Source organism: Triticum urartu, chromosome 3A (assembly GCF_056163025.1).
Source record: "Triticum urartu cultivar PI428250 chromosome 3A, HENAU_Tu73, whole genome shotgun sequence".
Lineage (NCBI taxonomy): Eukaryota > Viridiplantae > Streptophyta > Magnoliopsida > Poales > Poaceae > Triticum > Triticum urartu.
The window spans coordinates 678,813,888-678,885,739 of NC_141875.1; the positions used below are offsets into that span (position 1 = coordinate 678,813,888).

Sequence of the window (71,852 nt, forward strand, 5' to 3'; positions counted from 1 at the left end):
CGACGTTTAGCTTGATACCTCAGCTACGATCTTGTGCCCTCGGCAGGATCTGGTAGATAGTCAGGCTTCTTAGCCTTTTTCATTTGTAGATGTCTGTACTCAGACATGTTAAGCTTCCGCTTGTGCCTTGATTTGTATGCTATGATTGTTGGGTCATGAGACCCATGTTTGTAATATCTCGCTCCTCGGAGCCTAATGAATAAATGCTTGAGTTGTAGAGTTATGTTGTGATGCCATGTTGTATTTACCCATATCGAGCATATTGTGTGTATGATTGAAATGCTTGGTATGTGTGGGATCCGACAATCTAGTTGTTTATCCTTGGCAGCCTCTCTTATGGGGAAATGTAGTCTAGTGCTTCCATGAGCCATAGTAGTCCGCTACAGCCCGGTTCACCGGAGTCCTGTTAGCCCAGCACTACTGCTCAGGACACTTGACTGGCCGGCATGTGTTTCACTTCATTCCTTTGTCTGTCCCTTCGGGGAAATGTCACGCGATGACATCCGGAGTCCTGTTAGCCCAGTGCTACAGCCCGGATTCACACGCTGCTGACCGACATGCTCAATGTGATTCATGTATGCCTGTTCCCATAGATTAGTGCCGCTTTGGGTTCACGACTAGCCATGTCGGCCCGGGTTCTCTGTCATATCAATGCTAGCGACACTATCATATACGTGAGCCAAAAGGCGCAAACGGTCCCGGGCCTTGGTAAGGCGACACCCGTGGGGATACCGTGCGTGAGGCCGCAATGTGATATGAGGTGTTACCGACTAAATCGATGTGATTTGGAATCGGGGTCCTGACAGCGTTGGTATCAGAGCCTGACTGCCTATTGGATTACCATGCCAAACTGGTCAAAGTTGTGTCTAGAAATGCTTTAGTTATATAAGGGAATTGATTGTGGAAAGGAACGTAAGGCTCTTCTTAATCCTTTACCTTATGCCCTTCTGATCTGAGTCAACCTCTTCTTTTCTACGGGGATTAGGAACTAGGCCTTATCATCTATCTATTAGGATGACGAGTTACTATGTTAGAGACTTATAGGATTGTTGGTTCCAGGCCTCAATTCAGTTTCTACTACTTTTAGTATGTTGTCAGTTGAACCAGAACCTTGATATGATGATGTTAAGTGGTTACGCCACTATTTTGCAGGATGTCTCAAATCTTTTTGAGCATTTACAGTCGTTATGCTGTCTGAGTCATCCCAGGTTTCTAAATAGTCTGATGCATTTGCAAATCCCTTCCTACCGTTCCGAAGTTCCTTTGTGCCAGATCAACCACACTAATTAGTGTGTTGAGGTACTTTACTGCCTCGGCATTTATGTTGGAGCTATTATTATGACCCTAGGTTTTTTAGAGAGTCACCTAGTAATCTAGCCATATTTTGTGTTCCCAGTGTGATGATTCTGGCCATCATTCTCGAAAGCATCCCGTGATGTTATTAGTTAGTAGGTATTCTATTCCTGGGTTCTTGAACCCGAGATTCACCCTACTTACCTCATGTTGATAGTGTTGCTAGTTCCTTTAGGATATTAGTAACCTTTGCGATAGTCCTCGAGGTTCGTGGTACATCCTTCTTCCAATTACCATGAACCATTCTTGGGAGGAGTTCTTTTGAACCAAAAGGTCACGACCAGAGTGATCTTGATGAGTTCTCCATTCTATGTTGTGACTCTGCCAATCCTACCTTTCTGCATGGGTTATCCGGAAGAAATATGTTGAACTTGTTCGACATACCAACCTATGTATCCCCAACTCAGAATAATCGTATGTTCCTTTGAGTTGTCTCTCTTTAGTTGTATTCTGACCTCCGTCTATCAATTGACAATCAGGACTAGTTGTGCCTTCCTGTTATCGATGCCTGTGATTCTCGTGGTCCGTCAAGCCATTCTATTTCGGAGTGACTAGGAGAAACAAACTCCGGCACCTCATCCATTTCTTGGAGTGGTCAAAGTAGTTGTATTCCGCAGATCAAAATGCCAATCCAGCATTTGTTCTGTTCTACCTCAGAGTATTACCCTATTTATGTCAAGAATATCATAGGAATTGCACCACCCCTTATGAATTCTTGACGTAGTGATACTTCTCGCCATCATTATTCATTTCCTTGGTGTCGTGTTGTCGCAACCGGAATACCGACAAGTGAACCATGATGTGTGAAATCAATACTCCTAGCAACTAGTTGCTTGGTAGTTAATGGACAATACTCTCATTCTTAGCGTGCTGGTTATTGAATTATCATTCTAAGACTGATCGTGCTACCTAGTCCATTTTTCCTGGTGCACTCTTTGATCAATGAGTTAGGATTGTGTCAGTCCCTCGCTCTCTTGATCATATCATTTTGCCCTGAAAAGCAAGATTGTTCTCGAGCTTAATAGCATATGGGTGGCTTGTGATTTTCCGAATATCTTCTCGGAAGTATTACCTGGTTGTCACCTGACCACTATGTTGAGTTCATGATCAAGTTGGTTTCTTGTAAACCACCCCTTCTCCAAGAATCTGTGTTGAATATCCCTGAGCTAGTTGGTTAAGCTAAACAACAACTTGGAGAGTTGGAAGATAAAAGCTTGCCTAGCTTAGTTCATGTTAAGGGATATCTTTGTGTGTGTGTGTTGAAGAAAGATGATATCTCCATCTATTGGTCCTCGTGATCAGTTGTTGGATCTATTGCCTTGTCAAAACTTTGACTTGATGTATGGGATATCGTCAAGTCAAATCAGAACCAACGATGTTCGTAATGTTGTCTTACTCGTGGTTGATCCCTCGAGCATACACCATTACATCTTTTGGTCTGACCAATGATATCACCGTGTTCACATGATGGCGGAAGTCCAGTGATATGGAAATTCCGATGAATTGCTATTGAGCCCATCAATAGCATCTCGTCTCCTCCATGATTCATGTTGAACATTGAGATAGTATTGGAAATTTTGTAAGCATTGCCTTCATGTTCCGCTCATGAGGTATACGTTTGGATGAGAGAAGTGACTTCCTCTAATTCACGTGCATTTGATGTAAGTTGCCATCGTGAATTCGAGAAAGCTTGTTTTTGCTTCCTCTGGAATCATCCCAAGTTAGTCACGCATATGTGCGAAGTACTCTATGGTTTGATAGGTTGGCCGCCTCCATTCTATATGTGTTTCCTAGCACACCAAGCCACTGATTGATTTGTTCAAGGAGAAGAAGTTTCTTCTTAAGAGCTAGACTTATGCAAGGACTTCGATATCCTCGATGATGGTTCCCCCACCTGAACTCGGTAGTGTTTTATTGCAAGACTACTACGTGGTCATGCTTGTCTTGGACGGCATGTTCACAGGTTTGTAGCAGAACCAACTCATGTTTTCGAGCTTGCTATCGTAGTTCATTTCCCGAGAATCTCGCAACGTCATCTCATCGGTTTGTGTTGCAAATTTTCTTTTCCAGACATGCTGTCTGAAATAGCCTGTTACCAACCAGATCTGAATCTCAGGCAGATATGATGGTTGGAACTTTTCCGGGATCTATGATGTAGGTCCCGACAGGGTTGATGTTCTGGCCGACACACCTAGCCGGAAGATCTATCATTGTAGTATCTTTGACCATCTTTCCATGAGGATTTCGTGCGACTTATTCTAGAAGTTGTTCCTTAGGGATCCTTGTGCTCTCAGTTTCTTTGATGATTCTATAACCATTGAAACGTTGGAAACACTCTCGACTGTTGAGTTTTTCTCCAGTTACCAGAATCATTCCCGGCATTTGTATTTTGTTCCCAGCTTGCACCTCAGTAATTGTTGTCCAGGATCATCTTCAAAAGTGGACTTGCCATGGGTCCCATCCATTTCCGATGATAAGCAAAAATCATCTGTTGCGTTATCTTCAACAAGGTAGTCCACATCATCCATCCTAGTCCGAGTATGTCATTCTTTCGGACTCCTTCAAATGATTGATTGTATTTGCCCTAGGCTGGTATAAAGAGTTTCAATGATTTTGAATCAAAAGTAATTCTTTTTGCCACTTCAAAGAATTATTCTACGAGTCTCCTTCCCTAAGGTGCCCCGATATGGAATCATAGCAAGTCATCTCCTTGCTACTCTGAAACCTATGCACCATCTTCTTCAGCGTGGAATTTTTACCTACCAAGTGAACCTTCTTGATCTGCTTCACTCCATTCCTCTGGATGTATATTTTGTTTCTCAACTCGAGAGATGTTTCAATGTCTCACTCCATGAGTTGATCCTGAGTTGCTCGATCTTTGAGAAGATCGACTCTTCTAGAGTTTTCCCTTTCTTCTCATTGTCATGTTGGATGGAGTTCTCAGAGCAAGACGTCGAGACAAAGAGGATGATCGAATCAACGTTCTTATGAAGTGCAACCTGGATCATGAAGATTGTGCGAGCTTTGTGTCCCCTCTGTCTTCTTACCTCACGTCTTGAATCTCAGGACGAGATTCTTGTTTAGTGGGGGTGAGTTGTCACAGCCCTAGAATACTGCTTGTAACTAGTTACACTTGAGAGCTTCATGCATCATGTTTATTTTTTCAAGAAAGCTGAATTGAGGAAATTTGAAGCCTCAAAAACTTAAATAAAAGAAGGGCAAAGAGCCCTGGAAATTTCATTCTTTGTTTCCAAGATGTCCTTATGCAATGTTTGAGAATTTTGGCAAGAGCTATATATCAAACCAAAATTTAGGAACATTTTTAAGGATTTATTTTTGGGACTTTGAATTTAAATCAATAGCTATTTGAATTTGAGTTATATTCATATAACTAGAATATAATCTCAAATATCTTTGAAACATTTTATGTGCATTAGGAAATGTCCATTCTGCAACATAAAATTATTCAGAGGGTACTTGGCACTGTTTTAAAATTGTTTTGAATTTTAAAGCAGTGGCAAAGTTAAAAAACATAAGAAAAATAGAAAGACAGAGAGAACTAACCTGGCTTACCTACAGCCCAGAGGCCCAGCACTATAGCAGCCCAGTCCAGCAGGGGCAAAGGCGTCTTCTACCTCCTGCCAGTAGGAGCAGCTGCGTGGTGGACGCGCGCGCGTCGACGCCAGCTCCTCCCTGCCTGCTTCCCCTCCTCCTCGAGCCTACCCGAAGCGTCTGGGAGACGCCCTCGACCCCCTCGTCCACTCCCCTCTCTCTCTGTACCTCCTCCCCTTCTCTGCTCTCTCTTCCGCGGCCGCCTGAGCACACCGCAGCGCGCAGCTCACCGCCGACGTGGTCACTGGCCTCCCCTCGCCTCCCCACCTTGTGTGCGAACTCCGCCTCGCCGTCCTCTTCGTCCACGCCGAGCCAATCCACTGGGGAACCATTGCATCGCCGACGCTGCCGTTGTTTTCAACCCCGGCCACCCGAGATCGCCACCGGCCATCCGTCGTCCCCGACGCCTCCCCGCGCTCGCTGAGACTGCCATATGACTCGCTGTGAGCCCCTGCCTCTAAAACCTCTCCTCCCCTGCTCGATTTGTTCCTCTAGCCGCCGCCCCACAAGCACCTGACGCCGTCGTCCGCCATTGACGATGAACTCAAGCATCCCGAGCTTGAGTTACTCTGTATTTCTGTCTAGAATGCATCTGGAGCACCGTAGCTTCCGCCATGCTGCTTATCTTGCTCGCATGCGTGCTCTGCAGCCCTCGCCCGCACTTGACCGAGCTCCGGCCGCCGCCCGGCTCGTCGCCGCCGCGGTTACGCGCCGCCCCAGCTCCTTCCGTTCGCACCCCTAGATGCGCGCGAGTCCCAGGCGCAAGTAGATGCCCTCCGCCGCGAGTTTGGTCACCCGTGGGCGAAACCCGAGCCGTTCCGCCGTCACTGACCTCGCCGGCGGCTACTCCGGCTGTGCCGACGTGGCACAGCCATTAGCAGCTAATTGCGTCACTAATTAACCTCCGGTGAAACTGACAGCCGGGGCCCACATCCTAATTAACTGGCTAACTAAACTAGATTAAGTTTAATCTAATTACCCTGGACCCACGCGTCAGCATTGACTGTGCTGACGTGTCCGTTGACCAGACCCACCTGTCATTGAAACTGAAAAGCACTGGGTCACTGACCAGTGGACCCCACTGGTCAGGTTTGACCTGGACCGGCCCTGTTGACCGCTGACATCACAGTGACGTCATGCTGACGTAGTAATTCTTCTGGAATTTAAATAAATCTTAAATGATTTATTTATTTCAGAAAATGTTGTAAACTTCTAGAAATCATATAAAATCAACCGTAACTCCAAATGAAATAATTTATATATGAAAAATTATCAGAAAAATCCAAAGAATCTGTTTATGGCATTTTCATGCATGTTTGAACAACTTATACCTGCTGATCAGGCCAAACCAATTAAATGGCATATGAATAATCACATATGGAGTTTGAATTTGAATCTAGTGTTCGAACCAACTCCATTTAAATCGTTGCTAGTTGCATTAGTTCAATCAACGGCATATTGCCATGTCATGAGCATGCGTCATATTGTTGCATTGCATTGATTGTGTTTCTTCCTTGTTTGCCGGTATTGTCCCCTCTTAGTAAACGTGGTTCCGACGATGACACCGATGAAGAGCTATTATTATCTTCAGAAGTGCCAGGCAAGGAAAACCCCCTTGTTCATTCCGATACAATCCCACTCTCTCGCTCCTGCTCTCTTTTACTGCATTAGGACAACAACGATTCATCTGTTACTTGCTGCGGTAGCTGAACCCCTTTATCCTTTGCATGACCTGTCATTGCCACAGTAAATAGATGAAACCTACTAGCATGAGTAGGAGTTGTTTGAGCCCTGATGTGCCTACTCATTCATGCTTGTTTGTCATGCCTGCTATGCTTAGAGTTGTGTCAGGTCCGATTCATCGGGGATGAATTGGAGCAGTGATGAACATGTCCTACTGCGTGTGAGCTAAGTGTGTGAACACGATTTGGTAAAGGTAGCGGTGAGAGGCCATGTAGGAGTACATGGTGGGTTGTCTCATTGAAACCGTTCTTAGGAACTGAGTTCTGTGTTTGTGATCCATGAAACAGTTACTACCACGCATTGGGCCCGAAACCAATGGACCCTCTCGGCTTCTTGATCACCTTGTCCTCTGTCCAGGAATTGCAATTAGTTTATGGTGTTTATAGGATATGTGTTGGCGGCCGTGCGTAGCGCTGACCCTAGGGGTGGGCTATGATGCGGTAGATACACCGTGGCCGGGAATGCCGGGCGCCCGTTTGGTGTCTCGGAACCCTGTACACATCGTTCGGGGCCGTATGTGGAAACCTCGGCCGGACTCCCTGCGGATGGAACCTGGATAGGCGATAAACCTGGACTAGAGACTTGAGTGTTTAGGTAGGCCATGGCCGACACCCTCGTTGGGCTTCCGCTTGAAGGTTGCCGAGTACATGTCGTGTAAACGGCGGTAAGTGGTGAGAGCGTGTGTGAAGAAGTACACCCCTGCAGGGTTAACATCATCTATTCGAATAGCCGTGTCCACGGTAATGGACTTCTGGGTTACCTATAACAGTTCATAGACAAGTGAAAGTGGATACTCTAAAACTCGCAAGATAAGTGTGAGTGTTATGGATGGCCTTCTCGTAGGGAGACGGGAGCGGATCCATAGTGGTGTATTGAATGGTGAATTTGTGGACTCGTGTGCGCCACCTCAAAAGAGTTGCTTGCAGTCGTAGTTCAGGTTAGCCACTGAGTCAAAGCTGGCTTGCTGCAGTCAAACTCCACCCCCCCCCTTGTTGATACCGATGCATATGTAGCTAGTTCTGATGTAAGTCTTGCTGAGTACCTTTGTACTCACGTTTGCTTAATTTATGTTTTGCAGAGAGACTTCAGTCCCGCTAGTAGTTCCGCGTGGACTTCGCGTTTAGCTTGATACCTCAGCTACGATCTTGTGCCCTCGGCAGGATCTGGTAGATAGTCAGGCTTCTTAGCCTTTTTCATTTGTAGATGTCTGTACTCAGACATGTTAAGCTTCCGCTTGTGCCTTGATTTGTATGCTATGATTGTTGGGTCATGAGACCCATGTTTGTAATATCTCGCTCCTCGGAGCCTAATGAATAAATGCTTGAGTTGTAGAGTTATGTTGTGATGCCATGTTGTATTTACCCATATCGAGCATATTGTGTGTATGATTGAAATGCTTGGTATGTGTGGGATCCGACAATCTAGTTGTTTATCCTTGGCAGCCTCTCTTATGGGGAAATGTAGTCTAGTGCTTCCATGAGCCATAGTAGTCCGCTACAACCCGGTTCACCGGAGTCCTGTTAGCCCAGCACTACTGCTCAGGACACTTGACTGGCTGGCATGTGTTTCACTTCGTTCCTTTGTCTGTCCCTTCGGGGAATTGTCATGCGGTGACATCCGAAGTCCTGTTAGCCCAGTGCTACAGCCCGGATTCACACGCTGCTGACCGACATGCTCAATGTGATTCATGTATGCCTGTTCCCATAGGTTAGTGCCGCTTTGGGTTCACGACTAGCCATGTCGGCCCGGGTTCTCTGTCATATCAATGCTAGCGACACTATCATATACGTGAGCCAAAAGGCGCAAACGGTCCCGGGCCTTGGTAAGGCGACACCCGTGGGGATACCGTGTGTGAGGCCGCAATGTGATATGAGGTGTTACCGGCTAGATCGATGTGACTTGGAATCGGGGTCCTGACATATGGTTATCTGGGCTGCGGATATAGTTGAAGTCCCCCATGAGAAGCCAATCTTCATTTGTCGGAATAGATAAGGAAAACAACCAATTGGTATAAGTTGTACGTGGATCACCCTGGCAGGGTCCATACATATTCACAAGAGTCCAGGATTGTGAGGATTGTGTGGATTGAAATCTGATGACCAGGGCAAATTCCTCTGAAGCAATGACCGTACCAGTAAAAACAGCACTATTCCAAATGGTGACAATCCCACCCGAAGCCCCACGCGAAGGAACAAAAGCAAACTGATCAAAACGACGAGGGCAACATGATTTGATGAACGCATGATCAATAACTGGTTTCTTAGTTTCTTGCAGACATAAAACCGAATAGCCACTAGCAGCGATAGCATTAGACAGAGCTAATTGTTTGTCGCTAGAATTTAACCCGCGAATGTTCCAACATAAAACATTCCAATTAACCAAAAGACCCATGAGATGCGAAACACAAGTAAGTTAAGAAGAGGAGGACGACCCTGCAGCAGAAGAGGCCATGAGCGCATCTTCAGTCAGCTCCTCCATAGGAATGGCACATTTGAGCACGCCCACTTGTTGGATCACCTGGATAGGAGTGGGAGGAGGCACTGCATCATCCTCAATTTCCGTGATAATAACTGAAGAAGGAGCCGCCGGAGTGCGCCTTGGTTTAACCTTGGATGTTTTCTTCTTATTGTCAGAGAGAGCATGGACCCGGAAGCCATCGTACTTATTTGAGCGTGCGCTGCGCCGAAGGCTAACTGCAGATTCAGGGACCTAGATTTTTCCACGGTAACTAGCAGTTGCAATGTTGTCCTTAAGGGCCACCAAAGAGTCATCATCAGCAGAAGGAACAGTGGAGCTGCTCGGCATCAGGGTAGGCAAGGCATCCAGGTTGACAGCTTCAGTGATTGTCCCGCACTGCATAGTGGTGATAGAATCAGCATTCTCTCCAGTGACTTGATGTTCTGCAGTGACAGTAAGAGTGCCATTGTGGTCAGACACCTGAACATGGACATTCAGGCTGTCTCTGAATCCAAGACCCGAACTCCAAGGACCAAAAGATGCCAAAATAGGACTGACAGCCTGCATAAGAAAAGAGGAGATTTGTCTCGCTGGTCTAGCGTTATGAAGGAGCAAAGATGCAACCATGTTTCCCTGATCAGACCAAGACAAATGCAGACCAGAATTATTGAGGGAGAGATCAATATGAAGTGCTGGAGCAGGTTGTGCAGGAGCCTGACTAGCACTGACGGCGTTAGTAGTGTTGTTTCTCCACAGAGAATTCAGCAGGTTAACAGGTACAAGAACAAATCCATCAGAGTTAACACTGGAACTGGAGCTGCTGTGCTGAGAGATAGAATCATTCCAAGCCATGGCAGGGTTGTCTTGAATGTTGTTCTCTGGAAGTATACCGTCAGCAACCTGAAGGCCTTCACTTGCAAGCCATGCCTGAAAGTTATAGACAGCAAGAGGGGTGGGGGCAGGCCAAGCTCCCCAGTTCGCCTGAAACAGCAAGTTGTTGCCCTGATCAACCATGACATCATCAACTTCATTGTTAGCAGCATCGTTGACCTGATCAGCTGCCACATTTTGGGCCATCCAGTTGTGGAGTTGAGCCTGATAAATCTGCTCAGCAGTCAGACCCTCCCCAAAGAGAGGATGAGGGACACCATCATCTGGAGGGCGATCTTCTCCTACCGGCGGCACTTCCGGTAAGTGAGCATTCCAATCGCTGCTACGCAGCATGGTGACCGCAACCATCCAGTTGTGACGAGCTCCTCCAATCTGTCTCATCACAATGCTTTTAGGAACCAATTGAAGATGGATGACCCTAGCTTTTAGCAGAACAAACCTTCTGTCACCTCGTGGGTTATGCCACTCAATCAAAGTACCAAAAGTATCCACAGACTTGTGCAAATAGTGCTGAGTTTGATAGTCAAACGGGAATCCAACATATAGAATCCAAATCTCAGGCCCAAACGTGGTGAGACGCATGTTTAGCGCAGCATCATGGGGGACAAACGAGATAACAGTATGTTCCTCTGCTTGAAACTCATCTAGCTCAAACATGGTGCCCACAACAGAGTCACGATTCAAAGAATCATCAAATCCAAAAATGCCAATCCCTAATGGATGATCTTTAACTTCAGTGGGGAAGAAGTGGGATTCATGGAGCAAACCTTGGATAGTATCCCTGAGAGCTGCTTTCTGATGTTGCGGGATGAACCTGTTAGCTTCTGCGATTGCCAAGAAATCATGGCGGAGAGGAGGTACCGCACTAACCACCGTGTCACTCCGCACCTTCCGATCAGGTGGACCAAGCTCCACCATCATGCCCTGCAGGAGGTAGGGGATGATGTTGACGGGGAAGTTGGCCATTGATGGTGGCTGAGGTGTCTGCAGAGGAGCAGAGGAGGGAACGCAGGGCGAGGAGGAATGTGTATCGGCAGGCAGCCGGGAGGGCTTGGGAACCCCAAACTCTTTCTTGGAGCGTCGTCCTTGGTTGTAGGATGAGACTACGTGGCGTTGCCTACTAGTACTAGAGCGATGGACGGCAGCAGATCGAGCGTGCGGAAAGGGGGGTCGATAGGCAGGTGAGGTAAGTAAATGATGATATGTGGAAAGAATCCCAGTAGTGGTTGATTTGACCGGACGAGAATCAATTAGAGCATCGTTTCCCAACGTGGCTGTAGCAGAAATATTTTTGGATGCCAATTGCGTCTCAGTATCAACAAAAATGGGAGACTTGCCTTTCAAAGAATTATCCCGACCAAATACTGCGGTTGATTTTCCAATCACCGAATCCTTTCCCTCTTTGGGCCTCCAAAAATATTGTTTGGCAGTTGGATCAAAGCAATTATGCCTAGTGTGGCCCAAGAAGAAGCACCAATCACATTTGAGGTAAGCTGGACACTCGAAAAAGATATGCCTATTAGAGCCGCAAATAGAGCAGGCCCGAGAAAGCGAGCCATGCTGCAGGCCCAAGTCACGAGTAGGCCCTTTTTCATTAATCTGTTGGTCCGGGAGAACGCAAGAACAAATGTCATTAAGACATTCTGGGCAAGTAGTATTCGGACATAAAGCAGCCTGGTGACCCATAGAGTGGTATGCGAAGCACAAATTAAGCCTGCCATGAATGTAATCCATAGGAGGAATCGAGTCCAGAGACCAAATAGTCTTAATGTGAGCATCCGAATATCCAAAAAGATGTTGGTCACGAATATGGAATAACATAAAATTAGGAATTTTGTCCCAGATATTCGCATAAAACCGACAACCCTAGAATCTGTAATTAATGTCATTAATTCTGTCAATATTGCAAGGTTGGAAACTGCCAAAAGTAATCCCCGCAGATGAGGCAAGTGGGTAATTGCTTGCAATTAATGGTTGACCAAAATTTGAATCATGCAGCATCCGCTCTGGTGACCTTCTTGTCGCCGGCGATCTCTCCGGCGAGGTATCAAGAGGAGAGACCCCTACCTCGTTGGACAAAATACCAAATTTTGCAAGCTCCAAAGAGGACGAAGGTTGATCAATAGTAGCCTGCTCTATGAACTTATATTTGGATTTAATAGCCATCGGTGAGCGAGCAGCCACATCAGTGATATGATCATCGAGATGCCACAAAATATCAGGTATGAAATGGCCATTAGAATTGGGCCGAAATAGATTAAAATGGCACACAAAGTCAGGCCAGATTCTGTCCTTGAGACCATAAATGTAATGTCCAGCCTTATTGGAGGCCACAGAGAACCTATATCTTCTTCCAGAGAGATGTAAAACCTTGAGACCCGAAGGGTTCCCCCCAATGCAACATTGTAAAGCAATGGCCACGGAATATTCATTGAGGGGAAAACTTGCCGAGAAGAAATGAGCCACCAAGAAGAACTCTTTGTGCGAACCAGAGGGGGAGAAGTGCACCGAGGAGCCAAAACATTGACGCACCTGAGCCGCGACCGCAAGGCCGGAGGAGAAATCCCAATGTAGTAAGTCGTCCATGATGAACTAGGTGAGAGATCACCATCGTTGGTTTTGTCACAATTATCGTCATAGAAGTGTCATATGTATGACAGAAAAAAATTCGTTCGGCCCAAAATGTCACGGATGTGTCTCTTTTTTTGTAGTGGAACTTTCTTTGGCCATGTTATTTTGAGAAGACATAATTGCTTAGTTAGTATGCTTGAAGTATTATTATTTTTATGTCAATGTGAACTATTATCTTTGAATATTTCGGATCTGAATATTCATACCACAATTAAGAAGAATTACATTAAAATTATGCCAAGTAGCACTCCGCATCAAAAATTCTTTTTTTATCATTTACCTACTCGAGGACGAGCAGGACTTAAGCTTGGGGATGCTTGATACGTCTCCAACGTATCTATAATTTTTGATTGCTCCATGCTATATTATCTACTATTTTGGACATTATTGGGCTTTATTATCCACTTTTATATTATTTTTGGGACTAACCTATTAATCGGAGGCCCAACCCAGAATTGCTGTTTTTTTTGCCTATTTTATGGTTTTGAAGAAAAGGAATATCAGACGGAGTCCAAACGGAATGAAACCTTCAGGAACGTGATTTTCTCACCGAACATGATCCAGGAGAGTTGGACCCTACGTCAAGAAATAAAGGAGGAGGCCACGAGGTCGGGGGCGCGCCTCCCCCCCAGGCGTGCCCTCCACCCTCGTGGGCCCCCTGTTTCTCCACCGACGTACTCCTTCCTCCTATATATACCTACATACCCCCAAACGATCAGATACGGAGCCAAAACCCTAATTCCACTGCCGTAACTTTCTGTATCCATGAGATCCCATCTTGGGGCATGTTCCGGAGCTCCGCCGGAGGGGGCATCCATCACGGAGGGCTTCTACATCAACACCATAGCCCCTCCGATGAAGTGTGAGTAGTTTACCTCAGACCTTAGGGTCCATAGTTATTAGCTAGATGGCTTCTTCTCTCTTTTTGGATCTCAATACAATGTTCTCCCCCTCTCTTGTGGAGATCTATTCGATGTAATCTTCTTTTTACGGTGTGTTTCTTGAGACCGATGAATTATGGGTTTATGATCAAGATTATCTATGAACAATATTTGAATCTTCTCTGAATTCTTTTATGTATGATTGGTTATCTTTGCAAGTCTCTTCGAATTATTAGCTTGGTTTGGCCTACTAGATTGATCTTTCTTGCAATGGGAGAAGTGCTTAGCTTTGGGTTCAATCTTGCGGTGTCCTTTCCCAGTGACAGTAGGGGCAGCAAGGCACGTATTGTATTGTTGCCATCGAGGATAACAAGATGGATTTTTTATCATATTGCATGAATTTATCCCTCTACATCATGTCATCTTGCTTAAGGCGTTACTCTGTTTTCATGAACTTAATACTCTAGATGCATGCTGGATAGCGGTCGATGAGTGGAGTAATAGTAGTAGATGCAGGCAGGAGTCGGTCTACTTGTCTCGGATGTGATGCCTATATACATGATGATACCTAGATATTCTCATAACTATGCTCAATTCTGTCAATTGCTCAACAGTAATTCGTTCACCCACCGTAAAATACTTATGCTCTTGAGAGAAGCCACTAGTGAAACCTATGGCCCCCGGGTCTATCTTCAGCATATTAATCTTCCAATACTTAGTTATTTCCTTTGCTTTTTACTTTGCTTTTATTTTACTTTGCATCTTTATCATAAAAATACCAAAAATCTTATCTTATCATATCTATCAGATCTCACTCTCGTAAGTGACCGAAAAGGGATTGACAACCCCTTATCGCGTTGGTTGCGAGGAGTTATTTGTTTTGTGCAGGTACGAGGGACTCGCGCGTAGCCTCCTACTGGATTGATACCTTGGTTCTCAAAAACTGAGGGAAATACTTACGCTACTTTGCTGCATCATCCTTTCCTATTCAAGGAAATCCAACGCAGTGCTCAAGAGGTAGCAATCATATGCGATATGGACCAAGCTTGGGAACATGTTCTCGACCATGTCTCTCTCGCGCACCAACAACATACGGGTCGCCCTCACCAATGCCCAGAAGGGCTCCCATACGGTTGCTGCATATTTTGGTCATATGTGGGCCCTCTCCGACGAGCTCGCGGCAGCGATCAAGCCGATCGGCGAGGATGAACTGCTCTCCTTCATCATCGTCGGGTTGGACATGGAGTACTAGCCCATCATCTCGGCGCTCAATGCACGAACAGAACCGGTCTCCGTCGACATCCTCTTCTCCATGGTGGCAAATTTCGATCAGCGAGTCGAGATGTTCCATGGTAGAAACGCCGGATCCTTCAAATCATTGGCGAACTCAACATCTCGTGGTCGCCGGGAAACACCAGAAACTACCAAAACTAGCGGAGTGGTGGAGGTGGTGGTGGATCTCGTGGTGGTGGCGGCCAGTACGGAGGCGGCGGGGGGCGGTGTGGTGGTGGCGGTGGCTACCACAATAGTGGCAACAACCAGGGCGGTGGCGGTGGCTACCACCCAAACAATAGTGGTGGCGGCGGCTATCCTGGTGGCGGCGGCTACCACGGTGGTGGTGGTGGCGGCTATCCTGGTGGGGGTGGGGGTGGCGGCGGCTACTACCACCAGGGCACCCTTGCGGTGGAAACAACACCCCCCCCCCGGCAACAACAATCGGGGGCGCAATTTCCAAGGCTACGAGGGGTATGAATGGAAGTGTCAGATCTGTAAAAAGACAAACCACATAGCTAAATATTGTGATTGGCGCTATGCTGATGACAATTCTTAAAAGAAAAAAGTTGTTGCCGCTGATGATATGTCATATGGTGTAGATACAAATTGGTATATGGATACAGGTGCCACCAACCACATCATGAGCTGGACAAGCTGACGATGCGTGAGAAATACCGTGGCAATGACCAAATCTACACAGCTACAAATGGTCCAGGTATGGAAAGAAGTCACATTGGTAAATCAATCATTGAAACCCCACACACAAATCTTAAACTCAATGACATTCTGCATGTTCCTAATGCCGCTAAGAATCTCCTATCTGTCCATCACATTGCTCTTGATAATAATGTGTTTCTAGAGTTTCACCCTTTCTTCTTTTTGATCAAGGATCAGGTCACAAAGAGAGTTCTTCATAGGGGTGCCTGTGTGCAAGGGCTCTACTCGTTGCTCCCAAGTATTGCAAATTCAATAAACAAGTCTATGGTGCCATCAAGCTTTCTGCTGAGAGGTGGCATAGTCAATTATGTCATCCATCCTTTGGTACCGTTCATCAAATTCTTAGTAGGAATAAACTCCCAGTTGTTGGTGAGAGAAATTTAGAAACTATTTGTGATTCATGCCAAAGAGCAAAAAGTCATCAACTACCATATCTTGTCTCTACTAGTGTGTCTACAAAACCCTTGCAGCTTATTTTTTCGATGTTTGGGGCCCAGCACCCACTTCTGTTGGTAGACACTCTTATTATGTGAGATTTATTGATGATTTTAACAAATATACTTGGATATATCTTCTCAAAAAGCATTCAGATGTGTTTCAAGTTTTCCACGACTTTCAAGCCCTTGTTGAACGCAAGTTTGATTGCAAAATCATTGCCATGCAATCAAACTGGGGTGGTGAGTATGAAAAATTGAATTCCTTCTTTCAACAAGTAGGCATATCTCACCATGTGTCAAGCCCTCACGCACACCAACAAAATGGCTCTGTTGAACGTAAGCATAGGCATATTGTTGAAGTAGGATTAGCTCTTCTGGCTAACGCCTCTATGCCCTCAAATTTTGGGATGAAGCCTTTCTTACCGCCGTTCACCTTATTTATATGTGGCCGAGTCGAACTATTTCCAATGAAACTCCCACTGAACGCCTCTTGCATGTCACCCCAGATTACAACACTCTTAGAGTTTTTAGTTGTGCCTGTTGGCCCAACCATCGTCCCTACAACTCTCGCAAACTTAGCTTTCGCTCCAAATAGTGCGTCTTTCTTGGTTATAGTGCTCAACACAAAGGTGTCAAATGCCTAGATGTATCCACTGGTCGTGTGTGCATCTCTCGTGATGTCGTGTTTGACGAAACCCAGTTTCCCTTTGAAAAGCTCCATCCCAACGCTGGTGCCCTTCTCAAGAAGGAAATCCTTCTTCTTCCTTCTCATCTTCTTGGAAATGAGTGTGTGGGTGTTATTAATGATGATTCCATATTGACTAATTCCTCTATGGTTCCACATGAGCTCCCTGCTACAAGACTAAACCATGCAGAAAATGACGTGGAGAATGGTACAATTTTTCCTGAAAATATTGAGCAGCACACCTCTGGTCTAGACACAACAGATCTGGTCGGATCTCCCTCGGGACTGGCGCGGCAGCCTGCGCCCGAATCCGCCCCTGGATCGCTGTGGTAGTCTGGGCCCGTATCCACCTTGGGATCGGCGGCCTGCACCGACCCTGCCTCCCCCGCTCTACGTCAACCCGTGGCGGGCACGTGTATGTCGCGCCACCCACCACTAGGGCACAACCCGATCGACCGAGACCCACCCTCCGGGCGCTACGCACCGACGCCGCGCGTCTACACCAGGCGATTGCCCCGCTCTGTGCCAGGTGGGACCGGCGCTCCACCCGAGCCTTCTCCGTTGGATTCCCCTGGATCTTCTGTGGCACGTCCCTCTTCAATGACCTCTGCTTCTGCCACTGATGATCTGACCGTGGCAGCCGCCTCAGGATCGCCTCGATCAGCTGCAGATTCGGGCGGCTCATCTGTCCAGGAGGATTCTGCCCTCCCTGGATCTTCTGCGCAGCTGCAGCTACCTCGTACACGACTTCAAACAGGCACGATTCATCAGGTTAATTACAAAACTAAATATGGCTTGGTTGTATCTGATACATCTGCAGGAGAACCTCGTATTGTTCATGAGGCACTTGCTAATCCCAGATGGAAACATGCCATGGACGAGGTGTTTTGTGCCCTTCAGAAAAATCACACTTGGCACCGTGTTCCTTTCTCTCCGGGTACAAACCACATTGATTGCAAGTGGGTCTTTTGCATCAAACGGAGGTCAGACGGTACCATTGATTGTTATAAAGCACGCCTCGTTGCAAAAGGATTCAAGCAGAGGTATGGACTTGACTATGAGGATACTTTTAGTCCCGTTGTTAAAGCTGCTATTATGCCTGGTTCTCTCCATTGTTGTGTCTCGTGGCTGGTGTCTTCGTCAACTAGATGTACAAAACGCGTTTTTTCATGGTGTTCTAGAAGAGGAAGTATATATGAAACAACCTCCTGGGTTTGAAGATCCAAACAGGCCCTTCCATGTCTGCAGACTTGATAAGTCACTCTATGGACTGAAACAGGCTCCACGAGCATGGTACTCTCGCTCGAGCTCCAAACTGCAAAGTCTTGGTTTTGTTCCTTCCAAGTCTGACACTTCTCTGTTTATTTATCGCCGTTCCCACACAAATATTTTTGTGCTCATTTATGTCGATGATATTATTGTCACTAGTTCATCCAATGAGGTAGTCACAGCTCTCTTGAAAGATTTACAGTCAGATTTTGCTCTAAAAGATCTCAGTGACTTGCACTTCTTTCTTGGTATTGAGGTCAAGAGAAACCAGGAAGGTGGTCTTCATCTTTCTCAAGAAAAATATGCCACTGGTCTTTTGAGCAAGGCAGGGTTGCAGGGATGTAAACCATCACCAACACCACTCTCTAGTTCAGAAAAACTGTCTCTTGCAGAGGGTGTACCTTTGAGTCAAGAGGTTGGTACTAAATACAGAAGTCTGGTAGGAGCACTTCAGTACTTGACACTCGTGAGGCCTGATATTTCATTTGCTCTAAATAAAGTGTGTCAGTATCTTCATGCACCTACTTCTGGTCACTAGACTGCTGCTAAGCGCATACTGAGATATGTGAAGAACACACTAAGCATTGGGTTAACATTCACCAAGTCAACCTCTACACTTGTTGGTGCCTTTTCCGATTCTGAATGGGCAGGTTCCTTAGATGACAGAAGGTCTACAAGTGGCTTTGCAGTTTTCTTTGGACCCAACTTAATCTCTTGGTGTGCAAAGAAACAGGCCACATGATCAAGATCAAGTACTGAGGCAGAATACAAAGCACTAGCCAATGCTACTGCAGAAATTATATGGGTTAAGTCTTTGCTTAAAGAACTTGGAATATTTCACAGACAAACTCCATATCTTTGGTGTGACAACATTGGTGCCACTTATCTCTCTGCTAATCTTGTTTTTCATGCAAGAACGAAACATAGTGAGATTGATTATCATTTTGTTAGAGAGAGAGTTGCTAGCAAAGAATTGCAGATTCGGTTCATTCCATCAAAGGATCAGGTTGCTGATGGGTTTACAAAGGCATTACCAACAGGACCATTTGAAGAGTTTAAGTGTAATCTAAACTTGAGAAGTTCAGATTAAGGTAGGATGTTAAACGTAATGTTATGAGGTTGTTGGGCCGGACATCTTGTATATCATGTTGGAATAGTAGGTACATATTTGTGTTGTATATCCTTCTATCTCATGTTTAATATCTCCTGTAAGATCTCTTGTTGGTTAGCCTAGACTCTGCCAACTCTTGTATTCCAAGCAATCTATCAATATATACTCATGCGGCTCCCCTGTTGGGAGTAGGAACGCTTAACCACGTTTTACACTGGGATCACAATGAGTATTGCTCGGGCTGTGACCAGATTCTTGAATCTGCTAAGCACCTCATCCTTGATTGCCCTTTTGCGAAATAAGTTCGGTACAAGGCCAGCAACAACTTCCCAGCTGCTGCAGTGCTGCTCAGGCGGCCATGGGTGCAACCTCCATCTCGGATTGGTGGAGCAAAATACGTATGAAGATGAAAGAGAATGCAACAGACGAGTACACGGCGGCAGTATACATTGCTTGGAACACATTTGGATTGAGATAAACAACAAAGTCTTCAAAGCTTCAACGAACTCCAGTATTACGGTGTTGCTTCTTGCTACAGATGCGATAAGCCTCCTTAGGGAGGTAGGGGAGTAGTTTCCTTTTGGGTGTGAAGCTGACTACTCTTGGGCTTCAGCTTCTTTTCTTCCATTGGTGTTCTTATCCTTTTTTTCTCCGACTGCTCCCTCCAGCAACCTTGTACAGTATTCCCTCTAATATAATGAAAAGGCAGAGCTTCTGATTTCTGGTCAAAAATTTTTTGAGGGGCAAGAGGTTTCTAGGTATATGCTTGATTCAGATAATCGCAGGCATTTTTTGACAATGGAACACTTCCTTGACAGGTTTGTGTGGGTAGTGCCAAGGTCACACCAAAGAGGTCAACATCATACTTGAAGCACTGGCATCAAAAGACTTATGGCTTTGGCATGCTATTTTTGTCGGATTACTACAACGACATCAATGTCTTTCATCGATCTCTGTTTTTCAATAGACTTTGTGATGGGAATGTCCCGACGTGCAATTACACTGTCAAGAAGGATAACTATGCCATGGGGTACTACCATGTCGATGATATCTATCCTCAATAGCGGTGTTTGGGAAGACTATACCCGACCCCCAATGTACAAACGATGTCTCTTTGCACAAATGCAAGAAACTGCTGGGGAGGATGAGGAAAAGACATTTGGAGTGCTCGAAGCTCGTTGGACTATTGTTCGTGGAGCTGCAATGAGCTGGGATTCGATGACAGTACAGCAAGTGATGATCTGTCATGTAATACTACATAAGGCAGAATGTTCTTCGGTTGACTTTGATCTGAAGTTCACAAGTTGAGTGGGAAGGATCAGCCCATGATGCTAGAATTCTAACAAACAACATCTCTCGACCTGATGGAATCAATATCCCCAATGGAAAGTTCTACCAAGGAGATGTTGGTTATGCATATCGGCCTGGTGTTCTTCGACCCTTCAGGAAAATCGGGTATCATTTGAATGACTTATTTTCCACGAACTATCATAGGACTCCAGAAGAACTATTTAATCTCAGACACTCTAGCCTAGAGTTACGATTGAGAGGGCATTTGAAACTCTGAAGAATAGGTTTAAGATCTTCCTCTTCCTCTTCTTCTTTTTTTCAGCCATATGGCACTTAATTTCTATTGCCATTTCTAAGTAGGTAGGATAAACTGTCATTTGTTTCCTAGATAGGACTAAGACGATGTTGAAATCGTGTGTGGTAAGATCACCAGTAGTGAGAAATGGTGATCACACCTTATGCCATTCGCAACCAAACAACATGTAGTTCTTCTAGCAAGTGTGACTCAGGCAACCAAACACCATGATAAAAATTACTTCCCTGATACAGCTAGCCTACATGGAGGCTACCAAACGATGGGTAGATGATGGTTCTTTGTCTGGTTCCTCAGCCAGGAAAAAACGATGCCGAGAGGAAATCTGAAAACTAACAATGCCGAGAGGATGACAAGCCGGTGAATAGTTGTGCATTAGTATGGCAAGGTAGTGTGGTGAAGCAGCCCACCTTTCCCAGGTTCGGTGTGCATAATTGTCCACATTACTTTACTGGGACCTGGACCTGGCTGTCAAGTTCTTGGAAGATTTTTTTGAGCTCAAACTTCTGTTCAAGGCAATTGGGAGTGATTGCTGTGGATCACTCTACTACAGTACTATTCACATGCAGTTAGTGAGACTCCCAATGTTTGCTGGACCGAGTAGTACTTCACCAACAAGTCCTTTTTAGACGGAAAATATCCCGTGGAGCTTAGGCTCATGGACACCCCCTTATCTAGCCATCCATTTTTGCATCGTAATTCATGCAAGTACTTTTTTCTTTTTTGTTTCTTCAATATAGTTTAACATATGAACTTCAAACTTTTCAGCACAACAAAACATTCTTACTAGAATGTGGGAAAAAACTTTCAGATTTTTTCGCACATTATAAATACTAAAAATAAGATTATTTTTTTAATTAAAAAAAATCTCATTTTCTATATTTTTCTTTGACAAACAAATCTGAAAGTTTTATCCCGCATTGTTCTAAGAATGTTTTGTTGTCCTGGAAAGTTTCAAGTTCATTTGTTGTTTTGTTTTGAAGAAACAAAAAAGAGAAAGTTTTCAGGTAGTAAGTTCGTTGTGTAGCACAAATCTTAAAGCAACATTAGATGATGAGGATAGGAGGTGTCCAGGAGCCTGTGCTCTAAAAATCCGTGTTACTTTTTAGACTGGTGATGAACTGAACACATGAAAGAGCTAGCTGTTGGATTTTGGCAATATGCTTTCAGATAAATCTAGTACACCTTCTATTGGTTTAAGATTTTGCAGGGCCTGAAAACCTTTACGCTGCGAATTATGATGAGCACGTGAATCACTAGAAGAACGAAATCAGTAGCCAGAACCCCGAGAAAGAAGATGCAGCTTGCAGCAGCCATGTGATGAACGCCAGGACGACCGAAAGCGCGAACTGCCGGCAGGCCAGCCGCGAATATGCGTTGCATAAGTTCACATCCCACAGGAATAAAATTGTCGGGCTTGCGGAGGCACAGGATCCGGAGAACATGAAAATCGCCACGACCTGCAATGCATTCACAATTGATGTGTTCACTCAGATTGACCTTTGCTAGCTCAAGATTCCAAGAACTGCTCGAGTAAAAAAAAATCACTGGGTTTTTTTTTGCAGGGTAAGATATTTGGACTGTGCTTGTGAGATGTACCAACTTTGGCTGACAGAAATGACAGCCATTAGTTCTACTTCTAACAAGAAAAAAGAAGCTTCGATAAACTATACCGTTGGTTAACCAATAAGTCATGCAAAGCATATTGTTTGTTAAAATTTCTTGTTCAAATGGACAATTCGTTGGCAAAGTTCGATGGAGCACCTGTGCCAACAAAGGCTACCTTATTCTTTTAGAGGGAGGCAGAACAAGAAGTTGGCCAATAGAGAAGCATGAGTTGCACACATGCACTTATCCTGATTTTTTTTTTCTTAAGAACTAAAAAAAAAAGAACAGCCTGGTGCACGTAGAAGTCTCACAATGCAACAGCTGTACCGCTAAAAAATTGGGTTTAATTGCTTCAGTGCATGCCTTCAGTTAATTCAGACGTAGCTCATGGACAATAGAAGATACAGAGCGAACGACTTACCCAGTCAACTGTAACAATGAACAATAGATTATCCCGGGTGTGAAGATCCTTTTTATTCCTTAGAGAAAAGATATCCTTATAAGCAAGGCGCGAACTCCACATAAGCTGCAGGATCAACGCTAGAATCAAGTAACTGAAATAAAGGGAAACCAGAATACACTCATTAGATGATTGATTGATGTCAACAAAACACACTTGAGTTCCGGCCCAAGCAATTTTGAACACTGAAGAGTAGTCAAGAAATTAAATCCTTTATGCAGTTCATAGTCTGAATGACATGAACTTGATGTGAAAAATATAAATCCTTGGCGCACACCAGCGCACATACAACAGTCAAGACATGTGACATGTTGACACATAAAACCTAACTTCTAACAATTCTAATATAATATTATTATGGGAGAAAAAACTGCATGTAAATGAAAAGCATATAGCTTCGTTACACGTACCCTCACAAAAGCACATCCAGAAAGAAAACATGTCCAATGAAAATCATATAGCTTCGTTCCATTTTTTAACAAGTAAGGTGTTGTTCACAGAAAACATTAATAGAGGATAACATAACACTCCAGTTTTTGTTATGGAAAAGAACACCCAAGTTTAAGTAAACTCCAGAGATCATCGACAATTGAACATAAATATGTACGATGTCATGTTTGTAGTCCTCATGCAAATAAGCATGAAGTCTGTAATGGAACGAAATCCACTGCATAAACCATCTTAGAACTCCAATAAGGAAGTCATGTGAACGTGATGAAGCTCATTTCCTTTCCTCTGCTCCGGTGAGGCCATAAATCCTATATACATAAAAAGTTGATTCCCACTACCATATTTATCTCGACATGCACACATGCCAGATGCCACCTCACCAAAGACCCACCACTACATGCAAGAGAAACAGTTTTTCATTATTAGTTGATCTCATGCACACCTTCCACCTCACCACACATGCCACCTCATCAAAGGTCCACTCAAAATGCATGAAAAAAGTTTTCCGTTACATTATCCCACTTATATTCAAAAAAAAACCTAAGTACACAATAATCAAATACAACATATAATATTTATTTTTAGCTTTAGTTCATATATTATTAATTCAACTATGGAAGCTTCATACAATCAAGTCAGTGAAATACATTGCAATCGATTCCCGCAGCAATGCGTGGGGTATTCTCTAGTTTACTACGTACCAGTTACTAATTTTGAGAGCATTGAAGTTTTAAGCCTAGAAAATTTTGTGGCGAGCTTAGCTTGCAAGGCTGTGCAAAATGTGAATCCTTGTAAGCAAAACCAGTCACCTGCTTGCCTCCATCTTATTCCTACACAACCCAAGACCAAAGCCTTGAAAGACCCGAACTGAAACTTAGTTAATGCTCGATCGGCAGTGCCAAGACACTGGAAAGCTATGGAGCTCCAATTGATCGGCAGTGCCTTGTCCTCCAAACCCAGATCAAACACAACAGAGGCACTCACATAGGTTGCTACTACTTGAGTGATGCTCATGGATTTGCAAGAAAACACACGAATGGGGAGGACATTCTACAGTAGAAAAAAAGAAGTAGCATTTGCGGGAAATGAAATTAGTAGTAGGGTGAGGGGAGGGAGTACAAGAAGGCGCCGTAGTTGGAGTAGCCGAAGCCGGAGACCAACGAGAAGACGGAGGCGGCGGCGAAGACGCACTGCGACAGCCGCAGCGCCATGCCGCTCCATGTCCCCGGGCTCCCCACGACGCGCTTCATCCCCTGCTCTGCTTGCTACGGGCCGCGGAGAGGTGAGGCGGAGACACCGATGGAGTCCTTCCTGGCGTGGATCTGTGGCAGTTGCTGTGTGCGCTTAGCTCGTGTGGGATGGGGAAGGTGATGGGTATGAGCAGGAGGTGGCTATAGACAACACTTGTTATGTGCGCCGTGCGCTTGGCTTGGGGTAGGCCAGATGGGAAAGGTGATGGAAGAGCAGGGTACCTCTGCCTGCTGGTTTTCGAGATACAAATGGAACGCAAGTAATAACTCAACTGAGTAACCACATCGTACGTAGTAGTAGTACATTGGTTTGTCACATTTACTCCCGTCCCAACCTGTCCCTTGGTAGTCCTCTTACTAAAAAAAAAAACTGTCTGCATGCATTCGGGCCCACCAAAACCCTACTCCCTCGCCCGTGTTCCCACCCGGGCTCAACCGCCCGCATTCACGTCGTTATAGAGCGGTCTCTTCACAGTAACGCCAGCCCAGAGCGGACACGGCCTTTAATTGGCGCCGATATTGAAATGTCGCGCCGATCAAGAGAGAGCTGTCAGCGCCATGTCCCTGGCATCCGCTTCTGTTCAATTCCAGGGCAACGTTTGTTGTATGGGACAGGACAAATATCTACCACGCTTGTTCATTGTATGCCGCCATTAAGCAGGCTCGCCGACCAAGGAACCAACTCCGGCACCTTGCATTGACGCGCCCGGATGATTGGCCTCATCGGAATCCAGTATTTAGAGGTGGCCACTCCACACCACAACACATCTGCTACACATCCTCCTTCTTTGCTCCATATTCGCCATGATCACAAGAGGGAACAGTCTGTGAGATACTCTGTCGTCGGAGATGAAGCACGAGGTGGCCGTCCTTGCAGCCACCGTGCCAGGCAGATCGAGCAGGGCATGCCGACCAGCTCGCCTAAGGTCTCCAACGATGACCCTATGGGCTCTGACGATGACACGGCGCTGGAGACTGCGCCGCTGCATGCCGGCCTGACCATGGAGCAGATGCGGGTGCACTACAACGCCGTCATAAGAGAAGCAGAGGTAGAACCTGCTCCTCCCCGAGTAGCACCAGCTGGCAGAGTGCCAAATCTACGGCGAGTGCGCAAGCAAGGCGACCATGGCCGTCATGGCCACGACGAACCCGGACATTGTTGCGGAGCAGCAGACGCTCTACGAGGCCACACGTGCACCGCTTGCAACACAGAGTCGGCGCAGCCGGATGCGGCCGCCAGCTACGTGTCCTACGTGCCGCCGTCCAACTTTTGGGGTCGCACGTGGCAGGTGGGCAGTGATGGACCGTCCACGTTTATCATCGACCTCAGGTCCACAGGCTCCGACGACGTACAGTTATAGACTCCTCTGAGGATGAGCAGGGCATGGGAGGCGGCATGCATTGTGTCCCAAGTGGGCTGGTCTATCTCACATGTTCTACTCTTCCTCGTCGGAATCCACACCTCCACTACATGTGTCTTGAACCCTGCCGCCGCTCATTGAAACGACAGATGGAGGATGTGGTCGCTGATGCGGAATACAAAGGAAGTAGACGACGGGCGCCACCGTAGGATAGGTTTAGGGTCGGGTTTCTTTTTTTGTCCTAAATGTTCGACATGTAATGAAAATACACTGTGTTTGCATGTATCTCGTCCCATTTATATGAAAATCCGCCTTGTTTGCATGAACTTCGTCCAGTTAGTTGGAACGTTGTTTGAAATGTATGCGCGCAGCATTGGATGGCAGCCTTTGACATCGGTGTTCGCGGATTGGTCCCCCTATTCGCTAATCCGAAGCAAATTTATAGGTCAACATTGTAGATGCCCTAACGTGGATCATCAAATTTACAAGTTTTTTTATCGATTTTTGATCACTTCTGCTTCCGTGCAACCCTAAACACATCAACACAGGAGATCTCTTCGTATTACTTCTATATCTATACCAATATAAAAAGACCCAAATTGGCAGATCCAAACCATCTCAACCGTCAAATCATGTTATCTAGTGGTTCAAGTCGCTCCAATGTTAAGCACCAAACACGTTTAACGCTCTAATTACCCACCACTGCCATTGGTTATAAACACATTTTGACTAAACGCTATCCCTTGAAATCTGCCATGTAATTAATATCCTACCATTCCCGTAAAAAAATAATCAATGTCTTATCAAATACCAACGTGCAACAGATATATCTTACCTAATATAACGTGTAATTAATATCTTACCTAATATAAACGTGCATTACACATACGTTATTACTAATCATAATAAATGATAGAATGGTTTTTTTTTAAGTTTGTCGTACGCGCCGATACACACTTATGTACGAACCCCCCACTCACACACCCTCCACACCACTGGCGGAGGAGTCCAGTGGGCAAGGTGTGGCAGCCGTCACACCTTGATTTGGCACCAACTTTTTTTATATATAAGCATATACTTTTCTTGATGGAAATGCAAACATATACTGATTGTTAATTTTAGACCACACTAGATTGATTCATCTAAACAAAGCTAGATGAAGCACATAAGTTAGATCGAAAGCACACAAACTGGCAGCTTGATTGTAGTGTTACCCAGCACATGCCCATCTCACTACATAGACGTATGCGAACCAGCTCGCTTCCACTGCACATGCCCATCTCACTATGTAGATGTATGCAAAATAACTATCTTTTGCATCTCTGAAGCCAAAAATACCTCCCAACAGATGGTGTAGATGCAAAAAAAATAAAATTTATTACATTTCCGCCTCCCAGTGATGCAAACTACAACACTTCGCGGTGCAAATTTGCATCTACAACATCTTTAGGAGATGTAAAACAGACGGCAGCACGTCAACTGCCCAACCGTCTTCGTTGCACTTCCGCTAGCCCGCCCGCCGGTGATTTTTGCCCTGAAATGTGTCGCTGTCGCCCGTCGGCCCATCCCCAACCCTGCCGCCAGCAGCAGAGTCGTCGCCGTGGCCGACCCGCCGATTTGAGTCTGCTACGCTGATGACTGCCCGCCTCCGCCGCCGGCGATTTGTGCCCAAAAACGCCGCCGCTATTGCTTGTCCATCCATCCCTAACTCCGTCGCGACCCCATGGCCTATCCCCGCCACTGCATGCGTCTTCTAGACGTCATTAAAAGATTCTGTGCAGTGCAGTGTGAATTGGCTATTATGTTTTTGCATCAATTTTTTTTTGAGGGGGCATCAATTTTGTCTAGTTGACAGTTTGCCACACCTTAATTTTTTTTCATCCTTCGCCTCTGCTCCACATTGTTGTACGCTTAGTACGACTGCGGTAACCAACTAGACTACTTTCTTGTTGTGCTATTGCTTCTTCAAGTAGTATACCACTAACCAACGAGAGCTTGTATGGTTTCTTTTTGGGGGGTTTTGGTTTCTCCGGTTTCTTCTATCTTTTTCACTTTTTCTCTCTTTTTTATTTTTATTTTTACTTTATTTTTAAAATTCATGAACTATTTTTAAATGGTGAACTTTTTTTAAATCTGTGAACTTTTCAAATTCGTAAACATTTTTTAAAACTAACGATATTTGTTTTAAATACATGAATTTTCTTTTCAAATCCATGAACACTTTTCAACTTTTATGAATTATTTTTCAAAGCACACAATTTTTTTTCAGACTCATTAATCTTTTAAAAAAAAATCAATGAACTTTTTTCAAATCCGTGAACGCTTGGGCCGGCCAAACAGGCGTACGACAAGAGCGTCGCCGTTGCCTAGTTGGGCCAACGCCTAAGCTTTTTCTTCTTCTTCTTCTTTATTTTTATTTTACTTTTTTGTTAATTCCAACTCTCCTTTTTGAACTTTTTTTTCTGAAACCTGCTCAAAAATATGAAATATTTTTTGGAATACCAAAATACTTTTATTGTTTTAAAATATTTCTTACAATTCAAAAAATAGAATTTATAAAAATGCTCTTCTTTTCAAATTTTTATTCACAAATTTAAGAAATATTTGTGTTTCAAAAAAGTTGATAAATTTCTTTAAAAAAGTACGTGTTTTGTAATTTGTGTTCAACATCAATTGTTGGGACCTTGTTAACGTTTGCTGGACCAAGTAGTAATTTATATTGTCACCAACATGTCCTTTTTAGACTGGCGATGAACTGCATGCATGAAAGAGCTGTTGGATTTTTGCAATATGCTTTCAAATAAATCTATTACGCCTTTATCAGTTTAAGATTGTACAGGCCTTGAATACCTTTATGCTTGGAATTATATTAATCGACGAAGTTGCTATGCTGTTTTTAATGGATGCTGTTGCAAACTACGATCTAAACCTTTCTGTCAATGAATATATATTGTTTCCTTCTGAATTTATGAACCAGGTTGAAACTATAGGGCAGGGCAAAGACTAAACTGAACTTTCTTCCAAAAATGTGTTCAACACATTCTTTTTTGTTTGAAGAGATATAAAATTCCATTGCACAATAACCAGAGCATTTTTCGGGTACCTTCGATGGCGACTTATCTCCATATATGCTACTCTTAATATTAATGAATCCCACATCATCAAGTAGTAACTATTCCACCACAAGGCGCTCATAACCAACTCCCAGAAGAAAGATGAGCTACTATCAAACAGACAATCCATCGATCCAACAAGGGATGAAATCTAGCAAGTGTCCCGAGCACATTTCAACCAACTCTCCTGACTCCTGACTGACAATTAGCATGATGTGACGGCGATTATGAGCACGTGAGATCACTAGAAGAGCGAAACCAGTAGCCAGAACCCGGAGAAAGAAGATGCAGCTTGCAGCAACCACGTGATGAACGCCAGGACGACCGAAAGCGCAAACTGCCGGCAGGCCAGCCGCGGGTATGCCTCGCAGAAGTGCACATCCCACATGAAGAAAATTGTCAGGCTCGCGGAGGAACAGGCTCCTGAGAACATGAAAATCGCCACGACCTGCAATGTATTCACAATTGATGTTTTCACTCAGATAGACCGTTGCTAGTTCAAGATTCCAAGAACTGCTATAGTAAAAAAATTGATTTCACAGGGTATCTGGACTGTGCTTGTGAGATGCAATGACAGCCATTAGTTCTTAATGACAGGAAAAAAAGAACCTTTGATAAACTATACCGTTGGTTGACCATAAAGTCATGCAAAGCATATTGGCTGTTAAAATTTATTGCTCAAATGGATAATTCATCGGCAAAGTTTGATGGAGCGCTTGTGCAAACAAATATCTTTAAGGCTTAGAGGGAGGCAGAACAAGAAATTTGGCCAATAGAAAAGCATGAGTTGCACTTATCCGGATGTTTCCTTTTTCGTAAGAACCAATGAGAAAAAATCTGGGTTCAATTGCCTCAGTGCATTACTTCAGTTAATTCATACTTAGCTCATGGACAATAGAAGAGACAAAGTGAACGGCTTACCCAATCAACCATAACAATGATGAATAGATTATCTTGGGTGTGAAGATCCTTTTTATTCCTTAGAGCAAAGATATCCTTACAAGCAAGGCCCAAACTCCACATAATCTGCAGGATCAACGCTAGATTCATGTAGCTGAAATGAAGGGACACCAGAATTACACTCGTTAGATGATGTCGACAAAACACAATTGTGTTCCTGCCCAAGCAGTTCTGAAGAATAGTCAAGAATTGAAGACTTTATGCGGTTCATAGTCTCAATGACATGAACTTGATGTGAAAAATATAAATAGTTGGCACACACCATCACAGAGTCAAGGCATGTATATTGACCTATAAAACCTAACCTTTAACAATTCTAAAAAATATTAAACTGTGGGTTAAATGAAAAACGTATGGCTTCGTTACACATACACAAAAAAAATATGTCCAATATTCTGATTCCATTTTTGAACAAGTATGGTGTTGTTCACTCCGTCCTGCAGGGAATTGAGCTTGGAACCTAATCCCGGCCCCAAAACATCCCAGGTCCGAGTTCTCCCTGACTACATCACACCAAGTGAAGGTTCACACAGAAACATTCTAGGGACAGATTAATTACCAGCCTTTTTTGTATGAAATGGTTCCAATTTCCAAGCACATCATAAGGTTTTTGTTGCTTTCCTTTGCAGATCAGAAAAGAACACGACGATGACTGTAAGGGGCTGCTAAGATTTAAGGTTGTCCCCGTAGTTGAGGTATCAAAAATGCTTTAATCTGTCAACTGGTTCAAGCATTTTGTACATTGCAGGCGGATATGAGTTATCTTCCTAATTGATTTGCTTTTTCAATGCCAAGGATATTTAGCAGAGCATTCAGAATCGTTTGCAGATAAAAGTGTAATGACCAGGTTTTCACTCCAGAAAAAGGCATCACGCTGCTTGGAAGGCGTTAAATCTGCCTCATCTGAGTTCTCTTAAACAAGGGTTGATAATGTTTTCTCGGGAAATTGTAGGATTCTAAGTCTTAATAAGCCTAGAAACTTAGGGCTTCACACCGGCCTGTGTCCTCCAAAAAACAGATCGAACGCAACAGACACTCACATGAGTGATTGCTCATGAATTTGCAAGAAAACACACAAAGGGGGGTACATGGGCAAGGAAGAGAAACAGGATTTGCGGGGGAATGAAATTAGTACAAGAAGGCGCTGTAGTTGGAGTAGCCGAAGCCGGAGACCATGGAGAAGGTGGAGGCGACGGCGAAGACGCACTGCGACAGCCGCAGCGCCATGCCGCTCCATGTCCCCGGGCTCCCCGCTACGCGCTTCATCCCCTGCTCTGCTCTGATCTGCTTGCTGCGGAGAGGTGAGGCGGAGAAGCCGATGGAGTCCTCTCCTGGCTGTCCGGCCGGGATCTGTGGCAATTGCTGTGTGTGCGCTTAGCTCGTGTGGGAGGGGTGGGAAAGGTGATGGCTATGATGAGCAGGATAGCGCTTGGCCTGTGTGAGTCAGATGAGACGAGATGGGAAAGGTGGTGCTTGCCTGCTTGGCTTTGTGTGAGACGAGATGGGGGTGGGGCGTACGGAGTACCTCTGCCCGCCTCGTGGTTTTTGACATACAGAGCGAAATGCAGATGGAACGCTGAGCATCTCTAACAGATTCCATAAAAACCCATAAAAACGGTCAAATCTTCAGAGAGAGAGAGGATTCGAGCCATTTTTTGAGCATCCCGTAAAACCGGCCAACGCCGGAGCAGGGGCTTGGCCACGCCCCACGCAAGCAGCGAGCAGGCGGAGGAGCTCGGTAGCAGCTGGCCAGGGCACACGGTAGGCTGGAGCGTCGCCGGAGCAGGCGGCGGGCCGAAGCGGCGCCGTTCTGGCTGGCCGGAGTTTCAGTTCGTCCCGGGAGAGAAGAAGCGTGAGGAGAAAAAGAAGAAGGACTTTTATCAAAAAGGGTTTCCCCTCGCTTTGTATTTCAAAGCAACCAACACCGGATACAAAGATCGCTGTAGCGAGCAGCACAACATATCAAAAGAAAAGGAAGAAGAAACAAATGCCAACCACGGCAGCTCGGCAAAGCGCGGATGACCCGCCACCACGGCGCCCACCGGATACAAACCACCACAGACCGAGGTTCCGAACCGCCGCGTACCAAGCAGCACATCCAAGAAAGAAGGCAACGCCGACAACGCTGCTACCCGGACAAGTCCTAGGGTTTCCCCCGGCACGCGAAGGAAGGTGGGGGTGAATACCACCGACACCCTCCAGGAAGGAATGGTGGCACCCGCAGGTGTCACCGCGTCGGGGCCGAAGCCGGCAGGGATTTCTCCCGCATTCCCAGACCCAACCGGATGGACCGACCCGCCAAACCATCGCCCACCCCCATGCGCCAACGCAGTAGCGCTGCCACCAACGCCGCCTCACTACGAACACCACCACGAGGCCAAGAGGACCGGAGAAAAGCACACCACGACGGGAGCAGCAACACCGACACCGAGCGGGAGGGAACCACCTCCACCGCTGTCGTGCGGGAGGCCCATGCCTCCGGCACCGTCGCAGTAGCCGTCCGGACATGGCCGTGGGGCATGCCGGGCCACCCCTGGCTCAGCCAGGCCCGAAGCGGGCCCGTTAAGCCCCGCCGGCCACGATGCAACAGGTCGGCGTCGGCGCCGCCAGCACCCAGCCACTCGTCGCGTCTTCCTGCCTCCCAGAAGCCACGCCGGAGACGATCCCCGCCGCCGGCCCGCACAGGCCCAGATCTGGGCCGAGCGGACGACACCAGATTGCGCCGCCGCGCCGCCCCGCCGCCAACGGCGGCGCCGCCGCCCAGCTGTCCGCCTGCGTCGCGCCACGGAGCCCTGCCGCCACGCCAGATCGTCGCCGCCGAAGTGCACCCCCCGGAGCAGCTCCGCCCGCGCCGGAGAGCGACCGGAAGGGGAAGGGCAGGGAGGCCGCCGCCACCAGCAGCCCCGGGACCAGGCCGGCCACGGGCACCGGCGACGGCGACGGGAGGGAGGGAGGGAGGGGGCTGGAGGGAGGAGGAAGGGCGAACGCGCGGCCGGTCGCCCGCGGGGGGGGGGGGGGGGGCGACGCGGTCGCAAGAGCAGAAGAAAGACTTTTACCATACGAGTTTACAGAATCTGTTCCGCCCGATGACTCGCGGTACCGTAAATTCGTTTTAGGGGGACCTGTATACTATTTTCACAAGTGGTGTTTTTACGGGATCTGCTAGAGATGCTCTTAGGGTATCTCCAACGCCGACCCTCAAACCGCCCATCACATATGCCCGGGCGTGTTTTGTCATCCAACGCAGTCCTGTATCGGTCTGGACACAATTTTTCTTGCAAAGCGGAGACACAGTGGAGGGTTTTAAGGGCATCCGGACAGTCGCCACGTCCTCTTCCGACTGCCCTGACTTTCCCAAAAAAACCCACCCTCTTCTCATGTGTTTTCCATCGCAACACCCGTGGACCCCCAGCGCCTCCACCACCAAAGACGAGCTGGTGTCGCCCCCACCTAACAGTCGGCATGCCCTCATTGATGGGTCCTCGTCGTCGCCACGCCGCAACCGCCACCCGATAAAGGAGAAGTTGCCGCGCGTGATCACGGTGGCTGCATCCTCCACTACTTCAAAGGAGGTGGTTAATGCGGTGCCTCGGTCTCGAGGGTCGTCGTAGGTGGAGCGCACGGCGAGCCAATAGGCACGGTACAACCGACGAAATGCCACACACCGCTTCGCATTCGCCAAGAGCGACGTCGTGCCGGAATGGGTCCGCAACAACCCGGACCATGCAGCTGAGTGGCCGCTCGACCACTCCGTCACCACCCTCGAGACGGACGCTAGGTGCCGCCACCGCCTTAACAACGAGGGATGGTCACTTCGCGACTGCTCCACCAACGTCGGCAGGGGTAAGGCCGCCGGTAGGGCTCTGTCGGCGTCGTCGGCAGTAGCCAAGGCGGCCCTCCGCACCACACAACGGGATGCGGAGCGGCTCCTCCACGAGCGGCAGGAAGCCGCCAGACAAGGCTGCTACGGCCCTGCGGTGCCCTTCCACCACTGGAGGGAGGACAACGATGATGACGGCGCTGATGGTGTGGCGGGACATAGCAGCCACATGTACGAGGTGGTCGTCCGGTCTAGGGTTTAGGTTCTTTTTATAGTTTTTAGTTAAACGATCGAAATATCATCCATTTTAATTAAATTATGTGTGAACTTTAATGAAATCCATAGTGTTTGCATGAATTTCGTTCCATTTAGTTTAACTGTGTTTGAAACTTTGAAATGTATAAGGGTAGTGTTGGATGGCCTCCTCTCGCATCTGTATCTATGGACTGGTCCCCCTGTTCACGAACGGAAGGAATTTGCGGGTCAGCGTTGGATATGGCCTATCTGAGCATCCACCATGTGGTGTGAGTACCTCTGCTAGCTAAGCAGCCTAGCAGCTGGAAATTTGTGGTAGGTTCTTCCCTTGGCCACATCGTACGAGTATAGGTATATTTTTGTGCACGCGGTTTGTCACCTTTACTTTACTCTTCGTCCCAACGGATGCAAAATCAAAAGCTGGAGCTGGTTCTTTTACTCATTTGTTGGCAAACATTGGATTCATTAGATGATGATTTTAATTGCATGGAACTTGATGACTACATGTTCAAAGAGTTTGTTGATTTATCCGATTTTTCAGACAATGATGACGACAAAGATGCTGAGATGATGGCGATGATTAGCATCTAGGAAGAAATGGATAAGAAACATGAGCACATTCTTAATTTCAAGTATTCAGTAAATGGCATGATAGCTCTTGCCTGAGATAGGATAATTGGCGCAAAGGTCCGTGCAACGATAACTTCAAACCCGGCCCGGTATTTCAATGATGATGCAAACCTGTCGGGGATTTTTTGACAATAAAAAACATCCCCGACAGGTTTGCGTGGGTAGTGCCAAGATCACACCAAAGAGGTCAACATCATACTAGAAGCAATGGCATCAACAGACTTGTGGATTTGGCATGTCTGGTTCTTACAACGACATCAGTGTATTTCAACAATCTCTATTGTTCAATAGACTCTGTGATGGGAATGTCCCGACATGCAATTACACCGTCAACAAGGATTACTATTCCATGGGTACTACCATGCCGATGATATCTATCATCAGTAGATGGTGTTTGTGATGACTATACCCGATCCCCAATGTACAAACATTGTCTCTTTGCACAAATGCAAGAAGCTGCTAGGAAGGATGCGGAAAAGGCATTTGGAGTGCTCCAAACTCATTGGAATATTTTTTGTGGAGCTGCAATGATGTGGGATCCGATGACGGTATAGCAGGTGATGATTTGTCATCTAATACTACATAAGCCAGAATGTTCTGCGGTTGACTTTGATCTTAAGTTCACATATGTGTTAGCTAGGTGGAAGGGACCAGCCCATGATGTTATCATTCTAACAGATAGCATGTTTCGACCTGATGGCAAGTTCTACCAAGGAGATGCTGACTATGCGTATCAACTTGGTGTTCTTCGACCTTTCAGGAAAACCAGGTACCATTTGAAGTAGTTCTTTTCCAGGAACTATCATAGGACTCCACAGGAACTGTTTAATTTCAGACACTCTAGCCTTAGAGTTACGGTTGAGAGGGCATTTGAATCGCTGAAGAATAGGTTTAAGATCCCCCTCTTCTTCTTCTTCTTCTTCTTCTTCTTCTTCTTCTTCTTCGTCTTCTTCTTCTTCTTCTTCTTCTTCTTCTTCTTCTTCTTCTTCTTCTTCAGCCATATAGCACTTAATTTGTACTGCCATTTGTTAGTAGATAGGATGAACCGTCATTTGTTTTCTAGCTAGGACTGAGACGATGTTGAAATCGTTTGTGGTAAGGCCACCAGTAGTGAGAAATGGTGATCACACCTTATGTCGTTCGCAACCAACCTACATGCAGGCTACCAAACGATGGGCAGATGATGGTTCTTTGTCCGGTTCCTCAGCCAGGAAAAAATGACCCAAACAAACAAACGTGTCCTTAGATGTTGAGAGGAAATCTGAAAACTAACAATAAACCCGACATAGTCTCGTATTCGATGGGTGGCGGATATAATAGACCATGGCACCCATACTTAGGAGAAGGACAAGTTCCAACAATTTTTCATGCTGCAAGACGCAGAACGCCAGACAAAACTTTCAGATATTTTTGTATTGTTTACAAATTTACTGTTCATCCTGAGTGTATGCACACCCACGAGTAGAAAAGCCACTCTCCTATTTTTAGTATTTGAATTTCTAACTATGTCGAGAAGGACTACATGTCTACTCCCTTCGTTCCATATATAATATAAGACATTTTCGCAAGCTAACATAGCTTGTAAAAACATTTTATATTATGGGACTGAGGGAGTACATCTACAAAGCATGGACACGGCTGGAAGTGCCGAACTGCCGTTCTGATACGGCAGGATACGGGGATACGCCAGGATACGCCGGGATACGCGAACTTTGCAGTATCCCCCGAATTTCGATTTTAAAAAAGGAAAAGAAAACACAGGGATACGCTGGGACACGTGTGGGATACGTTTGGGACACGGCCTGGCCCAAAACAGCCTCGGCCCAACCCAGTATACCTAACCTATTTGCAGGAACTCCCGCACGCTCTCGTCTCAAGGACGAGGTGCTCCCTCCCAGCCTCCCCGCGCCGCCAGCCTCCTGGATCGAAGCCGCCTCCGCCTTGACTCGTCGCCGCCGCCGCCGGCGACGCCTGGATTCGACCGGCGATAGCTGGTGCTACCCCCAGCCTCGCAGGTAACCAAGCAGCCTCTCCCCTCTCCCCTTTCCTCGACCTCTTCCTCTTTTATCCTTCAGATTTGCTTGTGCTGCTGGATGTTGCTTGCTGGCTTGATGCTTGCTTGTGCTGCCGCTTATGCTGGTGGTGCTGCTGCTCATGCTTGCATTATCTTCCAATTATGTCTTGTCTTCTAATCTTCTGTACTGTCTGTGTTTGATGTGTTTTGCAAGATAGATGCAGCTTGCAATGACAACATGACATGGGGGGATGAGGACCAATCAATCATCACTTGATAAAAGAGACACCAAATGGGGCATTATCCTCTATTATGATCTCTTTCTTATTAATTTTCTGTCTTAATTGTATATTATATGGCATATTTTTATTTTATTTTATATATACTCGCCGTATCCCCGAATGGCTGTTTTTAAAAAATGCCGTATCCCGTATCCCCGTATGCGTATCCCCGTCTTTCCGTCCCCGTGTCCGTGCTTTTTAGGAGTACATTGCTCGGCAACAAGAGAATGGCTTGTTCACTGCGCAAAGCGCATACAAAATAGCTATGGATGCAAAGCAACCAGAAATGGTTGGTCCCAGCCATTTGAAGAGATATGAAATTCCATTGTACAACAACCAGAGCATTTTTCAGGTACCTTCGATCACGACTTATCTCCATATTAATGATCCCACATCATCTAAACAGTAACTGTTCGACCACAGGGCGTTCATAATCGACTCCTAGAATAAAGATGAGCTACTATAAAACAGACAATCCATCTATCTAACAAGTGATGAAGGATGCGTGCACATTGCAACCGATTTACCCTCCTGACTTAGCATGTCGCGACGGCGATTATGAGTGCGTGAGATCACTAGAAGAACGAAGCCAGTAGCCGGAACCCAGAGAAAGCAGACGCAGCTTGCAACAACCACGTGATGAACGCCAGGGTGGTCGAAAGCGCGAACTGCCGGCAGGCCAGCCGCGGGTATGCCCCGCAGAGCTTCATATCCCACATGATCAAAATTGTCAGGCCTGCAGAGGCACTTGCTCCTGTGAAAATGAGAGTCGCCATGGCCTGCAACACATTCAGAATTGATATGATCACTCAGATATGCCTTTGCTAGCTCAAGATTCCAAGAACTACTCGACTAAAAAAATGATTTCACAGGGTATTTGGACTCTGCTTGTGAGATGTAACAACTTTGGATGAGAGAAATGACAGCCTTTCTAACAGGGAAAAAGAACCTTTGGTAAACTGTACCGTTGGTTAACCAAAAAGTCACGCAAAACATATTGGTTGTTAAAATTTCTTACTAAAATGGACAATTCGTTGGCTAATTTTGATGGAGAGCCTGTGCCAACAAATCTCTTAAAGCTACCTTATTCTCTTAGAGGGAGGCAGAACAAGAACTTGGCCAATAGAGAAGCATCAGTTGCGCTTATCCTGAATTTCATTTTTCGTAAGAACTAAAGAAAGGGACTGCCCAGTGCACGCAGCTCCGCTTGTGCAGGGTCGCGCAAGGCAACAGTTTTACCGCTGCGCAAACGCTCCCCATCTTTTCTCGTAAGAACTAATATTAAAAAAATCTGGTTCAATTGCTTCAGTGCATGCCTTCAGTTAATTCAGACATAGCTCATGGAGAATAGAAGAGACAAAGTGAGCGACTTACCATGTCAATGCAAACAATGAACAATAGATTATGCCAGGTGTGAAGATACTTTTTATTCCTTAGAGCAAAGATATCCTCACAAGCAAGGAACAGACTCCACATCAGCTGGAGGATCAACACCAGATTCATGTAGCTGAAATAAATGGAGACCATAATACGCTCGTTAGATGATGTTAACAAAACACACTTGAGTTCCTGTCCAAGCAATTCTGAAGAGTAGACAAGAAATTGAAGACTTTAGGCGGTTCATAGTCTCAATGACATGAACTTGAAGTGAAAATATAAATCATTGGCGCACCCCAGCATTTGGTGTGATGACACATAAAACCTAAATTTTAACAATTCTAATAAAATATTATCATTGGAGAAAAAACTGTAGGTTGGATGAAAAACATATGCATGCATTGCACATACACCCACAAAAGCACATACACAAAGAAACATTTTCCAATATTCCGGTTCCATTTTTGAACATGGTATGCTGTTGTTCGCCCCGTCCTGTGGGGAATTGAGCTTTAAACTAATCCCGGCCCCTCAACATCCCAGTTCAGAGTTCTCCCTGACTACATGGCACCAAGTGAAGGTTTACTTGGAAAAATTCTAGCGAGAGATCAAATATCAATTACCCGTCAATTCCAGAAACCATTTTACCAGATCATAAACCCTTCGCAGGGTGGCCTCAACAAAAACATACATGTTTCCTAACTTGGTCAACTTGAATACTAGACGGTAACAAGAGATTTGGACACAGCTGACAATCAGGATTCCAAATGCCATTGGAAAATTAAATTGGTACAGCTCGCATTTTAGAAGGAAAAAAAACACTAGTCACAGAAATATTAATAGAGGATGACAGAACACTCAAAGTTCTTGTTATGAAAAAGAACACTCAAGTTCAAGTAAACTCCCCATATTATCGACATAAATATGTACGATGTCAAGTTTGTAGTCCTGCTGCAAACAAGCATGAACTCTGTAATGGAACAAAATCTACTACATAAATCCGTCTTAGAACTCGAATAAGGAAGTCACCCAATGAAGTCTCATTTCCTTTTTTTCCGGTGACTAGTAGTTGGGTGGTTGGCTCGTCGAACAACAGTTACACTAATTTTGAGAGCATTGAAGGTAGTCATGGAGATATGTTTCAACGAAGTTTATCAAATGATGAGGCCTCCTGATTCAGCACTACTGGCGTTAAACCCGGCTCATCTAGTTCTCCTAAATAAGGGTTAAGGGTTGATATATGATGTTTTCTCAGGCAGGTGTAGGATCCTAAGATTTAAGCCAGGAAACTGTTTGGGCGAGCTCAGCTTGCAAGCATGTGAAAAATGTGAATCCTTGTAAGAAATGAACCAGTCCCCTGCTTGTCTCTACCTTATTCTCAAAAAAATTCTCTTGAAAGAAAGAGTATAAAAGTCACCCAACCTTGTCCTCCAAACCCAGATCAAACCCAATAGACCAAGACGGACACTCACATAGCTTGCTACTTGAGTGATGCTGATGGATTTGCCAGAAAAAACACAAAGAGGGAGGACATTATAGGGAAACAAGAATTAGCATTTCGATAGAGTAGTACAAGTAGGCGCCGTGGTTGGAGAAGCCGATGCCGATGCCGGAGACCATGGCGAAGACGGACGCGGCGGCGAAGACGCTCTGCGACAAGCGCAGCGCCATGCCGCTCCATGTCCTCGGGCCACGGAGAGGTGAGGCGGAGAAGCCGGTGGACTCCTTCCTGGCGTGGATCTGTGGCGCTTGCTGTGTGCGCTTAGCTCGTGTGGGACGGGGAAGGTGATGGGTATGAGCAGGAGGACGAGGAGCCGGAGAGGTGGCGCTTGGCTTGCGTGAGACGAGATGGGAAAGGTGATGGGGAGAGGAGATGGGAAAACTGATATGAGATGGTTGGTGCTGGCCGTGGGGTACCTCTGCCTGCCTGCATGCCTGCTTGTTTTTGGGATGCAGAGTGAAATGCAAGGAGTGATTACTCACCGTCCACCATGTGCAGTGGGTAGCTCTGCTATGCTAGCATCTAGAAATTTCGCGGTACGATTCTTTCCATGGCCACATCGTCCGAGTATACCAGCATTTTTGTGCAGGCGGTTTTTCATTTCAGTTTAGCTACATAACCTAACTTTTTTGTTTGGGTTTTTATCATTTATGCCATCGGTTGTATCCCACTACTCAGTTTTGCCACTAGGAATTTCAACTGCTCAAAAATGCCATCGCTTTGTTAGACACGTGTTCAAAAATGTCACTAGGCATCATTATTGTGATCTCAAATCTCTTTTGCCATGTTATAATGACATAAATACCTATGAACCAGCATGCCAGCTCTACTTCTATCTTACTACAATAAAGTGTGGGGCCCACTTGATCCCAACGACATTCTTATTTTTCTATAAAATTATTCGCTTGGTTACTCCTGACAAGTGGGGCCACACTTATCATTGTGAGATAGAGAGAACTGACATGTGGGTGTAGGCTTATTTTTGTCATATAACATGGTCAATGAGTTTGATGTGAAAATAACGATGTCTAATGGCATTTTTGAGGAAACATCTAACGGAACGATGGCATTTTTGAGCAAACATCTCACGGATCGATGGCATTTTTGAGTAGTTGTAACTTCTAATGGCAAAACTTAGTAGTGGGACACAACTAGTGGCAAAAATGATAAAAATCCTTTTCGTTTTGGTTCAGTATGATTTTTTTTACTCCAAATATGCATGCATGCATGCATGCGAGATTGGCTTTGACTAGTTGTACGAGTAATGCCACACATACAAACGAGTTACAAGGTTTTATAAAGAGGGTTAATTTGATTGGTCAATAGGTGGCGAGGCGGCCCACCCCCTGAAAATAGGAGGAGGGGGGGCAAGTTTATGATTGATTAGTAGATGGAAAAAATCCTAGTCAGCGTGTAATTGCGTGTAACTCTTTGTATGTTTAGCATTATTGCTAGCTGTATGCATGGCTACATGCGGTGCCATGCCTTCATGCCTCTGTATAGGCCCCACCTTTTTTTATCTTTTCTTTTTCTGCATGTTAGTTTTTTATGCGCCCGTGTGTGTGTTGTGTTTCGTGCATATGTGTGAGACTGGGATGTACCATTGATATGAGATACGGTTCAAATTAATTTTTGACATTTGTATGTGTTTTTGATTTTTTTGGTCGGTTTGTTTTTATATGAATGTATAGACACAACTATTACACAAATGAGTGTAAACTACAATTAACTGTGAAAATTCATCATTCTTATTTAGTTTTAGTTTTTGGTTTATTGTATTTCTTCTTTAATTCTTTCTTAGAAAATTTCCTTTTGGCGAAAAATTCACTATTACAAGTTTATTCTCGCATATTACAAAAAGTGCAATTTATGTGTAAATTATGTGCAATTTTTTCATTTCCTTTCTTCTGGAAGGGTAATAACAATGCCACTAATTCATTCTTCCTTAGAAAAACTTCATTATTTTGATTTTGTTTTACTTTTCATTTTATTTTCTTTATTCTTTATATAAGGGTAATACCAAGCCATTAATCGATTTCTTCTTAGGAAACTTCCTTTTCACAGAAATTGCACTATTATACACTTATTCTTACATATTATAAAACACACATTTTTTGTATAAATTTTGTGCAAATTTTTTTATTAATTTTTTCTTTCTTTTCTTCTTAAATGGTAATACAAATGGCACTAATTCATTCTTCCTTAGAAATTTTTTTCTATAAGGGCAATACCAAAGCCACTAACTCATTTCCTATTAGAAAACATTTTCTTTTAGAAATTACACCATTATGTGCTTATTCTTGCATATTTAAAAAGTGCAATTTCATTGTAAATTGTGTGCAAATTTCGGTTTAGTTTTAGTTCTATTGTATTTTCTTTCAATTATTATATGTGCATTCTTGCATGCTATAAAAAAGTACAATGTATGTGTGAATTGTATGAAGTTTTTTCACTATTTGTTTTAATTTGCATCAGTCAACTAACCCAAATTTAATTTTCAGTCGATTAACATGCATGGCTGGTTACTAGATTGAAATGCATTAATTTAGCTACCCTCGATCGATGGGAGGAAGTGCATGTGCGTACAGATACTTAAAGTGACGTGGTACGATACTTTTTTGCAACTAGTCATGTACAGTATGTGAAATGCATCCATCCATGTGTTTGAAGGCTCCGTCCTCCGATCCAAAAGAAAAGAAAAATGAGGAAGAGGAAGGTAGCTAGCTAGCAGTGTTGGTTTATCTTAAAAAGAAAAAAGGCTAGCAGTGTTGGTGCAGATACATACGTACGCACGTTGTGTACGTGCACTGCTCAATGCTGCGCGTACAAATTCCTCGGAAGCGAATAAATATCGCGCGTGACAGTGGCCAGCCACACTAAATTTTCAATCGACTGACCCGTAGTCAGTCCCTTTTCATTTTTACTCTTCGCTCCAGCCGATACAACGGTGTGAAAATCCTCATACAGGCAAGTTAAAAGATGGAGCTGATTCTTTCGCTCATTTGTAGGCAAATGGCGCGGTGCCGCTCCCCCTCCCCTCGCGCCATCGCGTCCTGCATCTCTCTTCCCACGTCTTCCTCGGAGGAGTGCTCCATCGTGCGCACTGTCGTCCATACAGTAGTTTCGCACGATGAAGCGCAACAAGCCGTCCATTCGTTGAGTCAAAGTGAACAGCACCGTTGAATACTCCATCGTGCGCAGTTCGTCTGGCTACTGTCGTCCATACAGTAGTTTCGTCCTCGGAGGCCCCCTCCCCTCCTCCCCCACGACCAGTGATGCGCTCTGTCATCGTGCCATAGGAGGTGGGCACGACGTTCGGGCCCATTGTTCAGGGTGGCGAGCCTGGTCCCATCCGCGAGCGGCCGGCCGGCGAGGCGGCCTAGCAATCCAAGCGCGGCGGGAAGCACAGGAGCCACGCCCTGGCCCCATTCCCTCCAAGGAGGCGACGCATCCTCCCCACCTCGCGCGTGCTGCGGTCACGCATCCCGGTCGAGTTCTACGGGTGCTGCTACAATCGCGGTGACCCAGAGCATACCCAGAACCTACCATGGTGTGTGCGGTGCAGCGGTGATGGGAACATCTCCAGTGGTTGCACGAGGCCTCGCAACCCCTCCCAACTCACCCAATCTTCACGCCCACCGCTGGCACTTCGCTACAGCTTCCTGGTCGGGTAGTCATTGCCTTCGCGCGCCCTCCCCATCCACCGCCCATGCGCCAATCGGTGGAACCCACAACGCTTCCCCCATCGCCTCCGTGCCCTTCCCCGGCTAGCCAGAGCTAGCTGGGCCTTTATGGACAACATGGTGGAGACTTGCTTCATGGAGTCTTCTATTGACCTCGTACCCCTAAAAAAATCTAGTCCCTCTGTCACTGGTGGTCGTACCCGCGCATGCATGGATGCACCGCACTGCCGATGTGCTCATCAAAGGCCTCGGCTTTGTGGTGGGCGTGGCGGAGCAAACGGAGCGGTGCTTCGACATGTCGGGCTACAAAGTGTGGCTACGCACTGACGACCCTGCGGGAATTTTCGAAGCAGGGGCAAACCACAGGTCAAAATGCTTAAGATGTAACGGTAAAGAAAAATGCTTAAAATGCTATTTTAGTTATGGCAAATTGTCATGGCACACTCTTTCAAAAAAAAAAAAATGTCGTGACACCTTTCTTGGCTCATATGAATTGTGCTGGGAATGCAACCGTCAAAGAAAAAATGTGCTGGGAGTGCCAGACTGAAACGGAATTCTAAAAATAGGGGCACTTGGCTGCCACAAGAATTAGAAACACGAAATTTCTAAGCAACCCAACTCTTTATTACCAGTGAACTTTTTACTCGAGTCATGGCATCACGCGCCAGCAAGCCTGCCTATAAAATGCAGTGGTAAAACAAAGAAGCACCCATAAAACAGTTGCCTGAATTTATTCTAAAAATTTCAGTCCGTTCCGCTAGAAGCTCCTCCTCTTCTTGCATCTCCAACCCAGCCCAATCGTTCTTCCTCACCCCGACCTGCCCACCTCCATGGGCCTAATCGCTTGCATTGCCGCGCCCAGAATCGACTGAATAGAGAAACATTCTCAGTTGCCCGAAGAAAAGCAAATGCGCCAAAATATATGCATATGTGTTAATATTAAGAGATGTAGTTTTCCTCAGTATGACATTAATAATACCAACACGTTACAATGGAATTGCTTAAAAAGTGTGGCAATTCAGAGTGCGAACCAGTGGTGCCCGGGCACCATGGTGCCTGCTTTTGTGAATTTAAGAAAACATATTTAGAAGTTCCAAAAAAATTCTGTGAAAACTTATATGTGTTAACTATGGATCCATGATTTTTTTTTGAAAAATGTAAATTGTAATCTGTACAAACAACAAAATTCCGGCCAAAAATGAAAAAAGGCGGCCCAGTTGAAAATACATATTGGTCTTTTTTTGTACGTAAAATGTTGTGAAACTTTGCACATACATAGTATACATCTCTGTGTGTTTCTACAAAAAAAATCAAATTTTTTTGTGCTGTAGAAAATAGATTTTTGAAAAAGGACACCATGGTGCCTTTGCGCCGTTTGTAATTTTCACGCAATCATCCTTAATAAGAAAAATTAGCCGCATCTCACATTACTATAAGGTCCTCATCTGTGCAATATTCGGCGCTTATAACACCAATTATAGTGCATTTGGTAAGTATTTACATTTGGTTTATTCAGCTGACATGGTACAGTTTATATGGGTTTCTGGTTTGTATGGTATTAATACTTCGGTAAATACAATGAAATTAAGATAGAGTTTGGTTTCGGTATATACCAATTTATCAAGGTATGGTTTCGGTATATACCATAATAACTAGAGTTGACGCGAATTTGAAAATTACATAATAATAATTAGAGATTTTGACTCAAAACACATACTTTTTATACACACATTATATAACTATATATAAGTATTAGTTGAACGCCCGTGCGTTGCCAAGGGAATACGAAATATGATGTGAAAAGATTAGTCGACAGTGGACATTTTATATGAGTGCTTTTGATGGAGTACATTTCAATAACAAAACAATGTCAGAGTTTATTAGAAATCTATGAACATGGTCTTATTTTCTAGCCAACGCATTGTAGACTTTGATCAGATTATTCATTTGCTGAAATTTTATTTGAAGAGAACATGATGAAAAATGTAAACAGCGGAGCACGATGTGACACATTGGTAGGGGACCAACCCCATGAAACTGAGAGCTTCGATCCACCATTTGTACATTGCCATCAACTCTCACTTATTGGTCTTTGACACATAGTTTTTAGAAAAGGACACGGTGTGACTAAGTTTTCAAGCTCCGCGCGGCAACCAGGGCTTCACCGAAAAAGCACCATTCAGCATGGACAGCTTGATCAAAGAAGAACCCTTCTATGCCGCCCTAGACTTAAGTTTTATAATTTTTGGCTCTTCAATTTTATGTTTATTTCCCTGAGATTCTTCAGTCAGTTCGAACTCTTGTTGGTAGGTTGTATAAAACTTGCTGAGTTTTTGATCTCTTCCAACAACACCACCTTTGGACTCTTGTTGGTAGGTTCTTTTTCATGGTCAATAATATCCATATCTGGCATGGACACGTTCTGAAAAAGTGAAATATATATACAAATATGATTTAAATATAGTACTATCATTTATTCTTTTTCTTTGCGGGGAGTACTATAATATATTCATATACAGCATGCAGACTAAAAAGGTTAAAAAGACAGACATCTAGAATATGCAAAACAAGATTTGTTCTAGTCTAGCCAAGATATTTGGTAGCCCCGACAGACCGTCCAAATACCTCAGTTTCTTATGCTATAATATACAGAGAATGGCGTTTTGGCTCTCGGCCTCCATGGAGGCCTTTTTTTGAAAAAAAAAACAAAATTCAAAAATTTCAGTTCTGAACTTTTTCATACAAGTAAACAATGATGCGAGGCGTATGTGTGTAAAATTTAAGGATGAAATACGTGCAACCTGTACAAAAAGGACAAATTGATGATCGGGGAGGATGAATCATATCATGTGTTAAAAAACAACAAATTTGTATTTTTTGCACAGCCCACATTTCAACGTATTTTGTCCTCAAAATTTACACACTTGTGCACTATGCCTTCATCTATTTCTATATATTTTTTTTCAGAATTTGTTTGAATGTATAAATATGATTTTTTAAGAATTTTGAATTTTGGATTTCGAAATCTCCATGGAGCTCGGCCTCCAAAAGAAATTTCGCATAATATACACTAATATAAATAAAAAAATTATAGAGCCGTGTGACAAAAACAATTCTGCTACAGCTAGCACTCTCAGTCTCTTTCTCCTCGCTGCTCACCCCTTTCCCATTCAGCTAGCCACCCATGACCCACCCTGCTCCCCTGTGCAGCCGCCGGCGCGTCATGGTGCACGGCACCCATCCCGGCCCAACCTCCCACCCCGCGCCTCCGAACCGTCCCTACAGCCTACCCGCGCCATGGCGAGCCTCCCACACCGCGCCCCCATCACTCCCTGCTGTCCGGCGAGATCCGGGGGGCAGGAAGACGCGCGTAGTCTGGGCAGCGGCATCCACCACGCGGTGCTCCCTGCCCCGCGCCCCCGCCGCGATGACGCCACGTCGGTCCGAATCATCGGGTGGTAACGCCCGGCGACTGGCACGCGCCGTGCAGCGCGAGGTGGGCTCGATCTGCATCCACCGGCGGGATCGGGCTCCTCATTTTGGAGACCCTGCCGCAAGCTGTGCTCGGCCGGATGGGCGGAGATCGACGAGGAGTGGATTCCGTGGTGCAGCACGACGCCGACTGATCTTACCTCGTCACGGTCGGCTCTCGTCTCTCCCTCCGCGTCCTGCATTGGTAGCTCTGTTGGATTGGCACCGCCGGTGAAATTCGATCTTAGAGGTAAGCAAAAATCTGGAGGTAGAATGAACCTATCTTATATATACACAGTTTGAAAGATAGCTAGGTGTATAGTAATCAGTATACGGTTATGATTAAGTTTATTTTGTGAGATGAGGATAAAACCTTTCTTGGGTTGTCTGGATACAGAGTTTTTGCCAGTTTTGTTTCCCATAAACTCGTTTGAAGGTCTAACCACCTGAAATGAGTTAGCATACCAAAAATATAGTTTTTTTAGGGGCAGAAATAAGTAAAACTTTGTTTTAGTACAACAAGAAAAGTGGGTCTTAATAGTTTTTCTATAAACAATTTTAGCCGTTCCTATTCAAAAAGGCATGGCTTGAAACTTCAAAAAAAGAAAAAAAACTCTGGTCAAGGAGGCTTAGCTTCCTCTTCCTGGAGAGTCAACCTTCCAATGCTGACCAAATTCCAATTGTACACACACAATGCATTTCAACAAAGCAAAACACAACGGGGAATCATGCATATTTATGCAAGGTAACCTGACATAAAAGTCAGCACTGTCCAATGGTCACATTCATACTGATGTACCAATTGTAAAAAACGAGCGCAAAGCTCGGTCTGCATCTTTTGGCAAATGAGCTCAGCATAGCGCGCTATTGTGGTATTGCGAAAGCTTCCATTCCGAGGTCCTTGCCATTTTGTAGATTAGCGATGCTTGTATTCAGGGTCTAATATGACTCATTCTCCAGTCACCACAATGCTCTTGCTGAATAGCTTAAGGGTTGATGTTTCTAATCCTGCACTTGGCACTTTGGAATCACAGTCTGCAATGAATTTTGAGGCCTGAATTTAAGGACACATGCGTGCTAAATCTTATCACAGAGCTACAGAAAAAAAGCAGACGAACAGATTATGTTCCTTTTGTTCATATCGAGGTATCTATTGTCTTGAAAGACTCGTCCTTTAATAGTAGAGATATGAGGAGCTCACTAATGGCAAATTCAGCTCGAATTTGGGTTCTTCGTAAATTATCAGATACATAGTTCCTTATCCATGTATTTCCAACGAGAGATTCTATGGAACTGAAGTTTAAGTCAGTTTTTTAATTGCTACTCCCTCCTTCCCATATTCTTAGGCGTATTATTAGTAGCCAGCATGAAAATCAGCGCAGTTTAATTGTTACTTGAACCATCATACATGCTGTTGAGATGTAGGAATCAACGAAAGACCCAGCCAAAGATTTGTTTTTGTTTCCAAAAAAATAGCGACCGTGAGTGGTTGTTGCAACTGAATGAGACAGAGAAAGGCATCTGCGCCTTAGATTTTAGGACTGCGTGCAAAAACTTACGCGCCTAAGATTTTGGGAAGGAGAGAGTATATGATATTAGATGCCTCAGGTTCTTACCATATTAAAAAGCGTATGCCTTAGAAAGAAATACGACACCTTAGTATTTTTGTTCTTCTGTAGCAAGTCATTGTCCAAGCATCTTCATCCTTAATCTGTTTGCAATTTCACGCTGTCTGTTGTTATTTCTAGCTTAAACAGATGCATATTCAACCAAGTATAGAATGGGGAGATGTCGCGAAAGGAATACTCATGGTTTCTGAAGACTGATTATGCTCACAAACTCAGGTTAGTGTGCATTAAGATCTACAATAGGAATGCATAATTGAACATACTTTACCTGAGTTGTTATAATTTGATCTGGTGACTTCATGTGCTAAGGACTTCCTTGTAGGCTATGTTCTTCATGGTCGTTAATAAGGGTTCAAATATTTTCCGCTTCTTTGAAATCTTGCTTTGTTCCTTGCCCTTGCCCTTATCCTTGCCTTTACCCTTGCCGTTGTCCTTGATGGCGAGAATCTTAATGTTCCTCTTCGCGTTAGCTCTAGACAATGCAACGTAGAGCTGACCGTGAGAGAAATATTTATAACTGTATTGTACTGTAATTAAGAGGATTTAGCAATATTCTTTATGGAATAGGGGTCTTCAATATGAACTTAAGTCTGGCAATTGAACACGTGTCTACAATATGAAATTGGGTGAAAAGCATGTCAATCTCATGGCATCAATTCTTAAATTTTTTAACTTTGTTACATTTGCTTACATTCATTTGCATAGAGTGGACTTGCTGCAAAGACAAGTTTGAGATGCCATGTCACACCCGTCCACATTAGCACACATTATACATTTGTTTCATGTATTAATTCCCAGAAGTTGATGAGCCTAATGAAGCACCTTCACAATTTGGTAGCTGGTACATAGCTTAAAATCATGCATGCTTTGTTCAATGTACTTGGAGTAGGACTTAAAGATGCAATCCGAGTACCACTATATTTTTGAGGTCACATCATGAAGTTCTGAACAGGAGTTTAGTATCTTTCTGATGTAAAAAAATTTGCTGAAACAGTTGAGGTGGCAAACCTAGGGCATGGTGGGCACCATCAAACATAACAAAGGTGGATCTCAGTCCTTTGCCGTCGGAGAGGTAGAAGACGGTAGGTGAAGAACTGTGAAGATGATGGCAAGAGGATGTAGCGGCGACATCAGGAGATAGACGCAGCAACAGCCGTCGATCGCAGGTTCTGGTTCAGGGGTGCCGAGGTTGCGGTTCAGCATGCAGGAGATCAGAGGTTGATGGCAGCAGAGGCTGCGCTCGCACAACTCACATGAGAACGATGTGGCCGAACGGCGAGTGAACCGGCGATTCTCTCCTTGACGTAGTGCGTCAGTGGGTCGATGGAGCTCGTACGCGAGGAAGAACTGGCATTTCTCTCTTTGGAGACGTGCGTTAGTGGGTCGATGGAGCTCGCAGGTGGTTTGATTTTTTGCCGATGGACCTTGTTCGTGGGTTGAGCTGAACTGTTTTTTTTGGCTGGTTTGTTGATCGATGGGCCTCGTTCGTGGGTTGAGCCGAATTGTCTTTTTTTTGCTGTGGATCTTGTACGTGGGCTGAGTTGGCCTTTGATTTTTGGGATGTTGCGGGCGTGGCCCATTGCGTGATGGTTGTCGTACGAAGGGGGTGGGGATCGAACGAGGTCGAACCATCACGACGTTTGATCCCCCTTTAATAGTAGAGATATATTCATGCATGGATTCATGCCTTGATGGTTATGTATGTACCTAGCATTCTTTCCAAGAGAAGAATGACTATGTTACAAGAAAAATGGATGTGCTTAGCACGAAATATGTCTCCAGTACAAAGAAAATGAGTACTTGTATGCTTGTTCACCTTAAGAATTATAAATATAATTTCACTTTGGTTAATTCGGTTAACCGTCGAGTTTTGGTTATATAAAATAAAAAAAATCAAAACGGTATGGAAAGAACATACCATACCGAAACCAAAAACCACAAAATTGGTTCGGTTCGTTTTTTTTTCAGGATGGTTTTCCTGTTAGGTTTTAAAATGCACAGAGTGAGCATTTGGTGTACAATGCTGGTTTTTTTTTCTTTTCGTTGCTTCTCTGCCGGTTTATTGTTTGGTCGTTTTTTCTCCTGATTCCCTTTTTCTCTTTTTCTGATTTTAAATTCATGGTTTTTTAAAATATGATTTTTAAATCCATGAACAATTTTCAAATTCACAAGCATTATTCAAATTATAAACCTTTTCAAATCCGCAATCTTGCATTCAAATTATCAAATAAAATCTATGAAGAATTTTTTTTGAAGTCAACGGTCATGCAGGCGGTGGAGTAGTGTGAGTGCCAACCACTCTCAGCTGATGGCGCAAATAAAAAAATTGAGACAACTAACCTAATGGTTCAAGGCCTGCTGCATGGCGCGTGAGAGAACTATACGTAGACGGGCGCGGCTATACTGCAGCGACTATTTGTCGCATTAAGCGAGTCCACAGTGTTGGGCCAGCAACACTGTTCATGTCGCGCACAGATTCAGAAAGTCAGGAATAAACGCGCCATCCCCTAGAATCAAACCCTGGTCTCCTAGGCTTTCACCTGAGCAGCAAACCACTCCGTCTATCTCATGTTACTAGTTGGTTATAGGATCGAGGACTACTAGATGCCACCAAGCCGGTCTTCTCCATTTTTCTTTTTACTTTTTTTCCTTTTCTTTTATTTCATTTCTTTTTTTCTTCTTTCTTTTTCTCATTCTTTTTCCTTTATTCTCTGATTTAATTCAATCTTTTTCGTTTTCTTTTTTCTCTATTTTTTGTTTGGTTTTCATTTTTCTTCTCCATTTGTTATTTTTCTTTTGTGTTTTCTTATGTTTTTCTTCGTTTTCACTCTTTATTTTTGTACATGTCAAAAATATTTTTTGTATACACGCTCAACATTATCCTAACGCTATTTCAACATTTTCCAAATACCTGTTCAACACTTTAATAGTTATTTAGCATTTTTTGAAATACTTTTTCAACATTTTTAATACTTATTCAGCAATTTCAAATACTTGTTCAACATTTTTCTATACTCTTTCAACATTTTTAATATCTATTTCAACACTTTTAAAATACTTGTTCAACATTTTTCTATACTCTTTCAACATTTTTAATATCTATTTCAACACTTTTAAAATACTTGTTCAACATTTATTTAACATTTTCAAATACTTGTTCAACATTTTTAATATACTAGTACAACATTTTTAATACCTATTCAACATTTTCAAGTACTTATTCAACATTTTTAATACTTATTCAACATTTTTTAAATCCTTGTTCAACTTTTTTAATACTTATTCAACATCTTTTCAAGAATAGAAAACAAGAATATTTGAAGAATACTTGAAAGTATAAAGAAAAGTACAAAAATAACAAACAAAAACGAGAATAGAAAACGAAAAAAAAAGCAGGTTGTGGCTCCCGCGTGGCTGGGCCGGCCCGTCTGTGGCTCGCCCCGACGCGAGCGTGTTCCCTCCGCTCGCGTAACGCGAGAAATAGGGGCGCCCCGGCTAGGTGGTTCTATTTGACGCTCGCGTGCGTCGAGGAGAAGTGGCTTCGCTGAAGCGCGGGAGTAGCTGCGCGAGATGGGCCGGCCCACTTCGCTAGTTAATGCAGAAGGTTCCCTAAACCGGTTTCTTTCTTCTTTTTTTCTCTTTTGCCGGTTTTCTGTTCTTCCTGTTTCTTTATTCTTTTCTTCTTCAGTTTATTTATTCTGTTTCTTTTTCTTTTTTACTCCTATTCTTATTTTATCCTTTTTATTTTTATTTTCGTCCGTTGTTTCAAAAAAGTTTGAAATTTCGTATTTTCTTCATGATTTCATAAAAAATTTATGTTTTTAAATTTTGTTCACAATTCAAAATCTGTTCAACGTACATTACAGAAATGTTCAATGTATTTTCAAAAAAAAATTCGGTGTATATCATAAAAATGTTCAGTATGTATTTAAAATTGTTCAGCGTATAATGCAAAAATGTTCAATGTATATTTAAAAAATTGTTCATCTTTTTGGAATTTCGAAATTTTTGTTCAACTTTCTAATGATTATTCACGTTTGAAAAGTTTGTTCAAATTTCAAAAATTGTTTATGGTTTGAAAAAGGGTTTCGCGTTTGTCAAATTTTGTTCAGAATTTTCAATTTTTTGTTCTCGATTTTCTTGAATTGTTCATAAATTTTCAAAAGTTCTTGTTTACTTTAAGCTCTTGCGCCGCTTGCAAACCAGTACAAGGTTTCAGCTTGACTGGTTTGGTTATGAAATTTCCGAGCGGGACGTCTTGTGTTCGTTCTCTCTCTGGCGCGGGGTATTTTTGGCGTTTTTTTACGCGCTCGAGCTACTGACCGTTAAATGGGCTGGCCCATCTGTATCTACCTTCAGCGAAAGCTACTCTGCCTGACGCTAACGAGCGTCAGACAGGAGCTCTCCCCCGGCTATACCTTTTTTTTGAGCAAAAAGCTAAGCTTTATTCATTAGTCGGTATTGCTACCGATATTACAGAAGTGTCATGTGGTAGCCCCAGCCAAATATGTCGGCCATGAACCAACTTTACAGCATGCCTAGCTAATTTGTGAGGCTCAAAATTTGAGACTCTTGATTCAAACTTGAAACAGCATGAACTAAACGAAGATTGCCACAAACTTATCTCTTTCACCACTCCATCGTAGTTTCCACCTGATTTTTCCTTGATGTGCTTCACTACTTCTTGACAGTGACGCGATCACCATATTCTGTAGCCCAAAATCTTCAACCAGAGATAAGCCTTCTCTACATGCAATAGCCTCTAAAGTAGGTGGATCTATCAATCCTCGAACGACGAACGCCGAGGATCCAAGATAGTCTCCGTTATTGTTCCTACACACAGCCACGACTGCTCCAACTCCTCGAGAAACCGCGGCGTCCACATTGATTTTGGCGCAGCCCGGTGTTGCCGGAATCCATCTTCTCGGTACTGCACTCTTTGGTCTGATCACATGGTCCTGAACTTTGTTCTTCTCCTGTTCTAGCTCTGAGATGAAATGTGTGATGAACATATATGTCGACAGAGGGCTTTGATTTATTCCTTCATGTATTAGCTTTCTTCTCGCCGACCAAATGGCCCAAAGGGTGACTGCTACTGTGATGAACTTTTCATGTGAAAGTTGCTCGATCATGGTAAATAACCACCTTCTTGCGTTTTGTTCGGTGTTGCTCTGAAGTTCATCGATCAATTCTTGATCAACTAGTGACCAAACACAGCGAGCAGCAATACACTCCAGGAGACTGTGCTTCCACGAGTCCGGAGTCCCACAAATAGCACACGTGCAGCTCGTAGTCATATTCCAGTGCATCCTGACATCTTCCGTTGGGATAGACTGGCGCGCAAGCCTCCACAAAAATACCCGGATTTTAGCCGGAACTGTGGTCTTCCATAGTCGGACCCAAGCGAGCTCATCCTCTCGGCGGTTAGACGCAGCCGGGCGTGACTCCAACCAGTCCTCCCTCCTCTTATTGGTTTCAACTATCATGCGATAACACGACCGTACACTGAAGATGCCCGATTTCTCATACATCCAGGACCAATAATCCGCCACGTTCCTAATGCAGATCGGAATCTGAAAGATTGCCTGTGCATCAAAAGGCAGAAAAACCTGATTCACCCGCTCCATATTCCAGCGTGCATTTCCTGAGTCAATCAACTCAGCCACTAGTTGGGGTGGATCTAGGATTCTAGAGACGAGTGGTCTCATTAACTCAGCCCGCGGGATCCAATTTGTGCTCCATATTTCCGTCTCTGATCAGTCCCCAATTCGCCTAATCAGGCCCTGCTTCATAATATCCCTTCCTTCCAGAATAGCCCTCCAAACCTGAGATGGATGGCTTCCGATATTTGCATCAAGGATTGAGCTGTTTGGGAAGTATATTGCTTTTAGAATTCGAGCACTAAGAGAATCCGGAGAGACCAAGATCCTCCAAGATTGCCGAGCTAGGAGAACGAAGTTAAAAAGTTCAAAATCGCGAAAGCCAAGACCACCCATATTCCTTGGCATTGTCATACTATCCCAAGACACCCAATGGGGTTTCCTTTTCCCTTGTTTGCTGCCCCACCAAAAGGCTCTTATGGCTGAGGTTAACTTTTCACATAGTCCTCGAGGAAGTTTGAAACAAGACACCGAGAAGACCGGAATGGCTTGTGCAACCGATTTGATAAGAACATCCTTCCCCGCAGCTGAGAGTGACTTCTCCATCCATCCTCTCATCTTGTTCCATAAGCGATCAATAAGATACTCGAACGCTCCATTCTTGGATGAACCTACGTCTGTAGGCAGCCCCAAATATTTCTCACTAAGCTGTTCATTGGGAACTTGCAAGACTTGTTTCACCTGCTGTCTCACTGATTCTGGACATCCCTTGCTGAAGAAACATGAGGATTTGTCCCTGTTTACTCTTTGACCAGAAGCCCTTGCATAAGTCTCCAATAAGAGAGAAACTTCTTCCGCCCCTTCCGAATTTGCTTTAAAAAACAGCAGGCTATACCTGACTTGACACGAGTTGGACGCCAGCCTCGACTTGGGCCGGCCAGCTCGCAGGCAGCCACAACCTCGTTTTTTTTCTGCTTTTTCATGTTTTTTCTTTTTCTTTTTTGCCTTTCCTTTTACTTTTGTTTATACTTATAAATATTCTAAATATATATATCACAAAAAACATTGTACATACAGTTTTTGAAAAGAAAATCTAGCATTTTAAAAATGTTAAATGTGCATTCAAAAATGTTTCTTATGTATATGACAAAATGTTTACAAAAATGCACAATGTATATGAAAAAAGTTGATCATGTATTTAAAAATTTTAATCAAACATTTGAATTTTTTATCATGAATCAGAAAATGTTAATCATATATTTTAAAAAGCTAAACTGTGCAAATCAATCTTTCTGTGCACGAAATATCAACATGAATGAAATAACTAAACCAAAGGAGTGACAAGGTTGGAAAAAGCGGTTGGCGTAAGCGAGGCGGTTGGCCTTCGCCTAGTGCCTAGGCAGTGCCTAAGCGCCCTAGGCGTGGCCTAGGCGGTAATATAGTTTTTACTCGTAGTGTCTTTGTGATTATTATATGGGTGTTGATATTAGTTTAGGGCATATAAATAAGTTGATTACCATCTACTGTCATTGGAATATCACCCGTTTTGCATATTAGTGCAGTATGTGGCATGATTTCTTACTTGGGTAAATAGTTCCTTGCTTGCCCTGCCTAGACCTCCATTTATGCCCTAGGCGAGGCGTTTGGCCACTGCCTAGCGCCTAGGCGTGCCTAAGCGCCTCCTAGGCACTGACTTTTCCAACAGAGGGAGTGAGGTATATGTCATATATATAATAATCAATCAAACACTAATAGCATGAAAGGTCTGAGAAAGATCAACTAAATTCTTTAGGGCCTCCAAAATTTTAACCAAGCTCTCCTTGCTAGGCAAGCTTGGCAACTCATAGTGTTCCCTAACAGTCTATGTGCAAGGGTTATGAAGGCTAAATGTTATCCCGGGGTTGATTTGCTACACAGCATTTATTCGAAATGCATAAGGCATCATGAACGGTTTGGAGTTGTTGAAGAAAGGGGTGTATGATGTATTTGTAACGGCCATAGTATTCGCACATGGAGGGACAATTGGATCCTGAGAGGAAATCTCAAAATTAACATAAACCCAACAAAATCACATATTCGATTGGTGATACCCATACTTGGAAGGAGGACAAGGTCAAACAATTTTTCATGCCTCAAGATGAACAAGATATCCTTAGCATTCGACTTCCAAACTATGATGAGAAAGACTACATGTCTACATTGCTTGGCAACAAAAGAAAGGCTTGTTCACAGTGTGAAGCACATCCAAATTAGCTAGATGCAAAGCAACCGGAAACAGTTGGTCCGAGCAACATGAAGATATATGAAATTCCATTTGTACAATAACCAGAGCATTTTTCAGGTACTTTCGACCGTGATTTATCTCCATATATTAATGATCCCACATCATCTAAAAAGTAATTGCTCCACCTCAAGGAGCTCACAACCAACTCCTAGAATAAAGATGAGCTACTATCAAACAGGCGATCTATCTAACAAGGGATGAAGGATTGAAGGATCCGTGCCCATAACTGAAATCTAGCATGTGTCCCGAGCAGATTTCAACCGACTTACCCTCTTAACTGACAATTAGCATGATGTCACGACGATTATGAGCACATGAGATCACTAGAAGAATCAAACCAGTAGCCAGAACCCGGAGAAAGAATATGCAGCTTGCAGCAACCACGTGATGAACGCCAGGACGACCGAAAGCGTGAACTGCCGGCAGGCCAGCCGCGAGTATGCCGCGCAGAAGTTCACATCCCGCATGAAGAAAATTGTCAGGCTCGCGGAAGCACAGGCTGCTGAGAACATGAAAATTGCCACGACCTGCAATGCATTCATAATTGATGTGTTCACTCAGATAGATCTTTGCCTTGGCTCAGTGGTTAGGCATGCGGTTGTGCAGTCTAACGATCCGAGTTCAATTCTAGAATTGACAGGTGATGCACAGGGGTTTTCCTCATTTATTGAGGATCAAGTTTGGTGTGTGTGGTGGAACCACTTATCAAAAAATATCTTGATGCTTATTTAAAAAATTCTGAGGACCATGTTTATCTTGATACTCATACTAAAATGACCGTATGCATCCCTAGTTGGTGCAGAGGCCGGGGAAGTGAAATTCTCCCCCATTTTAAAAGGATTTTCTTACTCGGTTCCCTCGAATACCCTTCCCTCTCCCCTCCAGACCCCGTCGGCCGGCCCTCCCCCACTCCTCCTCCTCCTCCCTCGCCGCCACCCAAGGGCGCGGCCAGGCGAAACCTGGTCGTCGCCGGCGGCGGCAGGGACTCGGGCCCTCTCGCTCGCGTGGGGCTGGCGCGGGCCGGCACCCCTGGGCCGGAGCGTGGCGGCGGGCCGGACGCCACGACGGGTGGTGGTGGCGCCTCGGCGACTTCGCCCCCCCGCGGCAGGAGGCCTCGCGATCTGGTGTGTCGCGGACGCCAGGGACGGCGACGGCGTGACCGGATCGGTTCGCGGCGGCACGGCCGGATCTATGCCCAAGCGTGGGCCTTGACCGCTGGTCTGCCGTCGGCACGGTGGCGGGTGCGACTCGTCGGCAGCTGGGCAGATCCTCCGGGATTCTACCCTTGTCTGATCCTTGATAGGGCGGACATCTCCGGGGGAAACCCTAGATCTCCTTTGGATCGAGTGATGACAGCGATTTTGCGTTGTAGTCCCTCTTTAGGGCATCGTTTTGGAGTTTACTCCGGTTGAAGGGACCAGCGCCGTCGGTGGCGCACGTCTGCTGGAGCAACTGCCGATGAAAATCACGCCGACTACGGTCATGGCGGACGATGACGGCGTCTTAGATGTCGTTTCCTTGTCGAGGCATCATCGTTGCAGTCTGCGTCATTAGGTTCGGGATGCTCCGGGGGAAACCCTAGATCTGGGTCTTCCGGATCGGACGATGATGGCGTTTTATCGCTTTCCCTCCCGGGGGCATCGTTTTGGAGCAAGTGATGGCTAGGGGGATGGTGGAGCGGTACCTCATCTCACACATTGATGGCAGCGGAGATCGGCGGCATGGCGCTGTGGAGGCTCGGCGTCCAATGCGCGGAGATGGACTCGCGCAGGAGGAGGTAGCTGTCTGGCGTCATGGTGACGTCGATGGCAGAGTGGCCAGACAAGGTAGAAGCCTCAATATAATCTGAAGACGGACCTGTGGAAGATGGCGGCGACGACACACGAGTGCGTCTGACCGGATTGTGCCCCAGACCCGGTATGTGGCTCGGCTGGGGCTTCTGACTTTTGATATTAGGCTTAGGTGAGTTGTTTGGGTAGTGGCCCAGCTAGCATCCCTTCATCATATGGATAGGAGTAGCGGCATATGTTGTCAAGATGGTGGATTCAGGTATATTGTTTGTAATACTTTGTTAGGTCGCCGAGAATAATCAATAAAATAGCAGTATGCATCTCCTAGATGCAGAGGCCGAGAGTCATCCTCCTTTTCTAAAAAAATAAAAAATAAAAAGATAGACCTTTGCTAGCTTAAGATTACAAGAATTGCTCGAGTAAAAAAATGATTTCAGAGGGTATTTGGACTGTGCTTGTAAGATGTAACAACTTTCGCTGAGAGAAATGACAGCCATTAGTTCTAACAGGAAACAAGAACCTTCGATAAACTATACCGTTGGTTAACCAAAAAGTCAGGCAAAACATATTGATTGTTAAAATTTCTTGCTCAAATGGACAATTTGGCAAAGTTTAATGGAGCGCTTGGCAAACAAATGTCTTTAAGGCTACCTTATTCTCATGGAGGGAGGCAGAACAAGAACTTGGCCAATAGAAAAGCATGAGTTGCACTTAACCTGAATTTCTTTTTTTCGTAAGAACTACTGATAAAAAAATTTGGCTTCAATTGCCTCAGTGCATGCCTTCAGTTAATTCATACGTAGCTCAGGGACAATTGAAGAGACAAATTGAACGACTTACCCAGTCAACCATAACAATGATCAATAGATTATCCCGGGTGTGAAGGTCCTTTTTATTCCTTAGAGCAAAGATATCCTTATAAGCAAGGCCCAAACTCCACATAAGCTGCAGGATCAACGCTAGATTCATGTAGCTGAAATAAAGGGAGACAAGATTACACTCGTTAGATGATGTCAACAAATCATACTTGAGTTCATAGTCTCAATGACATGAACTTGATGTGACAAATATAAATCATTGGGGCGCACCAGCACACTTGTTGACACATAAAACCTATCTTTTAACCATTCTAATAAAATATTATCATGGGAGGAAAAACTGCAGGTTAAATGAAAAACATATGGCTTCCTTACACATACACTCACAAAAGCACATACACAAAGAAAACATGTCCAATATTCCGGTTCCATTTTTGAACAAGTATGGTGTTTGAGCTTGGAACTAATCCCGGCCCCTCAACATCCCAGGCCGAGTTCCCCATGACTAGACACTTCTTCTTTGATACAACCCCTAAACACATTAACGGACCAGGTCAGTAAAATGAGCCGGCCCAGCAACTATCTATTTCTAGTGGTTGTATAGTGAAAGAGCGAAAAATCCTAAAAATAAATTGTCACATCAGGAATCGAGCCCATGACTAGACACTTCTTCTTTGATACAACCCTCCTGGTCAGTAAACTGGGCCGGCCCACATCAGGAATCGAGCCAGGACCTCCCGCAAACACACAAACGAGCAGAACCACTAGGATCAGCGAGCTTTCTTGGCTAACTAACTGCGCAGAGATTTAAGAACATGACCAGCGACATATTTGAACTTTTTTCTGGAAATTTGATGTGACTTTTTTAAATGCGAATATTTTTCGCAATTGTAAATAAAATTTTGAAAGTGCATACAAATTTTTAAACTCCGATTTTTCTAAAAAATGGTACTTTATAATTTCGAATTTCTTTTGAAAACACAAACAATTTGAAAATCTAAAGTATTTTGAAACATGACCATTTTGTAAAAAAATTTGAAAAAATTTAATAAAAAAATACATATGTTGAACATTTTTAAAATTTTGTGACATTGAAGTACAAGAAGGCGCTGTAGTTGGAGTAGCCGAAGCCGGAGACCATGGAGAAGGTGGACGCGGCGGCGCAGACGGACTGCGACAGCCGCAGCGCCATGCCGCTCCATGTCCCCGGGCTCCCCACTACGCGCTTCATCCCCTGCTCTGCTCTGCTCGCTGCGGAGAGGTGAGGCGGAGAAGCCGATGGAGTCCTGGCTAGCTCGCTAGGCAGGATCTGTGGCGCTTGTTGCGTGCGCTTAGCTCGTGTGTGGGGTGGGAAAGGAAAGGTGATGGCTGTGAGCGGGAGGTGGCTGTAGCACTTGTTATGTGCGCTTGGCTTGGTGTTGGGGGAGACGAGATGGGAAAGGTGATGGCAGAACAGGAACCAGGATGAGATGGTGGTGGGGTACCGCTGCCTGCCTGGTGTTTTTTGAGATGCAGAGTGAAATGCAAATGGAACGCAAGTAATAACTGAGCTGAGCATCCACCATGTGGTGTTGGGTACCTCTGCTAGCTATAGCATCACGAAATTTCGTGGTAGCTTCCTTCCTTGATCACATCATCTTAGTATATGTGTGTCAAAACTACGAGGAAGCGTTAAACCCTTTACTCGGGCCGCATTGTATTATATAGAAGGTATGCCGTGGCTTACAAGGAAGGAATCGATCGAGAGAAGAGATAGATCAATGCCCGGTTGGTTACAGAGAGGAATAACAGAAGAGGAGATAAGAGAAGATTACAAGTTTAAACTACTCGTATCTCTTTACAACTTATTCTAACATTCCCCCTCAATCTGAACCGAATAAACTTTACCAAGGTTAAGATTGTTCTTGAACTCATTCAATCTTCCTGTAGTAAGAGGTTTTGTAAAGCCATCAGCAAGTTGATCACCAGTTGGAATAAAACGAATATCAAGTAGCTTCCGAGCTGCTCTTTCTCTGACAAAGTGAAAATCAACTTCAATATGTTTGGTGCGTGCATGGAAAACAGGATTAGCTGAGAGATAGCTTGCACCAATATTATCACACCATAATCTCGCAGCTTGTGGAGCCTTGATCCCAAGCTCATATAGCAAAGTCTGTATCTATATTACCTCAGCTGTAGCATTAGCCAGTGCTTTATACTCAGCCTCTGTACTTGATCTAGAGACAGTTGCCTGTTTTCTTGCACTCCATGACACAAGATTTGTTCCCAGAAATACAGCAAAACCACCTGTGGACCCTCTGTCACCAGCACATCCTACCCAGTCTGCATCAGAGTATGCAGTAACAAGCATAGACAATGACTTGGTAATCTGAAGTCCAAGACCTTCTGAATATTTAAGATACATCAAAATCCTTTTTACTGCAGTCCAATGAGTTGTTCTAGGTGCATGCAAATATTGACATACCTTATTAACAGAATAAGAAATGTCAGGACGAGTAGAGTCAAATATTGCAGAGCACCAACAACACTCCTGTACTTTGTTGAATCTTCTGGTCCAAGCACCTCTCCACTCTCAACTGTAAGTTTTTCTGAAGTTGAGATTGGTGTACTCACAGGTTTACAATTTTCCAATCCTACTCTCCTGAGTATGTCAGTGGTGTACTTTTCTTGTGTAAGAAGTATACCATTCTTTATTGGATTAACTTCTATACCAAGAAAATAATGTAGATCACCCAAGTCCTTGAGAGCAAACTCCAACTTCAGATCTTTAAGCAGACAAGTGGTAGCATGTGCACTGGAACTGGCCACAATTATATCATCAACATAGACAAGCACAAAAATAGTGATATTATCTCTATGATAAAAGAACAACGAGGTATCTGCTTTAGATGGTGTGAAACCAAGTTGTTGTAGTTGCATATTCAACCTTGAGTACCAAGCTCTTGGGGCTTGTTTCAACCCATACAAAGCTTTATCCAACTTACAGACATAGTGTGGTACACTTTGGTCCTCATATTCTGGTGGTTGCCGCATGAACACTTCTTCCTCAAGAACACCATGAAGAAACACGTTCAGAACATCTAGCTGGCGTAAACTCCATCCTCTAGAAACAGCAATAGACAGTACAAGCCGAATAGTAGCAGACTTAACAACAGGACTAAATGTATCTTCATAATTAATACCAAACCTCTGTTTGAAACCTTTAGCAACTAGTCTAGCCTTGTATCTATCTATGCTTCCATCAGATTTTCTCTTTATCTTGTATACCCATTTACAATCAATGATATTGTGACCCTGCCTTGGTGGTACTAAATTCCATGTTTTATTTTTCATGAGTGCATCATATTCATGATCCATAGCTTCTTTCCAATCTTTATGGACAAGAGCATCATGCAAATTTGTTGGTTCACCAATATTACTAAGAAAATCATGTTTTACTTTATCATACCTGACCGTACCATCAGTGTATTCTTTTGCTTTGGTAATGCCTGATTGTGACCGAGTATGTCGCCGAGGAGCCGCTGGTGCTGTAGGCGCAGAAGATCCTGGTGCAGAAGATGCTGTGGGATCCTGCACAGAAGATCCCAGCTCCGGATCCAAGGGAGATTCGCGCACAGAATCTGTAGAGGGGCCCGGCTCGTGATCCGAGGGCGATCCTGAGCGCACAGACCCTGCGGGTGCCCCGCTGTCGGCGGCGGTTGGCTCGATCCGTGGGCTCCCGGCTCGTGAGGCGCCGCGTGGAGACGCGGTGTCGCCCGCGCATGGGCTGGCGCGTGGAGTGGTGGGGTCCACCTGGTGGAGGCTGTCGGCCACAACCACGTCAGGACGAGACGGGCCCGCGTTGGCGTGCGCCTGATTGGCTGCATGCCGATCGGCATCAGATCGCGCGACGACAGGGACAGCGCTGACGCGCGGATCGGCACCGGATCATGCGCCGCTGCCGCCAGGTGAATCAGCTCCGTTTTTTGCACCATCTGTGTCCTGTTCTGCACACATAAAATGACGCCCCAACCTTGCACAAACATCATCAAAACCACTGTTTTCATCAGAATTTTGCACATAGTCAGTTTTATTTAATTCACCCCCGTGATCTGGGAGTAGTGCTATCTCAGTACGAAGAAGGGCTCCGGCGTTTGGATGAAGTTTAGCAAACGGAAAAAGAGTTTCATCAAAGACGACATCTCGAGAAATATAAATCCGTCTGGTTGCAACTTCTAGACATTTGTATCCTTTATGAAGATTGTTGTAGCCAATGAAGACACATTGAGTGGAACGAAGCTCAAGTTTATGACGATTGTAAGGACGGAGATTGGGATAGCAAGCACACCCAAAGATTTTGAGAGAGTTGTAATCGGGTTTCTGATGATATAACCGCTCCAATGGAGTGATGTTGCCAATAACTTTACTAGGGAGACGATTTATAAGATATGTGGCAGTAATGAGTGCTTCATCCCAGTACTTGAGAGGCATAGATGCATGGGCAAGAAGAGATAAACCAACTTCAACAATGTGGCGATGTTTCCACTCAGCGGAGCCGTTTTGTTGATGAGCATGAGGACAAGACACATGGTGTTTAATGCCTATGCTACGGAAGAAAGAGTTGAGTTTTTCATACTCCCCTCCCCAGTCACTTTGGACTGTCAAGATTTTTTTGTCAAAGTGTCGCTCAACAAGTTTTTGAAACTCTTGAAACACAGAAAAAACTTCTGATTTGTTCTTGAGTAAATAAATCCAGGTAAACTTGCTGAAGTCATCAATGAAACTAACATAATATTTCTTTCTGCCAAAGGAGTCTCTTGCATGACCCCATACATCACTGAAAATAAGCTCTAGAGGAGCATGAGATACACTATTCGACTTGGGATAAGGTAGTTGGTGACTCTTGGCACATTGACAAGCTTCACAAACGGACTCACTAATGGGACTATGTGACAACGAGAGATTGCCTTTATTAACTACTTGTTTAACAATGATCGAAGACGGATGTCCTAATCTTTGATGCCACCTTGCCAAAGAGGGCTTGATGATGGAGAAGACTTGACGATGCTTGCGACTAAGTGCTCCAGATGTGATGGGGTAGAGACCTCCAATGCATCTACCGTGATGTAGGAGTTCCCTCGTTGCCCGATCCTTTATAAAAAAGTAACGAGGGTGAGTTTCAAAGAAGATGTTATTATCATTGGTTAAACGAGACATGGATGCAAGGTTCTTGTCGGCTTGGGGGACATGAAGTACATCTTTTAACACTAGATCACGTTTAAGTGTAGGGGAATTAATAAAAGCTTGACCAATGTGCTGGATATCCATACCTCCACCGCTTGCGGTGTGAATCTGATCATTGCCATGGTACTGTTCATGGAGGGCGAGCTGTTCTAGTTCACTTGTGACATGGTCCGTTGCACTAGAGTCAATGTACCAAACTCCTTCTCCTCCTTGTTCACGCATGGCGGCAGCAACATGGCGAGAGCCAGGCACAAAATTCTCATCGTACCTGTGCCAACACTCCATGACTTCATGGTCCGCCTTCTTGCAGAGTTGACACCGGGGACGAGCGCGTGAGGAAGAGGGACGGCGGCTATTGTTGGAGTTGAAGCCGCCACCCCCTGCCATGTTGTTGTTGTAGCCGCTGCTGCCACCGGTGGTGTTGTAGCCGCTGCTGTTGTTGGTGGTGTAGTCGTTGCTGCCACGCCCGCGCCCACTGCTGCGCTGTCCCTGGTGACCGCGTCCACGACCACGGCCACGAGACGCAGCGTTGGCCGAGGATTGACGAACGTTGGTGCCATGAAGGAGGCTGAGACGAGCGTCGAAGCTCAAAAGTTGGTTGTACAGCTCCTGAATGGTGATCGGTTCCACCCGGGCAGCAAGGGCGGAGACAACTGGATTGTAGTCCATGTCCAAGCCGGCGAGGATCTTCGACACAATCTCGGAATCGGAGAGCGCGGCGGCGGTGCAGGCTACTTCATCGGTAAGGGTTTTAATTTTTCCAAGATATTCGGCCATGGTCATGTTACCTTTTGCAGATTCGTGAGCTCGATGCGAGTGTTGATGGCTTGAGCTTGACTTTGGGCAGCAAACATGGCGTGGATCGCCTGCCACACATCGGCCGGCGTCGGGAGCGTCGCGACCTATGCCAGAATCTCGTGGGATAGGGATCCCATCAAGAATCCTTGGAGTTGCTGCTGTTGTGTGTACCAGAGGGATCGGGCGGAGTTGACAACCTGTTCGTCCTTGCCGTCCTTGGTGATGGTGAGCGTGGCCGGCGGTGGCGGGCTCTGCGCGTCGAGGTGGTGCTCCATCTGTGCGCCCTTGATCTAGGGCAGCACGATGGCCTTCCAGAGAAGGAAGTTACCCCTCGTGAGCTTCTCTTGCGGCGGCGATCTGAGGAGGGAGGTGTTGGTGGAGGTGGATGAGGAGGGGGCAAAAGCGGAGGATGAGGCGGTGGTGAGCGCACCCATGGTGCTGGCCGTCATGGCGGCGGTGGTGGTGGACATGTCACTCGGTCGCAAGGTAGCTAGATGCGATCTATTCCTGATCTATCGAGGAAGAGGCTCTGTTACCATGTGAAAACTATGAGGAAGCGTTAAACGCTTTGCTCGGGCCGCATAGTATTATATAGAAGGTATGCCGTGGCTTACAAGGAAGGGATCGATCGAGAGAAGAGATAGATCGATGCCCGGTTGGTTACAGAGAGGAATAACAGAAAAGGAGATAAGAGAAGATTACAAGTTTAAACTACTCCTATCTCTTTACAACTTATTCTAACAATGTGATCTTTTTTCATGGTAATATGCAAGGATGGCAATGGGAGCGATACCATATCCATACATGTGTAGTCAATGAGTATAAAATTCTACATATACCTATATCCATGGGTATGAACCTTTACCTGTAGTCATACCCGACGGGTACCCATACCCATGCGTACTCAACGGTTAGATCAAGCAGTACACAAGTTATTCACAATTTTACATCATCGATGGCACATTTGACAAAAAAAATGATCTCAACCCAAGAAAACATATGAAGAAGTATCTCAACTCATCGATAGCTCATTTATCTCAATTCATCGATAGCATATTTTACATCATCTTGACATGTGGTGTGGGTACCTCTGCTAGCACCTGGAAATTTTGCGGTAGGTTCCTTCTCTGACGGCATCATACGAGTGTACGATACATTGGTTTGTCATCTTTAGGGCATCTCAAACGCAGACCCTTAAACCGTCCATAACATATGGCTGTCGGGTTTATTCTCCATTAAATCTTACTCCTATCAGTATTGCTTTTATTATGTTTACTTTGCTATTCTATATTACTATCCACCACTATTTATTTTTAATCTTGTGACTGGCAAGACAAAGACAACCTCTTTGTTACGTTGGGAACAAGCAATTGTTTTGTTTGGGTGTAAGTGTTGCTTATCTTGCTATGTTATAAAATTCTACTGTTTTGATAAACCTTGGTTTTTAATTGAGGGAAATACTTTTGCTACCGTGCTACATCACCACTTCTCTTTGGGGAATCGAACACCTCCTAGAGCAGCAGTTTTTGACATAGTATTTAAGGCACTATAAAACATATGGAGAATTTACCATCTTTTGTTCCATGATTAGGATAATTCCTTATGGCCTACTTCATGAGATCCCACGCAAGCACAAGTAGCTCACGGTCTTCCTGCTTAAAACTTTGTTATCTGCGAACGCAGTTGCGTAATTTTTGCAGGTGGGCGAAACTTAGATAAATACTTATGGCAACACTCTGCCCATGAAGTTATATTACCTATAAGCAACGCTAGAAGCTATTCTTTGGCTTTTCCTCTATAAGAGAAATGGAATAGATGCAACTTCAAGGAGTCTAGATCATAATCATTTATGCATGTCATGTTATATAATTCAAAAAAATTATGCAAATGCATACCAACATCCTCAGAAGCAGAGCTTCTAAATTGTTCATGTTGAACCATAGAGACTAGGTTCGGTTTTATCTCATACTCAGCGACAATAACATCAGGTTGTGCAATTGGTTCTCGCATTAAACTATTGTTAGGAGCAGCAAAGCTTCCAACATTACGAGGCATGTAATCTTTTGGGGTTTTCTTGTGACAACACTTGCAACGGAAAGTAAACTAAAAACTGAAAACAAAACTGAAACAAAAACTCTAACAAAAACTCTAATAGAAATATTAGACACACAAATTCGCCTCGACAACGGCCCCAAAAAAGGTTTGATTAGCCTTTAGTGATCCAGCAAAGGCCCCAAAGATTGTATTTGTGTTACCATACTAAACCTTATGTCACGGGTGTTCAGAATAACACTTCACGCTATCCCTGCCCTTAGCCTCTCTGTGGCTTGTTCTCCATGATCATACGTACCCGCAGGGATGGAAGAGCATGGACGAGAAAAGACACAACTACGAAGCAATTTTATGTTACACATACGGGACGTTAATTCAAAGTACTTCCACCAATCCCTTCAACAAATACATCAGGTTGTAGGGCTATGCCTCAACCCATGACCTTACCGAACTACTCACACATGGAGATCAAATAACAAGGAGGAACCATTAAAGAACACATCAGGAAGATTGATTGATTGAGAATACATCTTACAATAGTTGTCCAATGTAATACAATATTACAAAAGTATGGCCATATGGATGAGTACTGTGGTGGTGGAGATGGTGGTGGTTATGGAGATGGAGATGGGAAATTGCGGCGGCTAGGGTTATTGATGATAGACATGGTGAATTCTGCGATCTTGGCGAATGTTGTGAATTGTTTTTTTGCTCTTATGGTGTGGGGACTTTTATAAAGTCTGTTCGGGTGCATCAAGCAGTGTTAGCAGGCCATACGATCGCTCATATGAACGCTGATGGTTGTATGGAATGTTGTCTGTTGCTCTGTTTTGTCTGGTGTGCCTCCCACTTGATCTCATCTATCTCTCCTTTACTCCTTTCCATGTATTAGCTTGATTTCATCAATAAATAGCCCATTCCTATGGAAACAAGACAAAGATTGGATATTTGCAATCCTTTGCATTCATTAGTCATTAGTAGTATTATCAGAGTGAACATCTCGGTTTAAACTCAGGTTGGATGAGCATAAAAATAACACTCATCATGGTGCTTTTTTGGCGGACCGTTGAGCTTGAGGAGTAGATGCGTCGAATTATTGCATAGGCGGTGCAGCTGTGACGGACTGTTGAGTTGGTGGTGCCGACGCATCAGTGTGTTGAGCAGGCTTTGCCTACATGTTGATTTGCTGAGCACTTGCCTAAGATCGCCAGAAGGGATGTGTAATACGGCTATGAATCGTCTTGTAAGGTCAATCAATCAATACCGATCTTTTTAAATTTTCCCAAACTCGCTCAATTCGTCATGGATGGATCCTCCTTTAGGAAAGCGATCAACAGCCAGATCCAGAGTTTCACTTCAGACTGGTGCAACATGAGTTCAAAGCCGTCCCATTACCTTAAAGAACTACTCACACATCGTAATTGGATCGCAAGAAGAAATCATTGAATACGATATAAAGATGGTTGATTGGTTGATCTATAGTCTTACAATGTTGGCCGATTGTGAAACTATTACAATTATGGATAACTCGAGGAGAATGGATGTGGTGGTGACGGATGTGATGGCTATGCAGATGAGATGGGAAATGGTGGTGGCTGGGTTTGTGAATGGCGTTTGGTTCTTTGTTTTGTCGATGCGCGGCTCCCCCTTCACAAATTAGGAATGGCCCCCTTTACAAAGTGTGCTTGGTTGGACGCCACGGTGCGGAAGACATGTGGTATGAATGTTGGTATGTGTAGGCACGGTCGTATCGTGCGTTGTCTTCTGCTATGGTTGCCTTCTAGTGTAAAACTAAATTTAAAATAGGCATGGGTATTAGGTCTTACTCTCACAAACTTATATTTGCGTGTGGGGTCTCATCTTGATATTAGACATAGTCCTAGAAGACACCCGTTACGAGGTGTTTGCAACATAATGAAGTGAGGGATTGTGTCCAAAGTACGTCTTGAATGGCTCGCGACCTACATCAAAATTTAGTTGTCCAACCAATGGCTCTTGTCATCGCACCGGATTACTCGGTTATTAAGAATTAATTCAGAACAAAGTGTTGGGAGTTTAATGACTACACCTCATTTATGCCCACGGGTTGCTTTCTGCTATCGTACTAATCCTTTGTGTCACAAGTTTTCATAACAGCATTCCACACATCCCCGCTTCTTACCTCCTCCTTGATTGATCTACTGGATCCTGGGTACTTGCAGGGCCTTAGAACGAGAAGAAGACAAAATACAACTCTGTTGCGAATCACGCGTACAAATAATGTCAATCAATCAAAGTCATTCCAACAATGCCGTCCACAAATACGTAGGGTTGCAAGGCCTTACCTTAACCCTTTGCCTTAAGGAACTACTAACACATGACGATCGGATCGCAAGAAGAAATCATCGAAGACAACATACGATGAATGATTGATTGATAATATGTCTTACAAGGTTGCCGATTTCTACACATTCGGTACAAGTATGGCTAACTTGGAGAGAGATGGTTTGGGTGATTATGCTTGTGATGGCCATGGAGATGAGATAGGAAATGGCAATGACTAGGGTTTGTAGACGGCGTCTGGTTCCTTGTTTGGATGAATGGCTCTCCTTTGTTGTGAATTAGACATGGCCCCTTTTATGAAGTGTCATGGTTGGACGCCCTGGTTCTGAAGGTGAGAAGTACGACCATTGGTAAGAGCGGGTGCGCTCGTACCATGTGTCGTATTCGACTTTGTTTCCCTTCCCGTGTTTCCTTTTGCCATGCATTTGATCCCTCACTTTCTGTTTCCTTCTATGTGACGAAATTCTTCCATGTTTGGGCTCATTCCCTGCGTAAACACATTAAACAAAAGATTTCACAATTTCTTACATTCAGTCACTAGTAGGCACACTAGTGGAAAAAGGGGCTTTCGTTCGGGCCTGGCCAGCCCATTAGTCCCGGTTCTGCCACGAACCGGCACCAATGGATGCATTTGTCCCGGTTCGTGAGCCCAGGGGGCCGGCCGGGGCCTCGTGGGCATTGGTCCCGGTTCGTCTGGGTCCATTTGTCCCGGTTCTTGGCATGAACCGGGACCAATGGGCCTCGCTCCTGGCCCACAACCATTGGTCCCGGTTTGTGGCAGGAACCGGGACAGAAGGATGGCCTTTAGTCCCGGTTCTAGCCACGAACCGGGACAAATGAGTTGCCTATATATACCCCATCGCCGCAGCAGAGCACTCCACAGTGCTCTGTTTTTTCTGTCCGGCGAGGAGAGGGCATTTGGGTGCTCTAGCTCACCTCCTATGCACATGAGGTGTTCGATGAAATGCCCGAGCCACACTAGTTAAGCTTTCTCCTCTGAAGCTCGACCTCCAAGCTCCACTTTCCCCGAGATTTGTCTAGGTTTAGCGGTCTGTCACGTCCCGCCCCCGTCTTCACCGCTGTCGATAGCCCGCACCGATCTCGTCGCCTGTACCACCATGGTGAGCCTCTTGTTCTTATCTTCTTCTGAAAGGAAAAAAATTCTTACTTTAGATAGATACTTGTCTAATTTTCTTACTTTTATTATTGCTTGTTATTATATAGTGCGATGGTTTTGGTATCCGCGGCCGTCGGCCCCCGTCCTGACTATGATTCGGATGTGGTATATATTATCTTTTATAACTATTTGGTTCATTTATTGTTTATGACAATTATGCCCATCAAGTTGGCATAGATTTTATTTATGTAGGAGGTAATTGAACCGGAAATTCCAACCGACCCTATTGTCGAGAGGTTAAATTTAGTTGAAGAAGAACACAATTACTTGAAGGAAAAAAAAATAAAAAAATGAGGAAGAGAAGATGATATTGGAGTTGCATGTTGCGGATGTCGTCGATGATCACAAGATCAAGATGGATGCAATGCGGTTGAAGATTAAAAAGATTAGAAAATATGCCATTCATACCGAGGCTTTGTATCATTATGTCGTTGGATCAATTTTTACCTTGGTTGTGATTATGATCGCATTTGTTGTTGCATTGAAAGGTTTTACATAGTTTCAATGTATGGTTTAACTAGATGCTCTGGAGAGCTATATGTTGTTCAATGAGAACTATGTATGTACTTTGTTTTTAATGTGATGATGAACTTTTATTAATTTGGTCACTTATCTATTCATGAGAGCTATAGGTACTAAATTGATGATGTGGCTTTTGAATGGTGCATTTTGAACACAGAAAAACTATGGAGTTCAAACAAGTTCAAAAAAATGAAATCCCTTTGTAACAGACGAGTTTCCGTATGAAACACTGATACTTTGAAAGAGATTTTCCGTTTTGTACATGAAGTGCATCCAGTTTTTGCCGTAAGCCTCTCTACTTTCTTGCACATGCTATGTGGGTGAAATGATGATACCATGCCAACTTTCAACCTTTTCAAAGTTCATTTGTAGTGCTTTTCAATTTCAGGGTCTTATAGATGAAAAAAATCAGTAAATGCATGCAAAATAACAAATGAAGTTAGAAAGGATTAAAAATTGATGATGTGGCTTTGAATGGTGCATTTTGAACACAGAAAAACTATGGAGTTCAAATAAGTTCAAAAAAATGAATTCCATTGTAATAGACGAGTTTCATATGAAACCCTGATACTTCGAAAGAGATTGTCCGTTTTGTACACGAAGTGCATCTAGTTTTTGCCGTAAGCCTCTCTACTTTCTTGCACATGCTATGTGGGTGAAATGATGATACCATGCCAACTTTCAACCTTTTCAGAGTTCATTTGTAGTGCTTTTTAATTTCAGGGTCTTATAGCTGAAA

At 44.5% G+C, this 71,852-nt stretch overlaps 3 protein-coding genes, 1 long non-coding RNA gene and 1 pseudogene across 4 annotated transcripts; 1 reads left to right on the plus strand and 4 right to left on the minus strand.

Annotated features, from left to right (window-relative positions):
* Positions 1 to 21,524: 21,524 nt before the first annotated feature.
* On the minus strand, positions 21,525 to 24,621 carry LOC125549182 (CASP-like protein 5B3). The gene is made up of 3 exons (XM_048712650.2): positions 24,303 to 24,621; positions 22,695 to 22,827; positions 21,525 to 22,125 (listed from the first exon to the last, which is right to left on the minus strand). Exons 1-3 carry the CDS (start codon positions 24,431 to 24,433, stop codon positions 21,922 to 21,924), a joined length of 468 nt encoding a protein of 155 aa, XP_048568607.1. The 5' UTR covers positions 24,434 to 24,621; the 3' UTR covers positions 21,525 to 21,921.
* Positions 24,622 to 28,803: 4,182 nt separating this feature from the next.
* LOC125545944 (CASP-like protein 5B3) lies at positions 28,804 to 31,352 on the minus strand. Its single transcript, XM_048710000.2, has 3 exons — positions 31,003 to 31,352; positions 29,829 to 29,961; positions 28,804 to 29,355 (listed from the first exon to the last, which is right to left on the minus strand). The coding sequence occupies exons 1-3, from the start codon at positions 31,131 to 31,133 to the stop codon at positions 29,152 to 29,154; spliced, it is 468 nt and encodes a 155-aa protein (XP_048565957.1). The 5' UTR covers positions 31,134 to 31,352; the 3' UTR covers positions 28,804 to 29,151.
* Positions 31,353 to 36,257: 4,905 nt separating this feature from the next.
* On the plus strand, positions 36,258 to 36,980 carry LOC125545943 (uncharacterized). The gene is made up of 2 exons (XR_007300357.2): positions 36,258 to 36,587; positions 36,805 to 36,980. It is a non-coding gene; the product is annotated as an uncharacterized LOC125545943 (long non-coding RNA).
* A 155-nt stretch (positions 36,981 to 37,135) lies between these two features.
* Positions 37,136 to 40,145, minus strand: LOC125545942 (CASP-like protein 5B3). The gene is made up of 3 exons (XM_048709998.2): positions 39,818 to 40,145; positions 38,242 to 38,374; positions 37,136 to 37,646 (listed from the first exon to the last, which is right to left on the minus strand). Exons 1-3 carry the CDS (start codon positions 39,913 to 39,915, stop codon positions 37,443 to 37,445), a joined length of 435 nt encoding a protein of 144 aa, XP_048565955.1. The 5' UTR covers positions 39,916 to 40,145; the 3' UTR covers positions 37,136 to 37,442.
* Positions 40,146 to 56,734: 16,589 nt separating this feature from the next.
* On the minus strand, positions 56,735 to 60,250 carry LOC125545941 (CASP-like protein 5B3; annotated as a pseudogene).
* Positions 60,251 to 71,852: the final 11,602 nt, after the last annotated feature.

Coding starts and splice junctions, on each gene's coding strand:
- LOC125545944 (XM_048710000.2), bottom strand. CDS start 31,133: ATGAAGCGCGTAGCGGGGAGCCCGGGGACATGGAGCGGCATGGCGCTG. Junction 29,962..31,002: donor TCCAACTACAGCGCCTTCTT/GTACTAATTTCA, acceptor CCTTCATTTCAG/CTACATGAATCTAGCGTTGA. Junction 29,356..29,828: donor TCATTGTTATGGTTGATTGG/GTAAGCCGTTCA, acceptor AATACATTGCAG/GTCGTGGCGATTTTCATGTT.
- LOC125549182 (XM_048712650.2), bottom strand. CDS start 24,433: ATGAAGCGCGTCGTGGGGAGCCCGGGGACATGGAGCGGCATGGCGCTG. Junction 22,828..24,302: donor TCCAACTACGGCGCCTTCTT/GTACTCCCTCCC, acceptor CCTTTATTTCAG/TTACTTGATTCTAGCGTTGA. Junction 22,126..22,694: donor TCATTGTTACAGTTGACTGG/GTAAGTCGTTCG, acceptor AATGCATTGCAG/GTCGTGGCGATTTTCATGTT.
- LOC125545942 (XM_048709998.2), bottom strand. CDS start 39,915: ATGGCGCTGCGCTTGTCGCAGAGCGTCTTCGCCGCCGCGTCCGTCTTC. Junction 38,375..39,817: donor TCCAACCACGGCGCCTACTT/GTACTACTCTAT, acceptor CATTTATTTCAG/CTACATGAATCTGGTGTTGA. Junction 37,647..38,241: donor TCATTGTTTGCATTGACATG/GTAAGTCGCTCA, acceptor AATGTGTTGCAG/GCCATGGCGACTCTCATTTT.